Raw genomic sequence first — 72,089 nt, 5'->3', positions numbered from 1 at the left:
ATGGAGTATTGTATGAGGCCTGGTATGTGATAGTAAGTTGTTAAACAGGTAGACTAATGAAGATAGTTGTCTGTGTTTATGTTCTTGTTTGCTTGTTTTATTTATATGTCGACATATCAGATTGTAGGTTGAGGAGGTCCTACTTGTGAAGGCGTGACTGTACACACTCTTCAACAACATTGAAGATTCTACATTTATTATACTACTCTGATTTTCAAACAATTGTATTTTGGAACATATGAGTTTTCTTAACTTAAGTTTTATGAAAATGATATTTTACCTAAATTTAAAAAGAAAAAATTGTTTGTGAAAATGAGACATTACAGTTCAAGTCCCGTTGGGACGAAGTAGATTTATGAGAAGAAGAAGAATAATGGGTGTGTGAGTAAGTCGTTCCAAAAAAATGTATTTACCGCTACTGGTTATAATTTGCTTACTAGATTCGTGAATATGCAATTGCTAAAGAATGATTGGATTTCCGAAGTAGGGAACCCTATATCGAAATAAAATGTTCAACCCAAAAAAACTAAGTGCATTGAAAGGACAATTAGCATTTGATTCACAATGAGTCTGTTAAAAATGTATCATCATACGCTATGAATCAAAAAATTGTCAATTTATCAAATAATACATCATATTATAGATCATTAATTCATAATATCATATCATATGGTATATGATAGATCATTTATACATGTGACAATAATAAGTTATCGACATTCAATTAAGGTTGATTATTATAACATAATGTAAGTGATGTACGAGACCTAACCTGACCATTATATTTCTGGCTTGGGTCTAAGCCGTCAGCTTAACCCAAAGCTTTAGAATCAGCAAAGGCCCAACCACAACCAAATATATAGGCCCACTAGATCAAAAAATATAGAAGCACATAGAAGGATCTAGATTGCTAACCTAACCTACCCGAGCTAGCATTTTTGGACTGATTGTAGGCTTTTTTGAAACGATTTGGACTGAATCAGAATTTTTTTGACCACTTTTTAGGCCCAGATTAAGACCGATGTAGCCAAAACCAAAATCTTCCCATGCAGAAAATTGAAAAGAACAAACTTGTGTTCATCTCAAACATGTTCATTCCATAGAGAAAAGGTGACCACAAGAGTTTTTTGAACTTATCGTCAATACAACACGAACTCAGGAGAAGATACGTAATTTACACACAAATTCATCAACAGACGCTACAAAGAAACACTACATCCACATTTGGATACAAAACAACAACAATTCATAATAGAGAAATCAAAGAACACAGTAGCTTCAAGATCTGCTCTTGAAAGGAATGGCTCTGATGACAATCTGGTGATACAAAGCAGCCAGTGCAGCTCCAATGAAGGGACCAACCCAGAAAATCCACTGCAAAAAAAAAAAAAAAAAAAAAAAAAAAAAAAAAAAAACAAATTTACCATTTTTAACTCCATAAGCAAAGAAATATGAAATCTTGATGACTAATATCTTAAAATTAAGTGAAAAAACTTACGTGGTCATCCCATGCATGGCCCTTGTTGTAGATGATGGCAGCCCCAAGACTTCTTGCAGGGTTGATACCAGTTCCAGTGATGGGGATGGTGGCCAAATGGACCAAGAACACCGCAAACCCAATTGGGAGAGGAGCCAAGATCTGCATTCAAATCAAAAAGTAAAAGTCAACTAAAAATGGTCAAACAGAAGAAGGTGGTCTTCTTTGTTATTGGTGTACACTACAGAATCCAATGTACAAGTTTCACTTTTACCGCATGAGATATCACCTAGTTCCTATTCCTTTTCTTTATGTGTAACTAAAAATTACCAAAACGCCCTCACATGTTCAACTTTAACTGCCCCCACCCCAATCATAAATTGAGAAACCTTGGCCACATAAATTGCACATGGAAGCATATCATCTCCACATGCTTATGCAAAAGACAAAAGAGGAAAGAGACATAATAGATAATACCTACCCTACTACCTACTCTCTAGTCTCTTCCATCATTCCCCACATCCGATCGTACACTATTTTTTTCTTCTTTCTTTATGGGTATTTTAGACATTTCAGTAGCTATATAGAGAGAGAGGAGGAAGAGTAAAAAAAACATACAGGGACATGTGAGTCTCTGGCGCTTCTTTTGGCATCGGTGGCAGAGAAGACAGTGTAGACAAGCACAAAGGTCCCGACGATCTCAGCACCAAGACCATCACCCTTGGTGTAGCCGTGGGCTACGACATTGGCTCCGCCACCCAAGGCGGTGTACTGGTTCTTACCCTGGAAACCTTTCACCACACCGGCACCACAGATGGCTCCGAGACATTGCATCACCATGTAGAACACGGCTCTTGTCAATGAAAGTTTCCTCGCCAGTAGCAAACCGAAGGTCACAGCTGGGTTGATGTGTCCTCCTGTTTTACACCAAAACAATTACAACATATTTAATAAAAAAAATAGAAAAATAATTAATTCTTCAAGAACCCATGGGAATGAACAAACAGGGTTTTTAGAACACAAAAAGAGATGTAAAAGGAAACAAAAGATAATTGGTTAGAATCTTGAAAACCCCATGCCGTTTGAGGTATACAAGAATCTAATAAACACTACCAAAGTACCAAATTAAACAACCAGATTGTGAAATTGTTTTTTTAGTCAAGATTTAACTCAAAAGATGAATAGGGTTTGAATTTCACATAGACGTGGAGGAATAAAACCCTGAAACGTGTAAAGTTGGTAGATTTCCTAGAAGGTTACAAACACTACCAAAGTACCAAACTGAAGAAGAACAACAAAAATACACTTGTTTTAGTGATTTTCTATCTCACAACTCATAATTCTAACTCAAGATTGTGACTTTAGCATAAAACATGAATAGCGTACGCACTTTTTGTGTTGAGTTTTACATACATCAAGAGGAACACCCTGAAAGGTGTAAAGTAGGTGAACATATCCTAGAAAGCTTGAAACTGAAACAAATAACAAAATTTACCTACATAGCATGATTCTTGACCAAGATTTAAGTTTAACTCAAAAATTAACACGAATTGTTCACAAATCATCGAAATTTCATATAGATCTAAAAGATAATTGGTGCATATCTTAGCTTTTTTTTTCAAATTATGGAGCTTAACAGTTTTTTACCGAGTATAAACAGATATAAACGAAACAGTAGTGAGAAAGATTAACCAAAAAAAACAAGGGTTGGTTGTTGTAGAAAAATAGAAATATATACCTGAGATACCGGCTGTGCAGTAGACAAGGGCAAAGATCATACCCCCAAAAGCCCAAGCAATCCCTTGAATGCCCACAGTACCACACTTTGTGGGGGACTTAACGACACCCATCACCGTCAACACAGAGATGTACAAGAACAAGAAAGTCGCTATGAACTCCGCAATTCCGGCTCTGTAGAAAGACCATGACGACAGCTCACCTGGCTCGAACAACGGCGCTGGTGGTGGTTCCTTGTAATCTTTGTCTGTTTGAGCCGACGTCCCGATGGGCTGCCTCTCTGAGTACTTGTTGGCTCCAAGCTTAACATCCTCTTCCTTACCCTCCATAACTGTTACTCCAAGCTTTCTCTCACTACAACTTTCACTCTCGCTCTCTCTCTATCCCTCTTTAAGGCACCGAGAATGTACGTGAGTTTGTGAGGTGGGAGGATAAGGCTGTGTGGGGTTTTATAATGGAGAACTCATCATTCAACTCCATAACTTTAATTGTTTTTTTGGCTCTTTTCTTAATTTCTAGTCTAATGATTGATTTTTGAGTAGTAAAACATTTGGTAATATTACACTCCACCTATTATAAAATTACATAATGTTAGATAACGGATTAAATATATTTGAATTAAAATAAATGATTTTTCCTATGGTTTAAAAAGCGTTAGGTTTGGGTTTGTCAATTAGTATTTTTTTTTTTTTTGAAAACTATATAGATAACTAACCAATTAATGTAATTATGTATTATTATGAATGAAATTTGGAAGGTAAATACTATACTTGAAGGTACTATAAAGTATGTGTTCTGTAAAGATGTCGACAGGCTTCTGAATATTTTGTTTGTTTATATGTTGTGTTCTTATCTACTACTTCTAGTACAGAGTGTCACACATTTATATATTTTATTATCTGACTTTTTAATTCTTAATGTTATCTACAATATTTGATGACATGCTTAATTAACCTAGTTTCAATGGACTTCAATTACATGTATTATTGAATGATAAAATTTATATGAATACTTTCTTAATCATACTTGTATATTATTTCTATCAGATTTGTATAATTCTTGTAAATAAACAGCTAATATTATTTTTTTAACCGATAAATTCAATCTACTCCTAAGCTAACATTTAATTTCATACATGTCTTTGATACGATTTGAACTCTTAACCTTAAATAGGAGGCAACACTTTATATCGTTGGGTTTGAAGCCTTTTAGTAATAAAAAAAGGAAAGAAATTCAATGTAGAAATTTTAATAGAATCATCTGGATTTTCTCGTTGATTAAATTTTTGGATCAACCTAAAAATATAGTCAAGAGCTTATTTATGCGCAATAATATGAATTAACGGATTGGGGGTGCCTTGTATATAATGGGGCCCATAACGGGAAAATAATGAGTGGCTGAAGAGAAGTGGCCGGGTTTTTTTTTCGTTTTTAATCTGACCGTTGGGAAAGCGACTTCCACGGTTAATTGTTTTAATAAACTTTTTATTGAAATTAAATTAGACTAAAACATTGATGGATATAAAAATCTTTACTTTAAACTAAATTTTAATTTTAGTGCATGGGTGCTTAAAGGTTAAAATGGAAGAACATCAATTGGAATTATTTTCTAAAATTGTACGCTTTCCACTAACATGTCATTATGATGTCTTTGGGACCCATAAGATATATATAGTTTTGGAATAAATTGGTCCATGTTTTGTGTAGGGGCCCAAATATCACTTGATCGTTATGCATCAATACAGATATAGATTTCGAAAAAAAAAAATTATGTTTAATCGTATGGTTACTGAATTATATTGGTTTCTAATCTTGACATCAAAAACTCTACAGGTTACTGAATTTGTAAAGAATTTCTTTCCGTATAATAAGAAGTTATTATTTATCGTAGCATACCAACATAATATTGATTCGTGTATACTTATAATGATTTTCTGTATTCATATTCTTGTACCTATATATGATTGAATCATAGGTCGTTTGTAATAATATGTTATATGTGTATAACCTATCTGTTTTTTTGAAATAGAACGACCCCCTATAATGCATGACAACTCATATTTAAGAGATGCCCTTCTGGTATTGTCCTACCTCTTCACATGCACCCTTTCTGCCCCAAACATCCTCATATTTTCCTTTCTAATTAAATCCTTCTTTTCTATATATATATATATATATATATATATATATATATATATATATATATATATATATATATATATATATATATATAAAGAGAGTATTACATTTTATTACGCTAAGTTATTTTAAACAAAATATATCAATCATAAAATAATAATATATTTTTCTTATTTATCTTATTTAAATTACTTTCGTTTCAGATTTATAGCAATTATCAAATATAATTTATTATTTTTGAGTTATTTTAGATTTTTATCAGTTTTTTTTTTTTTTTTTTTTGTCTAAGACACAATACTAGACTATATGTGGCGCTTAAAAATCAACAATATGTAGTAATCTTAGTATATATTTAGACATTTTTGTTGATTTTTAACCAATATACTTATAAATCGTTTTTGCTGTTATAATATTGAATAAAATTGTATAAAATTTGCTTGTAACTAAGGAACTATATGAGACAGTTTTGAAAATCCAACGACCAGTTATCTACCAAAGAAGATAAAAACTTTATGTAAAGAAACGAATAAATTGTTATTTTATATATAAAATACTATAGTTTGGAGTTTGGACATTAGTAGGGTCCACGATTTCAATACTCAAACCAAAGTTCTATTCCAAATAGATCATTCCAACCGTCCAAACCACAAGCATTAATACACGTGGCATTCATCTGACGTCAAGATTATTTCAAAAGCAAATGGTTGAGACTTCACTTGAGGATTAGTTTTTTACCTTTTTATGCCAAATCAGATTATGGAACGAAGAAAGCTAATTTCCGTTCGTTACCAAAGTCTTTGGACGATATGTTCTATAAATTATTATTTCAAAAACTAATCAGATAAATAGTTTTTCTTTTTTAAAAACAAATCTATCGTATTTTTAAACTACTTCTAATTGCATCTATGATTTAAACTACTTTTAATTGCACCTATGATTTAAACCCTTGACCTTAAACAGATAGAACAACATCTAATACCAATGAGACAGAAGTCATTTGATAATGATAGATGGTTATATAATATGTCACATATACGATTAATTTAACCTTAGTCGAAAAAAGTTTGCTAAATATTTCTCCAAAATTAATTATTCTAGTTCTGAAAATCCAACAAATCCAGATTAGAATTGCACTTTAAATTATTATGGATTATAATACATCTAAAAACTACAATATTAATTCCTCTTATACAGAAATCCTTTACATTACAAAATATAGAGTATATTAAAAAAATCTAAATCTTCAATGTATTTTATTGAGGTGGATATTACAACATTATCATCGACAATATGATATGAATTAGAACATAATTAGGACGAATAAATAATACCATAATTTGATGTTGATTCTGATTGTGTTATTATTAAAAATTCATTGGTTAGTTGTTTGATTCTAAATTGATAATGTAAATTATAACTTTGGTCTATTAAAGAATGTAAGGCTCATCATCTCATCTTTTTATTTGTCATCTATTCAAAAAGTCAACAATTTTTGAAATACCAAAAATTTGCCAAATATCAACATGGACTATGTTCATTATTATTGCCAAAAATTTGCCAAATATCAACATCGACAATAATGCAGCCCGTATAGTTGTGATCAACAGTATAACAATGTAATAACAAATGATCCACTATATGCAATCCTATTTGTCAGATTACAAAATCAATCACTTCTAGTCGACTCAATGAGTGTATATATATATATATATATATATATATATATATATATATATATATATATATATATATATATATATATATATATATATATTTGGTCAGCTTAGTAACTGTGTCAAAAGTTTGTATAAAGTCACTAGTGGAATCTGCATTTCGGGTTTACTCAGGGACCATATTGGATATCCTTTTTGACTAGAGAATTATTAATCACTTGCCACTGAGTCAACTTAGTGAGTTAACACACTGTCGTGACGCATCTATGATAAATATAGAGTAAAAGTGAAGGGTTTTATAGATAACAAAAATCATATTTTGGCGGAAAATATAAAACCGTAAATTCGCATACACCCTAAGGATTTAGGTTTTCACTACTGAATACAATAAACTATTGAGCATCAAGAACTCTACAAGAACCTTATGATTTTTGAAATTATTTGTAAGGTCTCAAAATTTAAGACCAAAAATTTCATTTTAATAATAATAAAATCATCATCCAAAACGTTTTCATAAAACCATAAAAGAAAATCAAAGTAAGTCAATCAATCATCTCAATACATCAGAGTCATATAAAACGGAAGTCATGGTGTGTGTGTGTGTGTATGTGTGTGTGTGCGCGCGATGCGATCACCCCGAACTCTTCCCTTTCCTGAAACATAAACTGAAACCGTAAGCATGAAGCTTAGCGAGTTCCCCAAATACCTTATACCATACATATCCAACATACAATGGGTCATGCCCCACAACCATCGGGCCCCGCCTAGCATCGAGCCCGCTCGGAACGGATCTGTCAAAACATGAGATGGGCCCCGCCCATCACATTCATAAGTCCCCGACTGGCATCAGGCCCCTCTCGGCATTCATACAGACACATAAACACATGCAAGAATCACTAAGATAAATAGCATATAATACATCCATAATACGTCGCCTGGCATCGGACCCCGCCCGGTATACATATCACATACTACACATGCAAGAGTCACATAGACAACTAGCATTCTCATCATCATAAATCATGGGTCGGCCTTAGCGACTTCGACCCACTAAGCACAGTGAGGAGAGTCACCTCAAACCGATGGAACAATCAAATGAATGTTCGGACTGCTAATCCGGGAAACCTCCGCACTAAATATCATCGAATAATACCCTAATTAATATTTAGGTCATAAACCATAACTAGGAATCTCATTCATTTGTCCAACTCTCAGGGTAAAAGACCATTTTACCCTTTCCTTACTTGGCCCAACCCAATAGCTCTAAAAGCCCAATATGGCCCAAATTCCTAAATAACACCCAAAGCCCATTATGGGTCCAAATCCAAGAAGGCCCAAAGCCTAACAATGATCCAAAGTCGAAAGGACTAATGGCCCAATAAGGCCCAAAACCCTAGTAGTCCAAATATGGCCTAAAACCCAAAAATCAACAAAAGTCAATGGCAGCTGAGTACGCCCGACATACTCAGACTTACGCCCAGCATACGCCTTCTTTGGCCAGTACGCGCAACATACGAGCTGGCTACGCCTATCGTACTCCACAAGCAACCTCAATCACCATTAAGTGTGTAACCAGTTAAGCCACTATGTCTAATTCTCATATTTGTTCCTAAATGATGTCTTAACACGTAAAGTTGTCAACTTTACTCCTTTACATATCTTAATGGGACCCAATACTCAATAAAATCCATAATAAGCACCCAAACTCATCCATGGTCCAATATAACTAATCAAGATTGCATTTTATACCATAAAAAGCATAAAAACAAGCCCTAACTAGATCTAACAAAATGAACCATCAAGTTAAGAGCTTTATACCTCAAAGAGCTTTCCAAGTTGATGATGATTCGAGATCCACAAGCTCTAGCCACTGTTGGGTTTTTATTCAAAAATTTGGTTTCACAACCGGTAAAAGTGACAACGGAAGCTTTAAAAATGTTGAATAAACTAAAACTATTTTACCCACCAAGGATCATTTTGCAAGAGTTAGAAAGATTAAAACAACCATAGAAGGGAAATCATAACAACCTTTGAAGACTTTGATCCTCATGGGAGGTTGGAAGTTGATGAAGTGTGGCATGAAACTCTAAAACAAGAGTTCTCTAGAAGTATCCACCAAGCAAGAGTAGAACCATGAAAATATGCTAGTATACACTTATGATTTGTTGTTAATAAGCTTTTCAAATATATACTAAATATATGTTCAAAGGTGAAGCAACAAAGGGACTTTGTATAGCATCAAAATGCATGAGAATGAAGGAGAAGAAGAGCTTGTAAAGCTCGGAATTTGGCAGCCCTCTTAGAGAGCACATTGCTCTCGGTTTTGGCTCTTCCAAAGACCACAAGATTGCTTGTAAGAACTCTAAATCCAACCTTCCATGCCCTCCCTTATATAATGGACAAAAAGCAAGAAGAGACCATAAAGCAAAATCATGAGACATGTTTCTTACAAGCATGGTAGAATTGATTAAACAATTCAAAAGAAGACAATGCTTGGTCTCCTCTCACTTTTTCGAAAAAGGTTAGGCACAAAAGAAGACAAAAGTTGTCTCATGGCTAGTTTATATATACATACATGTTATCTTTATAAAAATTCAATCTTATTTTATAATGTCACACCCCAAAACCGATAACGGCGGAACACGTTCTGGGTGGAGGACGTCATGTACAGTATCATAACGATTGCATAATAGTAAAAACAAGAGACAACAACCATTGCATTTACATAGTAAGTTTAATTACAAGCGTGTTCTATAAAGTTTAATAGACACCAAAAGTATAACAAAATAAAAGATGGGTCTTGTATGTGCTCCATCTTCTCCAAAAGCTGCACCAATACCTGTCTATGTTTGACCTGAGGATACAAGTTATTTTGAAAACGAGTATCAGCATAAAGCTAGTGAGTTCATAAGAATTTAGTGTCCTCAGGTCGTTACTAGTAGGACAATAGTTGCTAAGTGGATACACCACGGTTACATGTGACTAGGGCGCTATAGACTCAGAATCTGTGGCCTTTGCTTCATTTCATGTTCTTGTTTGATTGGCGATCTGAAGTTAGGGTTGCTTATTCGAAGGACTATCTTGCTTCGGTCACATGTAATTGGTATGCACTACGCAAGTACTGGGTCGACTAATAACGATTCATCTTATAAGTATCCTAGATTAGTACGTCTATTAACCTTTCTTTCCCCCTTTTCTCGCATAGATAGCATGGCTGGCTTCCACCATCCTGGCGATCCGTATTATCCAAACCAGGGCAATGGAGGATGGCTCGATGAGGAGCCAGGAGATGATCACCCGATCCCTTTGGATGATCATCACGCAGAAGGCTTTTCGGATAGCTCCATCTCCGAGCCAGAAGTTAACAACCTACCCCCTGAAGCTCCAAACCCCAACCCTCGTCCGGCATTTCAGGGTCCCACTCCCATGTGGGCAATAACATTGAACCGATGGAGCGAGGAGCAGGGTCAGCCTTTACCTTACAATGGAGACCAAAGCTTCTACAACATAAGCGAGGGAGGATTAGCGGACCGAGTTCTGCCCATCGTGGTCCGAAGGATTTCCAGGAACTTCGAGCAGGGTCAAGCAACCATTGGCCGAGTTGTAGAAGTGGATGCCAACTCAAATCTCAACACTGATCGCATCCGCCAACTTGAAGAAGCTATGGATAGGACGAGGAGGACCAATGAGGCTCTGCAGCAACAGCTAGTTGCATCCCGAGCCGAGGTTAGGGAACTTCGAGCACATCAAAGGGCTCATGAACGACATCTTCAGGAAGTTATGCGTCAACTAGCTGATCTGAGGGTTCGCCCAACGGGTGCCCGTCGCCCGTAGAAGATGTCAAATCACCTCACTCTTTTGTTTAAGGACTAGCCTTTTCTTTCTAAGCTCAGTAGAGCACTTGTCTGTAAACATTCCTAACTTTGAAAGTACTCTAATTAGGCCTTTAGACTGCCAAAATTTTCCTTATGGTTTGATGTAAGACCTACTGTTAGGTCACTCTTTCCGAACTTGTATTACATCATTAATACCAGTAAATTGGCAGTTAACTACTCTATTGCTATGACAGTCTCTCTGATTTTGGATTATGTTGATTTAGTCCGTGAAACACTCTTATCATATTAGCAATAGACTCTTACTATTGCTATCATTTCTATGAACTTTCAGTAAAAGATGCCTCCTCGCAAGCGTCCAACCAGAGGCAGACCAGCAACTCAAACCCCTCCTCCACCACCTGCTCTTCCGCAGTTCGATCCAGTGTTGTTTCAAACAGTTGTGACCGCAGCTGTGACGGCAGCCATGGCTTAAATGAACTCTGGTGATGTGAGCGGTGGCAACTCTAGATTTGGTGAAGTCCATCAAAGGGCGCAGGGATGTACTTATAAGGACTTCATGAACTGCAAACCCACTTTCTTCGATGGGACCGGAGGAATTCTAGCATTGTCTCAGTGGTTCGAAAGAACTGAGGCTGTCTTTGAAATGTGCTCATGCCTCGAGGAGAGCAAAATAAAGTTCACTCCTGCCACCTTCACTAACAGGGCCCTGACATGGTGGAACGGCCATGTCAGTGCACTTTCTTTGGTAACAGCCAACGCCATGGGCTGGGACACACTGAAGGACCTCATGAGAGGGGAGTACTGCCCTAGGGGCGAAATTCAGAAACTTGAGGAGGAACTCTGGAACCTCAAGATGAAAGGGACCAACATAACAGCTTACACAGCCAGGTTCTGCAACTTGGCAGCTATGTGTCCTAACATGATCCCTTCGGAGAGCAAGAAGATTGAACGATACATTTGGGGTTTAATGCCCCCGTATCGAGGAAACGTTCTAGCCTCACGCCCTACGACCTTTGACCGCGCCAAGGAATTGGCCCAGAGGTTAATTGATCATGAGGTTCCTTCCACACCAGCAACAACCCTGGCAAATACCACCGCACCACCCAAATCATCCGACAACAAGAGGAAGCATGGGGATCAAAAGAAGGGCAAGAAAACTCAATCTTCTTCCAAAAACCAACAGATCGTGGTTGTCCATGCTCCCACCACTCCTGCTACCCCTGCACCGGCAAAAGCTTATGTTGGGAACTTGCCCAAGTGTCCCAAGTGCCCCTTCCACCACAACGGCCCCTGCCGTGAATTGCAATGCACCAATTGCGGCCGGAAGGGCCATACTGTCCGGTTTTGCAGATCCCAACCCAAACCCATCTCTCAAGTCCCCAGTTCGGGAGTGATTCAGGCCTACTATGGCTGCGGTGAAGCGGGCCACTTCAAGAAAAACTGTCCGAAGGTTGGGAATGCGGGAGGAACAAGAAGACTACTCGCTATTGGCCACAACGAAGCAGTAGTGGATCCCGCAGTAGTCACGGGTACGTTCCTTCTCAACAACTCTTATGCATGTGTATTATTCGATAGTGGTGCAGAAAGAAGCTTCATAAACCAAAACTTTAAGCACTTACTTAAACAATCCCCACGACCACTAAAAGAAACATTCGTCGTAGAAATGGCTAACGGAAAGACCGAAAGCTCTAACGAAATTTACATAGGTTGTACCCTCACATTAGACGATCATTCATTCCCAATCGATCTCATACCAGTCTCGATCAAGAGTTTCGATGTCATTGTTGGCATGGACTGGTTGAGTCTTCATCGCGCCGATATCTTGTGCTTCGACAAAGTCGTCCGCCTAAATCCACCGAATCACGAAACTCTGTTGATCTACGGAGACAAACCCGGTACGAGCCTTCGTATTATCTCAAGTATTCAAGCCCATAAATACTTGTGTAAGGAATATCGCGCCTTCCTTGCACACGTCGTCGACACAAGCCAGAAAGCGAGAGATCCACAAGACATCCCCGTTGTATGCGATTTCCCTGACGTCTTCCCAGAGGACCTTCCAGGTTTACCTCCCAAACGTCAGGTTGAGTTCAGAATCGACCTAGTCCCAGGAGCTACCCCCGTAGCTAAGTCGCCCTATCGTTTAGCGCCTGCAGAGATGCAAGAATTGTCCGGTCAACTTAACGAGCTGCTCAGCAAGGGCTATATAAGATCGAGCTTCTCACCCTGGGGAGCTCCGGTCTTGTTTGTGAAGAAGAAAGACGGATCGTTCCGTATGTGCATCAATTATAGGGAGCTCAACAAACTCACAGTCAACGTTTCGGGGTGGAGGACGTCATGTACAGTATCATCACAATTGCATAATAGTAAACAAGAAACATACAACCATTGCATTACATAGTGAGTTTAATTACAAATGTGTTTTGTAATGTTCAACAAACACCAAAAGTAAATAAAAAATAAGAGATGGATCTTGTATGCTCCACCTTCTCCAAAAAGCTGCACCTGTAACTGTCTATCTTTGACCTGAAGATACAAGTTATTTTGAAAACGAATATCAGCATAAAGCTGGTGAGTTCATAAGAGTTTAGTGCGAGTTTTTGTATAAAAAGCATTAGAACCGATAGTATGAAAAGCTGCGATTTACATTCATAAGTAGTAGAAAAACCTAGAAAATCCTATATTTTCCAGAAATACATTGTAAGTGAAAACCTTTAAGAAACATGAAATTTCCATCTTTGAAAACCATTTATTGTAAAAGTATAATATTAAATCTCCAATAAGTAATGCAATATGATAGGTTATGCCTGAAGTCAATAATAGTGGTGCAAACTTCTTTTAGTGTTAGATACTTGATTACTTCGAGATATTAACTTACTTTTAGTTTAGTATTTTAGTGTGTTATAGTGCATTTTTGTATGTTACCGATAGTGTGTGTAATAGAGGACCCCATGACCTTCCCGGTCATGCACAGTGTAGTGAAGTAGTGGCATCCCTGGACCTGTGCGGCTCGGACTGAAGTTAACAGTCGGGATGTAATAGTGTCTGCCCCATATAGATCTATACATATAGCGTCGTCTTCCTGTCAGAAGACTTTGGGCGTAGTGCGTAGCGAATAGAGTATCTCGTAGTGGGTTAGTGTGTTATCTCTTGATTAGTGCTTTCTCTTGTATTATAGTGTAGTAGTCTTTTGTATAACTCGTATTGTGTTCTCTTATTAGTGTATGGTATCATAATAGAGTGTAATATAGTGTGTAGAGTAGTAGCTATAGCGAGTAATAGTGGTCTTAACTATACCTATTATAGTTAACTTAGTGTGTATGATTCTTGTCAGTTTAGTGGTTTAAACATCGAATGAAATGAAAATACTCGTATCCAACACTAATATATATGATATATAACTAAGAAATCAACGACATTCGAACGGATAACAACTACCCTAAGCCCACAATCAAACAAGAACAGGAAATAAGGCGAGCTATCAGTCCTAAGTCCTTCAAGTCTTACTTATATAAATATATTGGTGTGGTTACATTTTATAAGGAATTTATTTAATAAAAATCTTGTCAAAAGGGAACATTTAGAAAATTGTTTATTTATCCAAAATAGTTTTGAAAACGAAAATCCTTTTTATAAATCATAGTGGTAAATCACATGTGATTTACACTACGGATAGTGAATCACATGTGATTAATTTCCGTAACATGAATAATTGACTTGTATAAATTTCCATAAACATGTATAGTTGACTTGTATCCCCCCCCCCCTAAAACATATAAAATATTTGAAAGGTTCATTAAAGGGGTATGAACTCACCTGAAACCGAGTAAATCGGGTAAATCGTGTGAAAGTGTCGGTTGAGCGTTTTGTACCAATTGAGGACTTGTGCACCTTTTAAGACCCTAATATCATATGAAATATGTATTTTACAAGAAATTAATCATTTTATGCTTTTCTTTAAGATATTTAGATATTCTAGCATTGATTCGGGGTCTTAGGGCTTAGAAGGGGTTCCCGGGGATCGTATAAGGCCAAATAGGGGTTACGGGGGAGTCCAAGAGCTTACTCCCTTGGAGTTTACGGCCCAAAGGCCACTCCTTGGGAGTTTATGACCGTAAGCCCCTAGGCTTGGCCGTAAACTCTTGTCCTTCACCCAAAAATGCAAGATAAGGCCTTTACTCCATCCCCTAAATTTCTAGTGAATGCCTAGGACCAAATTTGGGGGTTAAAACCTTCATTTGGTGGTGTTTGAGGGAGTTTACGGTCCTAGCTTGTGCTTGGGCCATAAACTCCATTTTGTCCCTTAAAATGGATTGTTAAATGGTCCTAAGCACTCCCTTAAATTATAACTAAATTCTAGAAGGCCTTAGGTGAGTTTTTGGGACACTTTAGCATGGGAATTGGGTGTTTACGGCCCAAGCATAGTCTTGGCCGTAAACTCCCCTTTTAGGCTCTAAAATGTGTTGCTTAATGGCCTTAAGCATTTCCTAAGGTTATATCTAAATTCCAACATGCCTTAGATGAGTTTTTGGGGCCATTTATCATTGAAATTGGGTGTTTACGGCCTAAGCACAAGCTTGGGCCGTAAACCCTCTTTTAGACCTTAAAAGCTTGTGTTTTCATGTCCAAACTCATCTAGGCTATTTCCTTAATTAGTATACAAGCCTAAGGGAAGGAAAATGGGACTTTTAACATGGAAAAAGGGTGTTTACGGCCTAAGCATGTGCTTGGGCCGTAAACCCTTTTTAGTGCTCTAAAACTTATGGTTTTGATGATCAAAGGCTCCTAGGTACAACCCCTAACTAGTATCCAAGATTAAAAGAAGAAAAATGGGGACTTTTGGCCATCTTTAGGGTGTTTACGGCCTAAGGAGCTTCTTAGGCCGTAAACTCCTTGATCATGACTCATTCACACGATTTTTGAGCTATAAACACATTGATGCATGTTTAGAATAAGTTAGGGAAGAAACTCTTACGTTTGGAAGCCGGAATTCGCGGTTTTGGAGTCGGAATCGGGTCTAGAGAGAGAAAGTAGTGAGAGAGTGTATGTTTGGGGTGGTAAAAGGGTGTAGAGTGGCATTCAATTTCCTTAAGTATGCCTCGGGTATTGCACCCGGTACACGGCTACCCGATGCTAAAGTTTAACGGGGTTAAAACTTTTTACCCGGGTGAAGTGGTTGAAAGGTAATATAACTTTATTTGGTTAAACGAGGTTAACACTTACAAGTTATATTTACTTATACTAAAATGATACTGCCGAGAAAATATAAGTAAACAGATATTTATTTATTGACGACTCCATATATTTCGGAAATTAATACATAACGACGAATTCCGTTAGTGAAAACGGGATTATGTAACGACAATAAATTTGGGTTGTCACAGCGAGTTACTTCTCCAAGATTGATCTTACGTCCGGGTATCACCAGTTATGAGTGCTTGAGGAGGATGCTCTGAAGACAGCCTTCTGAACTCGTTACGGACATTACGAGTTCGTAGTGATGCCCTTTGGACTGACTAACGCACCCGCAGTGTTTATGGACTTGATGAATAGGGTGTGTCGTCCATATTTAGATCAGTTCGTCATCGTCTTTATTGATGATATACTCGTCTACTCTCGGAGAAAAGAAGAACACAAGAATCATCTACGACGAGTCTTAGAAACCCTACGATCGGAGAAGTTATACGCAAAGTTCTCTATGTGCGAATTTTGGATCCAAAGAGTTGAATTCTTTGGACACGTGGTTAGCGAGGAAGGGATCCACGTGGACCCATCCAAGATTAAAGCTATCGAGAACTGGTCAGCATCGAAGATGCCTACAGAAATTCGTCAATTTCTAGGCCTCGCTGGCTACTACCGCAGATTCATTCAGAACTTCTCTCGGATTGTGAAACCTCTCACCATGTTGACACAGAAAGGCGTAACATTTGACCGGGAAGAGAAACAGGAGAAGGCATTCCAGACCCTGAAGCGAGCTCTATGCACCGCACCGGTATTATCCCTTCCCGAAGGGACAGAAGATTTTGTGGTATACTGCGATGCATCGAACCAAGGGCTCGGTTGTGTCTTGATGCAACGAGGTAAGGTCATCACCTATGCCTCAAGACAGCTAAAGACACATGAGGTTAACTACACCAAGCACGACCTCGAGTTAGGTGCGGTCGTATTCTCTCTAAAGATCTGGAGACATTACTTGTATGGAACGAAGAGCATAATATACACTGATCATAAAAGCCTCCAACACATACTGAACCAGAAAGGGCTCAACATGAGACAACGACGGTGGGTCGAACTACTCAATGATTACGACTGTGAGATTCGTTATCACCCGGGAAAAGCCATTGTGGTAGCAGACGCCCTGAGTAGGAAAGAGTATTTTGGTCGAAGAGCCAAGTCATTAACAATGACTATCCATTCGCATCTATCCGCACAGATTAAGGAAGCTCAGCTCAAAGCCTTAAAGCCTGAGAATGTGGCGGGAGAATCCCTGCGTGGAATGGATAAGAGCTTGGTGGTCAAGGGTGACGGAGCCTATTATCTCATGGACCGAATCTGGACTCCGCGCCACAATGGTTTCAGAGACTTGGTCATGAAGGAAGCACACAACACTCGATATTCCATTCACCCAGGTTCAGATAAGATGTATCTGGATCTCAATAAGCTATACTGGTGGCCTAACATGAAAGCAAAGATTGCTACCTTCGTGAGTAAGTGCCTTACTTGCGCAAAGGTCAAGGTTGAATACTAGAAGCCATCAGGTCTTCTCTAACAACCGGAGATACCGGAATGGAAGTGGGAGCGGATCACCATGGATTTCATAACCAAGCTACCCAAGACAATGGGTGGATTGGATACCATATGGGTCATCGTCGACAGATTGACCAAGTCCGTGCACTTCCTACCCATCAAAGAAACAGACAAAATGAAGAAACTCACAAGAAAATACATTAAGGAGATAGTACGACTGCATGGTGTCCCTATATCTATTATTTCAGATAGAGATAGTAGGTTTACTTCAAGATTTTGGCAATCACTGCAAAAAGCATTAGGGACGAGGCTGGACATGAGTACAGCCTATCACCCGCAGACTGACGGACAAAGTGAGAGGACGATCCAAACCTTAGAGGATATGCTGCGAGCCTGTGTGATTGACTTTGGAAAATCGTGGGATACACACTTACCCCTTGTGGAGTTTTCCTACAACAATAGTTATCATACGAGCATCAAGGCAACTCCATTTGAAGCCCTCTACGGTCGGAAGTGCAGATCCCCTCTGTGCTGGGCTGAGGTGGGTGACACTCAGTTAGCTAAAGGACGAGTTCCTGACAGCACTCTCACGGGTCCGGAGATCATTCGAGAAATGACCGAGAAGATTGTACAGATTCGCGAACGATTAAAAGCCGCCAGGGATCAACAGAAAAGCTACGCAGACAAACAAAGAAAACCTTTGGAATTCCAGGTGGGAGACCGAGTCCTTTTGAAAGTCTCACCCTTGAAGGGCACTATACGCTTTGGAAAGCGTGGTAAGCTGAACCCAAGGTACATAGGGCCTTTTGAGATTCTCGCTAGAATCGGCCCCGTAGCTTACAAACTCAACCTACCCCACGAGCTAAGTAACATACATCCTACCTTCCACGTCTCAAACTTGAAGAAATGCCTCTCCGACGAGACTCTCGTAATTCCACATGATGAGATCGAAGTCAACGAGAGCCTCAACTTCTTGGAAGAGCCTGCAGAGATTATGGACCGAGAAGTAAAACTGTAACAACGCAAATTTTCGAACAAATTTTTCATTTTAAAAATAAAGTATTTTCATTCAAAACAAGGCATAAATAATTTAGGTGTCATGTCAAATACAAATTGTCTAAATCCCAAGATCATAAAAACATCCTTCAGTGTGTATCGATCACGCCGGCGCCTTCCCACGGTCCTCGCTAGTACCTGAAACACATACATAACAACTGTAAGCATAAATGCTTAGTGAGTTCCCCAATATACAACTTACGCACATACGCCTTTCCAGGCCCTGACCTTTCGGTCCATGTGTCTCAGGGGACTTCCGTCCCTGCTGGGTAAACCTTCCGGTCCTACCCACGCCGACCTTCCAGTCCATCACACAATATATCGCCTTCCGGCCCATAACATATTGCCTTCCGGCCCATAATATAATCGCCTTCCGGCCCATGACATACATAGCACACATATAACAAATAACTTACCACATATAGCATACATATCACATATCATATCCGACCTTCCGGTCACACAGTCAAACCCTTCCGGGTACAGTATAGTGAGAAGACTCACCTCGTGAATGCTGAAAGCTAGCAAATCCTGAAATCACTCGTGCACAATCCGACGAGCTACAACCTCCCTATAACATCACATATCCCTCATTAACACTTATATCTTCTAAGTGTGACTATCCCTAAGAAGTCAGACTTAGGTCAACTCTGGTCAACGGTCAACGGTCAACGGTCAACTCGACCGGACTCGGCGAGTGCCATGGCGACTCGGCGAGTCTAGACGTCCTCCCCAACTTCCCCTGATGTTCCCTTTCTACTCGTCGAGTATCCCTCTTGGCTCGACGAGATCCTCGTGGAAGAATCGCGGGGCCACCCCGACTCCACTCGTCGAGTCTGAAGAACAGCTCGACGAGTTCCAGTCAATCTCCAAGCCACTCGCCGAGTCTGTTCATCGGACTCGGCGAGTCCATGCCATGCAGTCGATCAAACTGCTTCCTGAGATAAGTTTTGTCCCGAAATACACAAGCATGGGACCTTCTGGACCTCTAAAGGTCCTAATACAGGGTTATAGTCGTTTGGGTAACAATGTACTAATTCATCTAATCACCAAATGGGTTCCATAAACCCTAAATCCATGCACACATCAACAATACAGAAAGAATCCGAAATATTACCTGAATAACGCACTCTCTGTGTCCCCAAACCGCAGAACTCGAATCCCTTGCTGTTCCTTTAGCCAAAACTCTTCTCCTCCTTGCACAACAATTTCTTCAAAGCCCTAATACCCTTCAATCTTGCTCTAGATGCCCACAGCTGTTTAGGGTTCTTCTCAGTCGACTAAAGACGGACAATGACGGCCTATAAGTGCCTTATATACGTTCCAAAACCAAACGGCTAGGGTTTCCGCTGAACAGCGTCGACTCGCCGATTCCATATCTGGACTCATCGAGTCCAGTCGCGATCCCGCGACCAAGTCTGCGATCCTACTCGGCGAGTCTATGCTCCAACTCGCCGAGTCCCCTCTTAAATCACCCCAAAAACATAATTTAACAATACCTGAGATTTCGGGCTGTTACAAAAACGAACGAAACAAAGCCACATCCTAATTGTGAAGGTTCGATGGAACGCCAAACGAGGACCGGAATTCACTTGGGAGCGCGAGGATCAAATGAAACTCAAATATCCCCATCTCTTTGCTTAGTAGTACTGTAATAACTTAACTGTTTGAATTCTAAATTTCGGGACTAAATTTCATTAACGGGGGGATGATGTGATAATCCAAAGTTTATTCTGTTATTATAACTTGTTTCCGTTAATGGAATATTCTATTTTATGAAAGTTCCGTTAATTTGGGGTCGACAAATAAATAAATGTTTTATTTATTTATATTTTATGTTATTATCGTCGTGATAAAATAAATAAAAACACGTAAAATTTCATTTCCATTTAATTGGAAAAAGTTATTTTTATTACGACCATTTAACCGGGTAAAAAGCTTAAACCTCGTTAAACATAAGTATCCGGTAGTCGTATACCGGGTACAACACCCAAACCTTATATATAGGAGAGTGGACACTCCTTAGAAACCCTTTACCACACCAGACCCACTTCCACCTCCAAAACGTAAGTTCTCTTACCCTAACTTGTTCTAGGCATCATTGATTAGTGTTTTAGCTCAAAAATCGTGCATGAAGGCTGAAAAGGAGGAGTTTACGGCCTAAGAACATCCTTAGGCCGTAAACCCCTAAAAAGTTGTCAAAAGTACCAAATTTCTTCCCCTTAAGCCTAGAAACTAGTTTTGGACTTAACCTAGATGTGTTTGAACCTTGAATCATCAAGTTTTAGGGCTTGAAAGAGGGTTTACGGTCCAAGCACATGCTTAGACCGTAAACACCCTCTAAGCTTGTAAATCAAGCCCAAAACACTTCCAAACCACATTTAGACTTAAGATATGGCTTAGGGACTTGCTAATTCGGACTTGGAACACCTAGATCTTGTCATTTGATGGGTAAACAAGAGTTTACGGCCCAAGCATATGCTTAGACCGTAAACTCCCCTAAAACATGCCAAATGAGAGTTTAAGTCCCCTAAAGAGCCTTATACCTTCACTAGAACTTGTTAGGAATGAACCAAGGGCCTTGTAATCAAAGAATGGAGGTGTCCAAGAGTTTACTACCGTAAACCATGGATTTTATGGCCGTAAACTCCCAAGGAGTGGTCCTTGGACCGTAAACTCCAAGGGAGTACACATTTGGAACCTTAAACACCCCTATAGCCTTGTATATTACCTTGGAATCACTTCTAGAACCACACGAGGCTTGAAAACACTCAATTTCACTCCTCCCATGAGTTTACGGCCGTAAACTCATGGGGGATGTGGTCTCCCAACCGTAAACTCACTTAAAGTGAGTTTTAGAAGAGTAAACTCCATGGTGAGGTCTTATACTCTTTCCTTGCAACCCACTAGCCTTCTAGCACTAAACCATAAGACCTTTAATCACATTAGGATGTGTATATGTGTATAATTGGAGTCTAAATCACTAATTACTTGTAAACATATGTCTTCATATGTTACTAGGGTCATAAAGGGTGTACAAGTCTTTACTTGACACCAAACGCTCATCCGACACTTCCACCCGATCTACTCATTTCAGGTGAGTTCATACCCCTTAATGAACCTTTTCAAATGTTTTTACATGTTTCAGGGGGGGGGGATACAAGTATAATGCTACAAGTTTTATTATCAAATCATATGTGATTGATAACTTACCATCAAAAAGGAATTTTTCTATACTTTTAGATACTTGTCAATATAACGGTTTTTAATCAATTATTAAATGCATTTTTAAAGTTAAAATGTTGTTAAACTATTTTCAAACTATGCTTAAACTACTTTTCTTTTCAAAAATATATCTACATTAATATATTTATATAAGTAAGACTTGAAGGACTTAGAACTGATAGCTCGCCTTACTTCCTGTTCTTGTTTGATGTGGTCTTAGGGTATCTGTTATCCGTCCGACTGTCGTTGATTTCTTAGTTATATATCATATATATTGGTGTTAGATATGAAAGTCTTCATCTTATTCAATACCTTTGTTACACAAAGGCCGGAAATCATACACTCTAGTTAACTATAATAGGTATACTTAAGACTACTGCTTGTTACCTCTACTACTGCTACACCCACTATAACTGCTATTATTACAAGTTAATACACGTATGAGAGAACACTCTATGAACTATACAAAAGACTATTATACTATAATACAAGAGAATACACTAATCCAGAGTATAACACACTATCTCGCTATAAGACACCCTACCGCGCTTATACCATGTGACCAAGGCTTTCCGGAAAGGAAGGCAACACTACACGTATAGATTTATACGGGGCAAACACTATTACACCCCGATTGTTAACTACAGTCCGAGCCGACCAGGCCCAGGGGTGGCACTACATCACTACTCTACGTATGACCGGGAAGGTCATCGGGCTCTCTATTTTCATACAGTTGATCACATGAAGGGTTACACCTAAATCTAAATTAATACACTAAGACTAAAGTCTAAGCTAACATCCCGAAGTAAGTAAGTATCTATTTCCAATGGAAGTTTGCACCACTACTACTGTCAACAGGCATAACTTTTCCTCATCTATATTACTTACATGAGATTTATTACTGTACTTTTACAACTGAAGGTTTTCAATGATAATACTTACACGCAACTCAAGGGTTTTCACTTACAATGTACTTTCTAGAAAATATAGGATTTTCTAGGGATTTCTACTACTTATAAACATAAATTTCAGTTTTTATACTATAAGTTTGTAAACACTTTTATACAACAACGACACTAAATTCTTATGAACTCACCAGCTCTATGATGATACTCGTTTTCAAAATAACTTGTATCCTCAGGTCAAACATAGACAGGTACTGGTGCAGCTTTTGGAGAAGATGGAGCACATACAAAACCCATCTTTTATTTTGTTATACTTTTGGTGTCTATTAAACTTTACAGAACACGCTTGTAATTAAACTTACTATGTAAATGCAATGGTTGTTGTCTCTTGTTTTTACTATTATGCAATCGTTATGATACTGTACATGACGTCCTCCACCCCAGAACGTGTTCCGTCGTTATCGGTTTTGGGGTGTGACATATAAAGAATTCCCAACATATATATATATATATATATATATATATATATATATATATATAAGTAGTCATATATAAATATCTTATTTTATATAAAACTACATTTTATATAAATTGTAACTAGCTTATTAAGAAATAAATATGAATATATAAATATCTTATTTTATAAAAAACAACATTTTATATAAATTAAACTAGTTTATTAAGATATATAAATATAACTTATAAATAATCATACTTTATGATATATTTCATAAGTTGTTATTTCTCCTATAAATATTATTTCCACAAATAATAAATTCCCAATTAGTAAAATATTATTTCCATGAAAAAATAATTTTCCAATTAAATACAAGTATTGATATATTTATTAATAATCAAATTATACTAATAAATAATCAATTGATGGTAACTTGTTATATGGTGTGACCCTATATGATCATATATTATTAGCAATATCATTCTATAATGACTCTTGGGCATACTAGATCTTTCAGCCACACCAATGCAACTTCCAGGAGTTCTATTCCTTCAAAATCACCAAAACACCCTCAAAGTTCACTTCTAAGCTCAAAACACTCAAAAGGCAATTAGGGTTTCGTTCTTAGGGTTTGGAGAGGTGAATGTCCAAGAGTGAATTGAGGTGTTTAAACATGGCACAAACCCTAAAAATTAGGGATTTCCCCTGGTAACCATACGCCTCGCGTACCTCCACGTACGCCCAGCGTACGTGGGTTTCCTCTGCGACCAACTTCGACCCAGTACACCCAGCATACTTATAGTGTACGCCCAGCGTACTCGACTAGGGACTAAAACCACCAATCTTCCAAAATCCATAACTTATTTCCCAAGGGTTGGTCGAAATTTTCAGCCATCACTTCTTTCCCAAGGTTTGGCCAAAATTTTGCTCTCCCTTCTCCTCTCTCCATAATCTCCTACTTGCTAGCTTGGCTGTGAACCACTAGAGACATGACATTTTTGGTGCTTGCTTCCAAAGCTTCTATAAGTCAAGGATAATTGTTATTTTCTATAATAACAATAAGGTATGTAATCCTAAACCCTTTTATTAATTTACGAAAATTACCTAGGGTTTCTAGGGTTCTTATTATGATGTTCATAGTCATAGGCTCAATAGTGAAAACATAGATCTTGTTTTAGGTTGCATGCACACTTAATAGTTTTAAGTTTGTTTTTGTTATGCCTAAAACCCATCAGATCCATCCACATACCCACCATATGTCACTACTAATGTGCAATGAAACGTAAATATCCATTCTTGTGTATCCTTTAGACCAAACGATTCTCCCCCACTTGGATTCGACTGTGCTCTTCCAATCCACCATAAATTGATGGATTCCCTGTCCATTTCTCAACCTTACAATTCAAACTTCTCAACAAATTGATCTTGCAAGAGCTAACATTCCATCACTAGCCAACCTTAGCGATCACGCACATTACAAAAATTAGATTAATACTTCCTGAAATCTCTACGAGCTCAATAATCCCAAGTACTTCCTATAATAAAACTCCAAATCCTTAAGCCACTTCACCTCATGTCATAAAATTATAACCCTTGACCGGAATGAACGAATCACCAATCCAACTACCCACTTATCGAAAAATCAATACACTCTATATATCTCTATCGAAGTCCATTTAAATCCTCTTGACAATCTGATCACCAGAACCAACTCGCATGATTAATTTGCCACGTACACCCTGGAGTGAAGGTTCTATTCTATTCTTGCCCTACCATCAGCAGTTGTTGACTTACAGTTTGACATCAATCAGTTGACATTCCTCCTGATCGATACAAGCGCTCCTGAATTCTGACTTTGTTGTCCCAGATGGGGATAACTAGTTTTCCTTAAGATCCTTTCCTAAAATCCCCTGATACGAATACTACTCTTGCATCCTAAAGAGATTAATTGGCAGATACTCATTCGGCACTTGCGTTCTGACAGATCTTTGCCGACTCGAGTTTCAATATTCCTGCAAACTTGGCGTCTACTTATCTTACACCCACTATCAAACTCATTCCTCATTGCCTCGATTCCCTAAAGAACCTTTACATATCCTACATTCAAACCCGACATGACCACCTTGTAGATTCCTTGAATTCTCGTTGATACCTACCAAAGATTAGACCAAATGTTGGTCTCCTAAGCGGGATACTCAATCCTCTTCTAAACACGAACCATGGCATGAAAAATGGTGTATGACAACTTTCCAGATAAAATAACAATATTACTCATATGGGTGCTTTTATTCTTAGATAGTCGGGAAATAACATTTCACACACACCAACACATAATTATTAGCATAATGATCAAAGTATGAAAGAGAAGAATACGATACATACCCACAATGTCTTAGGGTCCTGCTCCCCCTTCCTTCAGAAGCACTTGCAATGGAACCTAAGCCGCCTCAACCATTAAACGTGGGCAATTTGCCCTGATATGACCAGGCTGATGACAATGGTGACATTATTCTACTTCTAGGGTGCATTCTTGGAGAAGGTGGCCCTTCCATCCGCACCTACCTGATAGTTTCATTTTATTTACTTCTTTTTATAGTTTATTTTAGCATATTTCATTCATAATTTAGTTAATTTCCATGCATATTTTCCTTTTTGTTATTTTATGACTATTTCGGGTACTTTCTAGTTTCGTGAGCATAATTTGCAGATTTTAAGGAGACTAGCGGAGCGGGGTCTTTCGGAAGCAATTGGACTTGGAGGAAAACTAGAACTTCAGGCTTGGTGATAATGGAGTTGATGCTTGGAGTGGGCTTGCTTATTAATTGAAGGCTTGGAAGAAATAAACTATAAAATTGCAAGATGCGGGAGAATATTCGAGCGTGCGTAGATTGATGTTCGAGCAAATATGGAAGTTATGGATCATTTGGAGAAGCAAAATTTGGCTTAAAATGAAGTGAATTTAAAGAAAAATGGGCTAGAAGCTGTTAGGACTCGAACTGGGCCAAGTGGGCTAAGCTGTGGAGGCCCAATACTCAAAGAGCCCACTATATGATACCATCCTTTTGGAGTTGGGCGATGCATATCTTGTTAATGTGCCCGAGATGACAATGCCACAAGCATGTCTTGTCTAAACCATTATATGAATCAATTTGAAATACACTATTGCCTAATCTATCAATATAAGTCACAGTTTCATACACACCATTACAGGGTAAAGCTTCAAATATATAAACACAATTTTTATAAAACAAGATTTGAACCATTCAGATCATTAAAGGAGTAGCAAAAATCTTGTCTACACAATTCATAAATGAAATAATGTATCATGTCATTTTTGACGAATAGAAACAATTTATCAAATCTAAACTAACTTCACTACTAAACATAAGTTGATAAGTCTCAATCTTGGTCACATAAGAAGATCGCCTATTGCCCATGATTAGATTCATTTTCCCATGCTCCACCTCTTTAATTTCTCTTAGACCATGCAATTCAGAACAAATGTGAAAACCACATCCTGCATCAAGGATCCAAGAACGAGTAGATGGTGAGTTATTAGTTTGAATAGTGTATATATATGCTGACGATGGATTATCCTTTCCATCCTTGATTTTTTGCAAGTATTTAGGGAAGCTCCTCTTCCAATGGCCCTTGTCATTGCAATGGTAACAAGTGGCCTCTTTGGGGTCACTAACAGATAGAATGTCTGAGTTGGGGCTCGTCGTTGTCCCATTGCTTGATGACCTTGCATGGGCCTTGTTCTTCCAGTTAGCTTTAGGAGCAGCCTTCCTTTTCTTCCCTTTTCCCTTTTCAATGGCGATAATGGTAGCATTAGTAGAAGGGGCTAAACTCTTTCCTTTCAGTCCCAACTCAGCAATCTGTAGCAAGTTGTGGAGTTAGGCCAATGTGGTTTATGTTTTGTTCAAATGATAAGTTAATATAAACTGATCATAACAACTTGACAAGGAGTTTAAGACCATGTCAATGGCTAACTCCTCGTCAAAATGCACATTTAGCTTAAGAAGGCGCTCCATGTATCTTTTCATTCTCTACACGTGGTTGCAGACAGACTCTCCTTCTTTCATCTTGCAAACCATGAGGGACTTGACCACTTCAAATTTCTCTTAACGGGTTTTCTTGTGGTACTTTTCCACAAGGTCATTGTTCTTCTCAAATGGTCAGCAATCCTTATATAACCTCTGTAATTCAAGATTCATTATGGCGACCATGATGCAAGAAACTTTTTTTGCATCATCATAGTGTTTCCTATAGGAAGCTATTTGTTCAGGAGTAGCAGTGGCTTCATCAACTTCAACGGCTTTTTCTTCAAGGAAATATTCTTTACCCACGAATCGAAGAGCTATTCTGATGTTGCGCATCCAATCATTGTAGTTAGAGCCATCAAAGGCCACTATGGACACGATGGAGAGTAGGGAGAAACTCGAGTGGTGGGTAGACGATGATAGAGTAGAAGCATCAACAGGAGTAGACTTCTATAGATAAAAATACTAGTTTTAGTTAGATGACAATTATCCTTAATATTTTAACCCATAATAATTATTAAGGCTAGAATCCAAAATAACAATTCAGAACTAAGAAGAGGGATGACATAATCTTGCGGATTTATGAAGGTAGGTAAAAGCAATTTACCTATTTCAAACTATGAAATTCCTAGATCTTTTAAGATTCATTGAATCTATCAATGACATGTTTAATCTCAGATTATGCTCTTCTATTTGTGACTGGGATACCGAGGATCACAAACAAGATGTGAATAACCATACAAATGTGATTGGCACTCTCGATGTCATTTATCATCTCATATTAATGTTTCGGGTAACCACACGCGCTCCATTAATCAATGATAATTTTTTAGATGCCCATTATTACTCTTTATAGTCACTATTAGTGTGTCGGTTAACCACATGCGCTCCAATAACTGCTATAAAGTATAATGTGCAATTTTACGAATTAACATATTTTTCATATTTTTCCTAAAGTAACCAAGAGTGAGATTTTAAAAAGGGTTTAGTTACTTTAATAGCATTATAATTTTAATGAAGTTATGTCCTATCAAATCTGTTCGGAAAACGACCCTCCACCATACAAGAGAGTGGTGGGTAAAAATGGATACCCAGTAGTTGTCATTTTATAGGTCGCTTTCTTAAACTCCCTTTATAGTACGACTTTGTAAATGAGACATACTAGCGATTTGACTGAATTAGTCTTATACACATAGTAATTATTAAACTTTTAATTTTACATATAGTATAAGGTGTATTTTAAAACTTTTTCAAAATACTAGGTTTAAATCAAATTTTTGAAATTAAGATCTAATGTAATTTTTTTCGAAATTAAAAAAAATTAATTTAATTTAAAATAAACCAATAAGATTTAATCTTTATCTTTTAATTAACAATTAATTAAATTAATTTAAATTTTCTAAGGATTAAATAATTATCAGGTGGCACCCTCCCTCCTTGAGGTTGAGGGTTCAAGTCTAATGGTGGACATAGGTGGAATTAAATGTTAGTTTAGGAGTAGATTATAATATTTGTATTTGTCGGTTAAAAAAATAAATAAATAAGTTTAGTTTAATCCTAATCTCTTCCCAACTAGATTTTCGAAAATTCAAAGGGATAAGAGTTATCCAATTTTATTTAATTATCCTATTTTAAAAAATTTAAAAACAATAATTATCAAATAAAGAAACCCTAGGGTAGAGGTTAGGGTTTCAAGAACCCTAGACTAAATTGAATTTTTCGTGTTTTAGGGTTTAATTTCTATAAACCCTGATCTTGATCTATTCAACTATTATGCAAATCAATTGAAAACATACTCTCTGATACCACTGATGGGTTTTGTAGATAATAAAAATCATATTCTAGCGGAAAATATAAAACCCTAAATTCATATACACCCTAAAGATCTAGGTTTTCGCTATTAAATGCAAAAATCTATTGAATATCAAAAACCCTATGATTTTCGAAATTAGTAATAGGGTTTAGAAACATACCTTTTTTTTATTATGCTAGTAGATAATCAAACCAAAATCCTTCTTGAAATTGTTTGGAAGCTAGCACCAAAAATCTCGTATCTCTGATGGTTCACACCCAACCCTAGTATCAAGGAGGCTTAAAGAGAGAGGAGATGAGAGCTTCAAAATTTCGGCCTTTGGCTTATAAGAAGGAGTGTAAGAAATATAAAGGTCATGGAGGTCTTTATATAGTGGAAGGAAACTTGGGGCCAAAGCTACGGTTTTTGGGAAAAGGCCTAGATTATTTAATATAATAATCAAGTTGCCTTATATTCTTATCTCTTACCCTATGGACGAAAATTATAGGCTATTCCTAACCAATTTTTGTCCACCTCGTCCCATGAGGTTCTAGAGCCTTCTTTCTTCAACTTTCAATAAGTAACTAAATAGTCCATGTACTTGTAATTAATCCAAATTAATCCCAAAATTATTTCTAATTAATTTTTAATTAATTATTAATTAAATAATATGATGTCTCATTAATATATTACTTTCATAACATATTAATAAATTCATTTTGATTTCTGCTTAACTTATTAATCATATAATAAATTAATAAATCAGTCTCTCTCTCTCTTTTTAAAAGTCATCCTATTCAATTATTAGGTTTGAGGTCAACCCAAAAGGATTTTGCTAATAATTAAAGATTATACTAATTTAGTTATTGACTTAGACACCTAATCCAGCATATGAACAAAGATTTCTTGAACATTAAAGTTAGGCTTAACAAGCAACCTAAAACCTTTTAGGGAACTTATACTAATTAACAAGCCATGATCTTGATTCACCGTCATTGCCATTTTTTACAACATATTGAACAGTTTAACTTTCACACAACCAATATTGTTACATGTAATTAATAACATAACAAAGATAGCTCACTTTTATTCATCTATTGAATGATATCCTATCAGGTTCACCACTTAACCATAGAATCTCGAGATCCCCTCGATCTCTTCTTTCCTAATTCCCTACATCATGTGTGTATAAGGTGTTGTTTCTTTTTTACTCAATACATAAAGAACGACTTAATAGAAAAGGTAAGAATAAAATGAGTCTCTCTGCAACTTTTCAACAAATTTGCCATCATTTACTTATCTGCTCCTGTTTTCAAGGTATACAATCATTTTGTCAAATATTTTTAAGCATCATTTATCCAGACACTATAAGATTCCAAATAAATTCAAGTTAAACTCAAATGTAGAATGTTGCGTATAGTAAAAGGAACAATGTATATCCATCACATTCAATGAAAGGGAAGTTATAAGAAGACATGTATAATCTCATAACAAATGAACTAAAAAACAATCAAAAACAAAAATAAAATAGTATTATAGATACTAGATCATTCTTACCTAATCCATAAGCAAGCATTGCCCACAAAAAATATCCAGATGGAATGTGCTTTTTCGCCAGCCAATCATACCTACATTAAGTAAGTGTATCCAATTGTATTATCAGAATAAATCACAAAATGAAAAATAATAAAAGGTGAAATACATAAATAAACTTGAGTGAAAATGCGGTTAATAGTCTGAAATGTCACCAAAAGGAAAGATAGGTATCTTTTAAACATCATTTATATTTATTTTATCCAGACAACACTTTATCTATACACCACTTATTATGTTAAATATCACTTCACAAAAACCTTATCATGTATTCATGGGCATAACACAAGGCGGTGGTGCTGCTGCTATGCCTCTACCCCGCTCGGTGAAACCTGCTTGAGAATGGATTTGATAGCCATACATAAAAACTTGGAAAATTTAGCCTACAAAGATGATGAGGGAGTAACAACCGAGGTTTTGCTCTTTTGATTTTTTTTTGTTGAAAATGTCTTGCAGCTCTCTTTCTATATGTGGACAAACTAGATGTAGAAATGTTGAACTCCAAGAAGAAACGGGATGTAGCAAACGTCTTGAATTTTCAAACTGCAATAGACTACTATATGCAGGCTGTTGAAAATGTCTTATATTTCCTTCAATAATGAAAAACAAAACTATCATACTTGGCTTTTGTTGTGAACAAATCACCATTCTTCCAAAATATGCAAAAAAAAAAAAACAAAAAAAAAAAAACACTAACTAAACAGATGTATTTAACACTCCCAAATCCAATAATGATTTATTTACACACTGATCTTTCATAAAACAATGGTTAGAAGGCTAAATGCAAGAGATAGCAATACCGTTTCATTTATTTATGTTATAAAATAGGGGTAGAAACACTTGGAAATTCTGAAAATCGTGTATAACACTTTCAAATTAAAGTATTTGGGTGGTACTCCCAATCTTTAATCGGATAAGACTCAGAAAAAAAAATAGAAACAGAAGAGAGAATGTTCAAGATGTTATGAAGAAGAAGAAGAAGAAGAGTCCCAAAACTGATTTCGAAAATGATCATATAACAAGAAAAACTTCATGTCTTAAATTTGCCACATGAGAGTTTTATGACCTAAAACTGTCCAAAAACGGTCATAAACCAACTTAAATCTGGGTCTAGAATATGGGTCACAAAACCGAGTGCATTTACCAAAAATCCGGATTTCTGATGCATCTACCAAAAAAGGTCGACCCCAGCCAAGGCTTTCGTACCTTGGACCCCGCTCCCAGGGGCACTGCCCCCGAACCCCCGTTATTTCAGGGGCTTCACCCCTAAATAGCAATATACTTTCCACAAAGACAAAATTAAACAAATGTGCACTTTGCACCATACCGATTTGTTCAATAGTTGTCAAAGTGACATTGATCAACAAATTAACCCCATTACACTTACATAATATTAGTGATATAAAATCACCAACAATTTATGTATTAATAGCATTCTATTTTAATATAACCTTGGAGAATGCCTAAAAGGCCAAAATACACAAAGAATCAAAGTAACATCCTACTTGAAGATAACATTTGAGAATGCACTAAAGGTCAAAATACACAAACAATCAAAGACGTTTTGTTTCTTCTAAATTTATTTTCCCACAAAAGACACTCCAATATGATCTGCTTCTGAATCTGCGCTTTTTTCTGAAATTTTACCAACCTCATCAAAATTTCCCACATCTTCATATGAGCTCTATTTAGTTTTGAAATCCTCTTTAAAGCTTCAAGGCAAAGCTTAGCATCATCAAACTTTGTACAATTTTTTGCCAAAAAACTAGGATCATTATGATTAGTTGATATGCTTCTTCCAAAGAACCTATTTTGGAAATCACATTGATCATTCCATTAAAGTGTTTAAGATCGACTCTTATCCCAAAGTTATGCACCATTGTTAAGAAAATAACTTTTGCCTCCTTTTCCAGCCCTGATTGATTACAAGAAAATAGAATCCCTAGCCATGTTTTCTCATTTGGCTTGAATCCCTCCATCCTTATTTTATTGAAGGCTAAACCGCTTCTTTCATCATGCTTTATACTCCATAAGCATAAATCAATCTATTATCGGAATACACATTTAACATAGCCCTATCCATATCACCAAACACTTTAATAGCCATTATGATCCAAGCACACCTAACATAGTCTGATATAATGAAAACATTTACCCTTACACCATACAAATAGTTCTTCATAGCATACAAGTGTATCATGGAACACAAATTATGATCCTCCACTAAAGAGAGAATTAGTGTTAATGTATGTTCATTAACTTTTAGAGACCTTGATCTTAAAAAGTCGAGAAACATTTTTTGCATAATATCTTTGGACGTAGCATTGGAAATCACATCGATCATTTAAGATCGACTCTTATCCCAAACTTATGCACCATTGTTAAGAAAATAACTTTTTCCTCCTTGTCCAGCCCTGATTGATCACAAGCAGATAGAATCCCTAGCCATGTTTTCTCATTTGGCTTGAATCCCTCCATCCTTATTTTATTGAAGGCTAAACTGCTTCTTTCATCCTCCCTTCTACTCAATAAGCATAAATCAAAGTAAAACCTCCATACCCCCTACCACGTTCGACAACATGTTATAGTTTACAATGTAAAAGCTCCATACCCCCTACCACGTCCGACAACATGGAATACAAGCATACAAGTGCAGCTTTCATGTACTGATTGAACACTAATCCAAATTTCAATAGGTAATCATGAAATTGTCTTCCTAATAAAAGGTACCCAATGTTTAAACGAGAAGAAAGCACCAATCCAGATATATATTCGTTAGGTAGGCAAGACTCATTGTGATCTGAAACCATTGATTTAAATAATCTAAAAACTTCAAAAGCAAACCCATCACTTGGATTTTTTCATGAGTGATATATTATTGTAGTTCTATATTCACTTTCATGGATTGCCAGTTGTTGTCATAGAAGTAACATGAAATCCTTTTCAGTTTTTGCTAATTAATTTGACTGGAAACAACTCACTGACTTTATACAACTTTGGTATGTAGACGTACCTGAAATAATAAATCAATAAATAAATGCAAAAAACATTATAATCTTATAATTACAATTAGATGAGACATTATATAGTAAGTTGGACGAATTTCGAGAAATAACAATGTATGCTATTCTCGCAACCATTATGCAGTGTACTTTATTTTATTTTTTTTCATAATTTCCTTACTTTTATCAGTAAGTTACTTTATACTTTACGTATAATAGCAATGTAGCTAGTACGATAAAATACTAAAAATACGTCCCTACTATGAGTAGCGAATTATGAGTGTGTTGCTAATGTGTGTAAGGAAAAATTAAGTATGTTAACATTATAAGCTACGTAAATGTAAGTATATTACTATCATCGGTTAAAACTAGAAGTACATTGATATGATGGCTAAAAGATAAAATGCATTACCTATATTGGTACAAGTTAGGGTTAACCAAGGTGTCTAACAAGGAGGTCTTTGGTTCAATCACAAGCATATACTAAATCTCCGTTCTAAAAAAAACCTATATTGGTTAAAAAAAAGTAAAGTATGTTGTTATTTTCTATAATTTACCCTAAGAAGTTTTGTAACCATTACACATAACAACCAAAAAAGTTCTTATTGGCAACACCATCAATCGACCTAATATAAAAATTATTTACCATTGCTCCTTGATCCAATCGTGAAGAGCATAATTGTTATTGTATTTTACTCTTGTTAACAATATGGGCAGTGTACATGACTTCTTACCCATCATGGCAATAAACATACATTGCTTTTCCAATAATAACAATGTACTTTCTTTTTTACTTATAATAGATAGAATTTTGATGTTGGAAGATGTTAGAATAAATATTTTGTTATTTAATATACTTTGAAGAGTGGAGTGTTACAACAAGTCAAGGAATCATAAATTATCTTATTTTAGGTGTAATATTTTAAAGAGATAAAAAAATAATGACGTACTTTTAATTATTTGTTTATTGTAGCATCTACTTTCATTTATTTCTATTACAACATTATGGTTTCAATTTTAATCATAATCACTTTTACTCAAACGCTTGTGACTAATGTTAATTAAGATTCTAAAACACCCTTCAATAGTAGCATCAATAAGAATCTTTTACCTAAAATGGAAATGTTGCAATTACAAAGAGATTATAGGTGAAACCTTAAACCACATTAAGTATTATAGAGATTGTTCCACCGACCATCTTCAATTATATTATAAAACAACTTTGACAGCTTTATCATGAGTTAGCTAAAACAACATCTTCAATTATATTATAAAACAACATTGGCATGTGTTATCACAAGTTAGCTAATTGTCAAATAAATCATATATATATATATATATATATATATATATATATATATATATATATATATATATGTATATTAATATTAAGACTTGCTCAATAACCAAATGCTCATCAATTTTTGCACTTTCGAGATTCGTTAGCTACTTTTAATACCAATAATTACAGGAAAAAAACGAAAAAATGTGATTGGCAACAAAATATTAATATTCAAATATGAAACTCCTAGCATCAATCAAATAATATTCTAAACTTGTCAAAAAAATAGGCGAAATTGAAATAAAATCATTTAATTAAAAAGCAAATTTTGGTCTAAACTATTCACAGCATTCAAGCCATCCACAACATACACCCCAAAAGATAAAATCACATAAAAAAAACAAGTCTAAACATTCATCGAATTCATTGTTTTAGTCAAATAATTTCCAGAAAATGAAAATGGTTTCATTTAAAAGAAGATGAAAAATGGTCAACACCCTACACCAAAATAATACACAGACTTACTCCAATTGGGCTGTGTAAACTGCCATTTTTGTCGAGAAATTAAACTTCAAGTAAACCCGTTGTAGCGAAATAAACAAAATGACTATAGAAAAGAGCAATAAATTAAACTGTAAGCATATTTTCAACACATTTGAAAATTTAGGGTTTTTTCTAAAAAAAACTGATCATTCATTTTATCAAAAACTCATCTCGGTAATCATCAATCTAAGGCAAGTAGAAGAAGAATGAACAAAAAAATCACATTCATATCCATCTCAAGTATCACCCATAAATGATAAAGTTTAATGGTTATCAAATGTTCTATTAGATATATCGGCCATCAATGAAAAATCCAACAGAGAAAATACAAAAATAAACAAACAAACCAATTTCAAAATCCAAATAAACTAATTGAAAAGAAATTAATTTCTAATTAGAAACTAAAGTGAAAAAATAGAGAGATACCCAAAAGCGATTATCGAACATATTGTTCAAATCTCCGAAGAAATATGTGATTTTTTTATGGAAACATGGGAAGGAGAATTAGCAAACACAAGAGTAGAAAATATGGCAGAAAAAACAAAGCAAAGCCTAGGAAAAAACGCAAACAGTAAACTTTAGAACATCGGGTGATTAAACATAGGATCTATAAAACGATCTTTTCCATGGTTTCTTAGGGAGACAGAGAATGAAAAATAGAGAAGGGCATGGTATACGGTGGAGCGATTGGTGGTTAAAGGTAACAAAGCAATGGTGTTGGTGGTGGTGTGATGGCTTACATTTAGAGAGATGCTTCGAATGATGGTACAAGAAATTGAAGAAGTCTCTCCCATGAAATCCATGTTTACTGTTGCTTGAATACTCTATGTTGAATACAAACCTTACCAAAACAAAGAGACTACTCCACAAAACTCACATGTTTCCACACTTATAGAGACAACTCTGCAAAGCACACCCATATGTTTATATAGGTGTTTCCAAAATCATAAGTTTCTAGATCCTATGGAGGTTTGTAATTACTTTTTAAACTTTAAAAATGATTTATTGACTATATTATTATTATTTTTTTGAAAAAGCGTTTCTTTTTTTAATCAGAAAAGTAAATAAGTTAAAAATTGTTTGACTGGTATATATATATATATATATATATATATATATATATATATATATATATATATATATATATATATATATATATATATATATAATGACCCAAAAATTATTTATTGACTTATTATTTTCCTAAAAAGTGTGGTATTTATAACTTCTTGTAACTTTCTTTTTCAACCTTACCAAGAAGCCAAATTGAAAAGTCATTTTCTCATATCCAAAGACTTTTTTAACTTGTTTCTTGAAAATCCAACAAGTTAATAAGTTGTTTCAAACACAATCTCAAACACCTATATAATTTGTATGGATTCATGTATATTTTAGAATTTTTCTATCACAATTCATATCTATTACAAACTTACGTATGTTTTTAGATTGTGTTATATTATGTCCTAGAGAAGTCTAGAACATTCTAGTGTCTTTCACGCTATTTTAGAATGTTTCACAACCTTTTATGGTCTTTCATGACATTCTTGAGTATTTTAGGGTCTTTCGGTATGTTCTGGAATCTTTTATAGTCTTCCATAATATTCTAGAATATTCCAGAGTATTATAGAGTAATCTAACTTTTGCCCAATAAAAAGATTGGTTCCATTGGACTAGTGATGATCTTTTAACACTCCCTTTCAACACTAACCGTTGGGTTGCAACATAGCAAGTTAAGCACTTCATAAAAATATCAAAATAAACTTTAGTGAACTTGTAGAAATAAAACTTCTGAAAATGTGAATCAAGTGAACAAAATATTTAACATGGTTCTGTCAAGGTGACCTACATCCACGGGCAAAAGAGAGAGAGAGAGAGAGAGAAAGAGAGAGAGAGAGAGAGAGAGAAAAAAAAAGAGAGAGAGAGAGAGAGAGAGAGAGAGAGAGGATTTTATTAATTCCAAGAACAATTACAATCACTCAAAAATGTTACACCTCACTGGAGCTCTCAAAACAAAAGAATCTCTCCTTTTTACTAACTGCTACAAAGGAGTGCTCTCAACCTCACAATGATTACTCTGTTGAAGTTTGTGCGCACTTACAATGATGGAGATACGAAACTGTTATAGGTAAGCATGGGAAACCCTAATTATGCTGGGTCAGGCCCATCCATAATTATCCCACTAAGGGAATGCCCTAATTTCCAACCAATCACGGGGTGTCATGCAGATACTTCTAGAACCTTCAACCTCATACGCATCACCAACTTATGAGCAACCTTGAATAGTCTTGAGCATCATAGAGGACTTCATAGCATATTTGGCTCATCAGGGTTACCATGGTTCATTAAGGAACCAAGATGGGCAACATGTTTCCAGTTGACCATAACCAAAACCAAATGGCGCAACATGTTGCCAGTTGACCATCACCAATTGACCATTACTAATTGACCATCATCAGTTGACCATATCCAGAAAACAAATGGCACAACTTGTGCACAAGTTGCTTCATTTTACTCCCAAGTGCTCCAAACCCTCTTCTAGATGATTCGTTCCTTTGGTACTTGATCTTTTCCTTTGTCAAATGATCTATTCCCTTCTCAAATGATTTGTTCCTTTGTTAGATGCTCCATGAACCCCAAGTGCTCCATTGAGTTCCGAGTTTCTCTAAGTGGATCCAAGTTGCTCCATTTCAACTCTAAATGCTCCACTTGATTCTAAGTGCTCCATATTGGACAAGACTTCATACCCAACACCAACACCCAGTCGTTGTACCATATTGAGTTGACAGGAAACCCCCTCATATTTTCCAATACCCGGCCATTTGGAGAACAAACGTACTATTTGGTCATCAGTCTTGATCTGCCTTATCTCAATGTCTTCATTTAAAACTTTCTATTTGATAAAGTGATGGTGCGCTTCCACATGTTTTTGTCTAACATGATGATGGGTTTCGATACAAAATATAAGTTACTTTTTCATAAAGACCGGTCAACGGAAACGTTAAAAATAACAAGTTTATTTTTCAGTTTATAACAAAATCAAACCATTTAGGATCCATTTATAGATGTTAGAATGATATTAAAACAACCAAAGAATGTTTTAAAATGACAACCTTTGAAGCCTTTGAACGCACTTGGTTTTAGGGCATTGATGAAGATAGAAAAATCAAAGAGTATGATTTTCTCTACAAGTATCCACCATCAATATTAAGGCACTTAGAATGCTAGTCCTTCTTGTAAGAAGTACCTCTTAAGCCTTTAAGTGCTTATCTCAAATAAGCACTAAAGGAGAAGCACTTATAATCTTTTATTATTCACTAGACTTCAAAAGAAAAGAAGAATAGGGAGATAATATGAGAATTTGGCCATCACATGGAAGAGTAGAAAACTAGTAAAAAGACTAGTCAAAAACTCATGCAAAACACTCTCTTATATACTCATGCAAAAGCAAAAGCAACCCCAAATTATAATGTAAAGTAATAGCCATACTTTAGAGGCATAGGGGACAAGGGAGGGAGGTTGACATGCAACCTCCCATGCCCTTCTTTACTTTCGGGCATACCTTAGAAAAGGAGAAGAAATGTTTAAATTTATAAACTCAAAGTTTATAAAATATAAACTTTGTCTTGAGGTAAAAGAAAAAGGGATTCAACTATTCTAAAAGGTTGTGCATGACTTATTAATTCATACCATATGAAATAACAACTAGTTAATACTCTCTTTTAATTATTATTTTCACAAAACAATAATTATTCCCTAATTAAATACAAGAATTGATATTATTTATTAATAATCATATTAATAATACATATACAAAATGTGCCAACTTGATAAATGTATGACCCTATATGATCATATATTATTAGCAATATCACTCAATAATGATTCTTAGGCATATAATTCAATAATCTCCCACTTGCACAAGATTCATTATAGACTGACATAGACAGTAGTTGGCGTCTAGCAACGGGCTACTGCCCCCTAACAACATATCAAGGATGTCATCTTATCAACAACCAATTCCAGGAGTTATAAGCTATATTTGTTACTAAAGGTGTGATATCAGTTATTCATTTGTTTCAGACATCATGTTGAACATGAGATATGGATCGCCATCAATCTCATTTAGTGTTCAAATTTTGGTAAGGCCTTATGTAACACTCTGTTTTCCTTTATTTCTATTATTATTTATATTATTATTATTATTATTATTATTATTATTATTATTATTACAAACATAAATACTAGAAAATTTATATATATAATCGGAAAATCATCAGGGTTTTAATTTAAAAAATGTATTAATAAGATTTTTTCCAGCTATTAGTTGAGTAATTAATTAACTAAATAAATGGGTTTTAATAATATCAATAAATGAAATATATTTAGGTCGAAAGTGTATAGAGTGTTTGTTGGAAACTTTTGTGAGGCGGGAATCGAGTTTTGGGAAACAAATTGTCATCTAGCCAAACTTTTAGTACCACTTATGACCTTTCTTCGAAAGTTTGCCCCATGCTCGTAGGATGCCGAAAATTAGGAGGGAGGACTCCCTCTGTTCTCTATCTTGACCTACACTAAATAGTTTACAAAGGGACCGAGGGAGAGGGAGGGAGAGAGAGAGAGAGAGAGAGTGTGTGTGTGTGTGTGTGAGAGAGAGAGAGAGATGTTATGAGTGTTATTCTAGTGACTATAGATCGAGAGAAATGCAGTAATGATTTCATATTCAAATTTAACTGAGTGTTATTAGAGGAGCACCACATGAGGTGGTGTTTTTTGGTGGCGAAGTTGAAACTTCTCAAAAATGTGGTCTAAAAATTTCGTTTTGATTTATTAAGAAAACCATAAGTCAAAAAACATCATATAGAAATCTTAAGTCGTGTATCTCAAAATATCATAACATCTGTCAAAACATATCAAAGTATAAACATCCCAGGCTAACAAATGGTGTGTGCACTGCAATCATCCCGAGCTCTTCCCCTTGCTACCGGAAGTACCTGAAACCAAAACTAAAACCTATAAGCACTAAGCTTAGTGAGTCTCCCGAAACTACCACATACCATAAACATAATCACATAATAACATACATTGGGGCTTGCCCACTACATCGGGCCCCGCCCAGCATCGGACCGAAGTATGGTATACATATTACATATCAACAAGCATATAACATAAACACATAAAATAACATATAAAACTTCCTCGGGCTTGCCCCGCCATTGGACTGAATCCTGGAACATATAACATATAACATAACATATAAACATTCCTCGGGCTTGCCCCGACATCGGACCGAAGTTTGGAACGCATAAACAAGCACATGCAAGAATCACGAAGACATCAAGCATACAAACATTCCTCGGGCTTTCCCCGGAATGGAACCGAATTCCGGAAGCATATAAACTACATCGAGCTAACCCCGGCATCGGACCTAAGTCCGACATACACTAACATACATAAACGGGTTGACATTGGTGCCTTCGACCCATTCCTACTGGAGGAAAACTCGCCTCAAATGTCAAGTGATGTAACTGAATGTCTTTGCTCCTGCAACCGGCTCTACTCACGCCCTACACAAAACAACCCCTTAGATACCATTTCTTACTACAAGACCCTTCATGGGTCAACCTTAGTCAAAGTTAATTTCCAAGTCAAAGTCAACGTTCAGTTAAAGTCAAGTCAATAATCCGAGTTGACTCAACTCGTTGAGTCATCCCCCTGACTCATCGAGTTCCCTTACTACTCATAGTTGTGATAACACGATCCAACTCGTCGAGTCTCTTCACAGACTCGTCGAGTTCTACCTTGTATAGAATTAGGACAAATATACTCAACTCGTCAAGTCCCTCACTAGACTCGCCGAGTTCCTCAGTCTGTTTGGGCCATCTTATTGGATTAAGCCTCAACTCTTCAGATCTAAGCTTCATACTCCTTATATACCTTGAAAAAGTCCTTTTAAGGTTAAAGTTTCCAACTTTACCCGTGAATACCTTTTCTTAATGGGTTTAACTCAAACCCTAACTCCTTAGGACCTAGATCTTGGTCCACAAGCCATCCATACTCCAAACTAAAGCTTACAAACAAAGATCTAGACCCTAAACACTTCATAGACATGTAAAGCTTCCACCTTTCACTCCATGCATGGCCTTTTGGAGATTAAAAGGCCAAAATGAAATCCTATGGCTTGCATGGGTCTTCAATGCCCACGAATTTTTCACCTTTATACCATGAAAGACCTATATAATCCTAGATCTGAAGGTATACTCACTTGGGACATCCATATCCCAAGGATCAAGCTTCTTGGACCAAAAACCCAATAAATTAAGAATAAAGAGATCTAAGAAACTACTAAGGAAGTTAGAGACTTGATTACCAGAAAATGATGAGGATGAAAGGAATTCGCTGGATCTACTATCTTCTCCTTGAATCCTCTAGCTTATTTTTCTTCCACAAGCTTCAAGACACACAAAGTTCACTCAAAATGGCTCACATGATCACAAATACATTAGGATTTCTGAAACTAGGGTTTGGGACTTGGAGGCAGGAAATGAGGCCAACAAGTGAGGATTAGGATGCTTAAATAGGGTGCAAAACCCCGAAATTAGGGTTTCATTCTAGCAGCCCTACTCGTCGAGTTGAAGCTTCCAACTCGTCAAGTAGACTTCAAAACCCGTGTCCAAATCCATTTCCTACTCGACGTGTTTGGGGCCTCCAACTCGTCGAGTTCCTACCTAAAAGTGAATAAAATTATAATTTAAAAACATACCAGGAACCCGGTGTTACAGTGTAACATCCCCAGTCCAGGTATACCTTGTGAATCCTGATCTTTTGAGTTATTATCTATTTTGGTCCTTATTATATCAAGAGTGAAAAACGAGTACGCGGGGCGTACCTGAGGTGTACGCTTAGTGTACTCGTCGGCATGCATGTGACGCGGAGACCACCTAGTATGCTGGGCGTACTTGTGGGTACGTTGGGTGTACTAGGCCCAGAGTGTAAACCCTAATTTAGGGTGAGTCCCCTATATAAGGGATATGATGGCCTCATTCCTGGCTAGCATCCCCAGAGAGAAAACCCTAAGAGTGCCCTAACCCTTGTTCTAGAGCTTGTGTGTGTGTGTGCTTGAGCCTTGAGAGTTTTTGTGTTGTTTTGAAGAGAATAGGAGGTCTTGAAGAAGAAGGAGTTGGAGTCCAAGCTTCTAGATCCGAGAAAATCTGAGTAGGGAGCCTCTTGTTGAGGTATAAAGCTTCAAACATTGCCTCTCTTTTTTTATGAGCATCTTATTTGAGTATTTTAGGGTTTTGTCCCAAAAAGGTGGAGACTTGATGAGATCTTGTACTCTAGAGACTAGGACCAACCCCTTTTGAGCATATGAGTAGTGTATTGTCATAAAAATCCAATATTGGATGTTGAAATCACTCCATGGATGATTTATGAGCTCCCTTGAGACAAAAGAATGTATATTTTGAGGTTGGTGACCTTTTTAGCCATGAAAAGGCTTAAAGTCACTGACTTTATGGGTTAAGAGCTATTAGAGAGTCTGGATCTATGAGATGAGCCAAGGTCTTAACTGTTTAAGACCAAAAGAGTGAGAATGAGGAAATTGGAGAGTAAATTGGGCATAAATCCATTACATGCGGCGTAGGGATTGCACATCCCCGATGCCTACATGGCAGCCGAGTACGCGCAGCGTAGGGATCGAGAACGCGCAGCGTACTCCCTTCCTTTGACTTTTGTTGACTATTAGGGTTTGGTCAAGTTGTGAACTATTGAGCCTATGGAGGGGTAAAATGGTCTTTTACCCTTCTGTGAGTGTATAAGGGTGAGTCTAGCTTCTTGAGGACCAATATTAATTAGGTATAATTATTATGTGATAGGCGGGGGCTAGACCGGTGGGTAGAGTTCGAGATTTCCGAGTACGAGGTTTTCACTTGCTAGCTTACGAGGTGTGTCTTCTCACTATACTTACCTTGAGTGGTAGTTTATGTGTGACCAGAGGGTCTTATGTGTATGTGTTCTGTATTGAGATATCCTATTTTTTCTATCATATGCTTACTGTGTATTATATTGAGTTGTTGAGTTGTGGGACCGGAGGGTCCCACTGAGACACATCGACCAGAGGGTCCTACAGAGTTATAGCCTCGAGTGGCAAATGTGTTGTATGTGGTATTTTTTGGAACTCGGTAAGCTTTATGCTTACTGTGTAATGTGTTATGTGTTTTAGCTAGTTCCGAGGATCGCGGCAAGGTACCGACATGATTGTACACACTGGCGAGAGATTGTTTTTATGATTCTAGGATTCGTGTTTTATTTGTTGACATTTGAGACATATGTGATTTTGAGAAATATGAAATGAGTTATATTATCTTTTTAAAATGAAAAAAATTGTTTGAAAATTTACGTCGTTACAAGTTGGTATCTGAGCCTTGGTTTGAGGGATTCGGATGCATCCTCGGGTGTGTTTGGACTCAAACTGAGGATTTGAGAAAGATTTTCAAAAATAGATAAAAAAATTCAAAAAAAAAGAGATAGAGTCTAAGAGAAAATGAGTCGGAGCTGTGTGTACTATCAGCCAAAGCCCGAGCGGTGAATTCCCAAAATACCCTCATTTTGTGCTACAAGATATTTTATGAAATATAATGCATGCTAGAGAATAGGCTAGGTAATTCATATATTAGGACTAGGGTGGCCTGATTTGTGATGCCTTAGCCTAGGGATGTCTGATATAAGTGATTTGCGTTGAGTATGAGTTTTTTTTTATCAGGAGCGAGCCTATGAGAAGGTCTTTTGTGAGAGTAGCTTGTGAGGCATAGAGTACTTGTAATTAGGATATGAGGTGGAGGACTTGGGGTGAACATTGATGGGGTGTAGAAGGTAGTATTAGGCCTGTACTACTGGAAGCACCGAATTAGTGAGCAGTCCAAGTAAGAATCGTTATGATGCTAAGAAACAAGTAGGGGCAAGTGATCGAGTGTGAGTATACTCGAGCGGGTCTCAGATAATTTTGTGCTGTGTTTCAGATAGATCATGGTGGGAACACCCGACAACCCTGGAGGCAGTGGGAGTAGCGATGAGGAGATACGAAGGATGATCCACGAGGAGGTGGCTGCAGCTATCCGGGCAGAGATTCCAGAGATGTTTGGGTCTATCAAGACCACCTAGATACAGACGTTTGATGAGCAATACGTTGCTATCACTGAGGCTGCTGCTAGGCCTCAAGGGGTGATTTGTTGTTGTTCCGGGAGTTTAGCAACACAAAGCCACCAGAGTTCGATGGAACGCAGGATCCAATCGCTGCGATGAGGTGGATCTATGATATCGAGGGGTGTTTTTACATGTGTTCATGTTCCGGCCACTTGAGAGTTCGGTTTGCGCTGAACCAGCTTCACTTGGGAGCGAAGGACTGGTGGAAGTTTGTGATAGCTGGTTTTACCACTACAGATCATGCTGTAGTGACATGGGAGAGGTTTGTTCAGATGTCCCGAGATGAGTATGTTCCCCCGGTGGAAAGGGAACGTTTGGTGCAGGAGTTTCTGTCTCTCAAGCAGAAGACAAAGTCAGTGACTGAGATTTCAAGGATGTTCTATGAGAGGGCGATGTTCTGCCCTGAACATGTGTCCACTGAGCAGACACGTGTGATCCGGTATTTGAGCATATTGAAGACGGATATACGAGAGTTTGTGGCGAACTCGTCGTACCGAACGTTGTTCGAGCTTCAGGCCAATGCCAGGAGGAGGGAGATTGAGCTAGAGTTGCAGACCAAGGAGGACGAGGAGGAGTCCCAGGGTAGGGACCAGAGGCCAGTGCAGTCACAGTCGGCGACGAAGCGGGCCAAGCCCGCTGATACCAGAGTTGGGGGCCAGAAGGGTCGCACATGTAGCAAGTGCGGCAAGAGTCACAAGGGTTCTTGCCATTCGGGGATTTTCTATAAATGTGGCAAAGAGAGGTACATGGTTAAGGATTTCCCCAAGGGATTCTCAGTTTGCTTCTATTGCAACTAGACCGGCCACCGGAAGGCCGAGTGCCCCCAGCTCGTGGAGGGATCAGCCCAGGGATCTGCACCTACTTCTATGCGTGCTACTGAGAACCGGCCAGTAAAGGCCGAGACACCGAGGGTTCGTGGGAGAGCCTTTCAGCTGACAGCGGAGGAGGTCTGCACAACACCTGACGTTGTGGCTGGTACGTATTCTTATTTTATTCTTTTGAGATATTTGGTACTTATATTGTGATTGTGTATAGGTACTTTTCTTGTGAGTTATGTGCCTGCCTTGGTGTTATTTGACTCAGGTGCGAGTCGGTCATTCGTTTTCTTAGCTTTTAGTCGTCACCTCAGTATCCATCGAGAGGCTTTGAGTCGACCTCTGAGAGTTTCCATAGCCGATGTGTAACGCCTGTGTTTCTGGGCCTGTCATTAATGTTGATATAATAGTCTAGGTTAACATTTGTAACCCGTTTCGAAATAATAGAAGTGTATTATTTGAGTATTATGTGTTTTGTGCTTAATTGCTTAATTATGTGGTTGGATTAATTAAGAATAAAAATAAGCGTCAAAATTTAAGTGTAAAATAAACTTGATGTCCTTGGATAAAGTTGTAGTAGTCGAAACGAGGTTTCCGAATATATAAAGAACGCCCAAATCTGACTTCGTATGAGGAAGTTACGATTTTCTGAAGTTTCGACTTAGCGGTATGCAGCCTGAAATACTCGATTTGAGATCGAGCGGTTTTTAGCCGAAAAGATCTAAACGAGAATCAAAGATCTCGTTGTTGGTATCAAAGCGATGAAAAGTGAGGCGAGAACGGACGTCAAACGAAGAAGTTATGAATTTATAACGAAGTTTTTCTGTCCCGGCATACTAAAAATAAATAATAAAAATAAAATAAAAATTAGCCGACGAAGTCTAAACGAAAGTTGTAGAGCGTAGTCTCACCTACGCGTGGATATAAAGAACGTCGAAAACGGAGTTCATATGAAGAAGATATGAATTTCCGAAGTTTATTAAATAATTAATATTTAAATTTAATTATAAAACCCGGTATTATCCGAAGGGGGAGTCACCGGGCATATCCGAAGTACGCCCAGTGTACTGCTGTACGCCCCGCGTACAGCGAAGCATGACGACCTTCGCACTCGAGTTCTTCGGATGACGAACGCAATGACGATTTCGGACCAGTACGCACCGCGTAACGCAGTACGCCCCGCGTACTCCGAGGCTCCAGCCTCCTATAAATAGGATGCGAGGGCAGTCGACTCCTTTGCTATTTTTCTCTCTTCTCTCTCCCATTTTGCATCGATTTGCGTGCCAGAAATACCCCGAAGCCCCGGTAATATTCTCGAGCCCCGAAGCAAGTCCCGAGATCCCGAAGATCACGAGAAGTGTGGTTCCCGAGCCGAAGCTCTGCCCGCGAGAAGTTCGATTTTTGTGGAGATCTTCCAAATCTACCGAAGAATACTACTTCTACAAGCCGTAGTGCTGTCTGATCGTCTTCTGATCAAGTGAGTGTATACTACCTTTCATAAACACGATAATAATACAAGAATGGTTTGAGTGTATTAAGTATATTGTTGTTTATGTGTATAATTTTTTTGTTATAAGTGTGAATGTATATTCATTCTCTTCTATCTCATAGATCTGATTTACTTTCTATGAAATACGTGTTATGTGGGTGTGCCTCATCTGTTATGTGGAATATGTATTGAATGAAAATGATATACAGGTTTTAAACTATATATGAAAATATATATTTTTATCTACTAATATGTTGGGTAGAACATGGGTAGATAGTTGGTGTGTAATAAACAGATGAGAGGCCTCGATGTTGTTGTTGTTGTTGATCTAGTTATTCAGCGGAGTATGGATAACGACCACAGACTCTTTCTAAACAGTCCTGTGGAACGCTAGCAGGTTCATAACCTGTAGGTGTTGTGAACGATGTGTTCACCGGTGTACTCTATCCCCCTCATGGTTGCCTTTAGGATATCTATTGTTGAGGAAACCCGTTAGCAGTAATGTCTGTCCCGATGAAAATCCTAGATTAGGTCCCTTGAGATAGATGTTATTTTAGGGACGTAAAGTGAGGATAACGGGAATGGGTAATCGGGATAGTGATTGGTTGGTGAAATTAAATATAATTTATTTATTGTGGGTTGAAAACCCTATATGCTCACCAGGCTCCCAAGCCTGACCCACTCAGTTTTAATTGTATTACAGGTAGTGGCGCGAGGGCATAAGATGGTTGAATCATCAAGTTGTTTTGTTTACAAGTCTGTATATGTATATATTTGTTGAATGACTTGTAATGTTATCGTTTTTGCTTTATGGTCTGTATCGGAACAAGACATCCCGAGTTTTGATTATATAATGAAAATGCATCTCTTAATGAAATGCTTTGATAAATATTATTTTATCATCTTTGTTTTGGGAACAAATTCCGCAACACTTTTAAATCAAAAGGATTTACTCTGAAATTATTTTAAAAAGCATAAATGAAATCGGTCTTTTCTGGCCGTGATTTTGGGGATGTCACACGATGAGCATGCGGTGATTGCGACTGATGTGATCCGAGGATGTGTGCTTGAGATTTTCGGAGTTGAGTTTCCGATAGATCTAGTGACGATCGCGATGAGGTATGTTTGTGTCATCGTGGGCATGGATTGGTTGAGTCAATTTGGAGCTTTGATCGGCTGTGAGCGTCAGCTGGTGACTATACGAGACCCTAGTGGGGGAGTACTTACGGTATACGGCGAGGGTACTAGATCTGGATCAGCTTTCTGCTCTGCTGCCAGGGTGAGGCAGAGTTTGCAGAAGGGATGTACGGGGTTTATGGCGTATGTGATAGATGCACGGGCTACTGCGGAGAGATCGAGTTCCATCTCCAAGGTTCCGATGGTGCCCGAGTTTCGAGATGTTTTCCCCGAGGAGTTTTTGGGTGTGCCTCCCTAGAGGCAGGTAGAGTTTTGGATTGATTTGATGTCGGTGCGGCTCCTATTGCAAAGGCATCCTATCGCCTTGCGCCGCCAGAAATGTAGGAGTTATCCTCATAGCTCCAAGAGCTGCTAGGGAAAGGGTTTATCAGGCCGAGTAGCTTGCCGTGGGGAGCTCCGATCCTTTTTGTTAAGAAAAAGGATGGTTCACACCTGATGTGCATTGATTACCGAGAGTTGAACAAGCTGACGGTCAAGAACCGTTATCCGCTTCTAAGGATCGACGATCTGTTCGATCAGTTGCAAGGTGCATCTTGGTTTTCCAAGATCGATTTGAGGTCTAGGTATCATCAGATGAGAGTTCGCGGGGAGGATGTCCCAAAGATGGCCTTCAGGACACGTTATGGGCACTATGAGTTCGTGGTGATGCCCTTCAGGCTCACCAACGCACCGGCGGTGTTCATGGATCTAATGAATTGGGTGTGTAGAACCATGTTGGATCGCTCGGTGATTGTGTTCATCGACGATATCTTGGTGTATTTGAGGTCCAGAGAGCAGCATGACGATCACCTGAGAGAGATTTTGGGGGTACTGAGTTCGAAGAGGCTCTATGTCAAGTTCTCCAAGTGTGATTTCTGGTTATGAGAGGTCCAGTTATGAACTATTGTGCAGCCGAGTACGTGCAGCGTACTCCCTGCCTTTGACTTTTGTTGACTTTTAGGGTCTGGTCAAGTTGTGAACTATTGAGCCTATGGAAGGGTAAAATGATCTTTTACCCTTCTGTAAGTGTAGAAGGGTGAGTCTAGCTTCTAGAGGACCAATATTAATTAGGGATAATTATTATGTGATAGGCGGGGGCTAGACCGGTGGGTAGAGTTCGAGATTTCCGAGTACAAGGTTTTCACTTGCTAGCTTACGAGGTGTGTCTTCTCACTATACTTACCTTGAGTGTTAATTTATGTGTGACTAGAGGGTCTTGTGTGTGTGTGTGTGTTCTGTATTGAGATATCCTATTTTTTCTATCATATGCTTACTGTGTATTATATTGAGTTGCTGAGTTGTGGGACCGGAGGGTCCCACTGAGACACATCGACCGGAGGGTCCTACAGAGTTATAGCCTCGAGTGGCAAATGTGTTATATGTGGTATTTTGGGGAACTCACTAAGCTTTATGCTTACCGTGTTATGTGTTATGTGTTTTAGATAGTTCCGAGGATCGCGGCAAAGCACCGGCATGATTGTACACGCTGGCGAGAGATTGTTTTTATGATTCTAGGATTCTTGTTTTACTTGTTGACATTTGAGACATATGTGATTTTGAGAATTATGAAATGAGTTATATTATGTTTTTAAAATGAGAAAAATTGTTTGAAAATTTACATCGTTACATACAGAAGTACCATTCCAGCATGCTTAGTCAAGTTCGTCAACTGGTAGCGTAGAAACAACAACCACCATCTCATTTTCGGTCACCCTTTGATGTTTTCCAGCAGCAAGTTAAGTATTCAGTGAAGGGAGTGATGGATTGAATGCTTGGTAAATGTCAGTGATTGGAAGGGGGGTTGCCGGAAAAGGATGGATCGTCAGGAAGAAGCGTCGTCGGAGAATGGATCTTCGTCGAAGAACAAGGTGTCTCAGGCCCCACCTCTATATCTGGAGGTTGTTATGCATATAAGATGTAATAACGTACTTCCTAACCTAATTAGCGTTTCATTTTTAGGTTTGGGCTTCAATTTAGGTGGGCTATAAATTATGGGCTCAATCAAGGTGTTTAGGCTTAGTAATATCGGATCAAAAGACAAATAAACTTAACTAAGCCTTATTTAGATGATTGTTTAAAATATTGTCCATTAAGATAACTAATATAAAAGATTTAAGTGAACAAGGTTTAATTGAATTAATTACGAGATAATTAATTTAATATGGATTTAAATGGATTAATTATGTTGTGTGGGTTAAAGTCTTAATTATATGATATCATTTGGGTAATATTAGAAATAACACTTAGATATCACTAATTTGACAAGATGGTGTTTTATATAAAGAAGGTCACATTTTAAATATAGTACTTTAATGAGAACAACTTCAGGAGTGATCGTTACTGACGTAATAATAGAAATGAATAAAAAGTATATTAAGGAATATTAATAAGTAATACTTGGAATATATGCTAAATAAAGATCGAGTTACCAATGCGTTTTCGTGCAATCAATGTATAACCAACTCATAGTCAAGAACTCATATCTTTAGGTTTAAAGACATATATGATATTAACGTCTCACGATCACTCAAGATAAATTCCATGAAGTAATACAAATGAGCGTGGGTTGAATCCAATACTCAGAGATTATAAGCACGCATGAATGTTGTAGCAACTCTTGCTATGTCCAACACGTTAGACATCTACAAACCAACTTCATGACAGTCTTGATTCATATCTACTTCCAACATATGACCGACTGTGGAGAATTTGAATTATATGATATACCATAACATAATTATTTTGGAAGTCAAAACATGCAAATTGAAATGATAGTAAACGATTGACAGAAGATAGCAACACTTTACTTATAAATAAACAACAACTTTTATTTATCATCAAATTTCAATTACACTTTACAAATTTCAAAGCTATCTAATTTCCAAAACTAATATCATCATTTAGCCCTATGTGTCTCGCATGCTAAAGATGTTTAACCCTACCCGTCCCTTCGTGAGGGGATTTGTTGGGTTCTCATCTGATGATACCCTCTTTGCCACGAGGAGTCCTTCTTCTATTCGATGTCTGATGAAATGGTATTTTCGGTCGATGTGTCTGGATCTTCCGGGATCCCTTGGTTCCTTGGCTAAGGCAACTGCACTTTCACTATTACAGAAAATCTCCATAGGCTCCTTTATAGTTGGTACAACTCCAAGGTCTCCAATGAAGTTCTTTAGCCATATAGCCTCCTTTGCTGCCTCGCTTGCTGCTATATACTCTGATTCGCAAGTTGAATCAGCCGTTGTCTCCTGCTTGGAATTTTTCCATGTAATTGCTCCTCTGTTTAAGGTAAAGATCCAGCTTGACTGAGAGCGAAAATTATCTATATCAGTCTGGAAGCTAGCATTACTATACCCTACTACTCTCAAGTCATCACTCCCACCGAGGGTAAGGACCCAATCCTTAGTCATCCGCGGGTACTTGAGAATGTTCTTTACTGCAGTCTAATAAGCCTTGCCAGGGTTCCCCTGATATCTATTGACCATGCTCAAACCAAAGGCCACATCAGGACGAGTACAAGTCATAGCATACATGATCGAGCCTACAACGGAAGCATACGGTACTTGACTCATCTCAGCAATCTCAACCTTTATACTCAGGCTCTGAGTCTTACTCAATCTGGCGTTACTTTGGATAGGTAATTCTCCTTTCTTGGAATTCTGCATGCTGAACCTATTCAGCAGCTTATTCAAGTAGGTACTCTGACTAAGTCCAATTAGCCGCTTACTCCTATCACTCAGAATCCTTATCCCTAGGATATAGGCAGCTTCTCTAAGGTCCTTTATAGCGAAACACTTTCCAAGCCAGGAATTCACTTCCTGCAGAGTTGGGATGTCATTTCCTATGAGTAGTATGTCATCCACATACAATACCAAAAATCTAACTATACTCCCACTTGCCTTGACATATACACAAGATTCATCTTCGCTCCTCGAAAAGCCAAACTCCTTGACTTTCTCATCAAAACAAAGACTCCATCTGTGAGGTGCCTGTTTCAATCCATAGATGGATTTCTCAAACTTACACACTCTATTAGGGTACTCTGTACTAACAAAACCCTCTAGCTGACTCATGTAAACATACTCAGCCAACCTTCCATTAAGGAAAGCGGTTTTGACATCCATTTTCCATATTTCATAATCACGAAATGCAGCAATTGTTAACATAACCCTAATAGACTTAATCCTTGCTACTGGTAAAAAGGTCTCATCATAATCAACTCCTGGAGTTTGAGAAAAGCCCTTTACAACCAGTCGCGCATTATAAGTGTGTACATTACCATCCATGTCAGCCTTCTTCTTGAAGATCCATTTGCACCCGACTACTTACGACCTGGTACATTGCCAACCAAGTTCCAAACTTGATTGTCATACATGAACTGTATCTCGCTGTCCATAGCCTCTTTCCATTTGGCAGCCTCAGGGCATGCCATGGCTTCCGTGTAGCTGTTAGGTTCATCCAGACTTACCAGTGTGCTATTACTGATAAGTGTATCACCTTCCGCAGTAATATGGAAACCATAGTAATGCCCAGGTTCATTGCTAACTCTCGTGAAACGCCTCAGAGGTACAGACTCGTCAGTCGGATCAACAGGAGTTTCCTCCTCAGGTTGATTGCTAGGATTTGAGGTTCCTTCACCACTTGACTCTTGAATTTCTTCAAGTTCAATTTTCCTCCCACTATTTCCTTGGCTTATGAACTCTCTCTCGCGAAAAACCCCTCTCTTTGCTACAAAGACCACATTATCACTGGGTCTGTAGAAGAGATAACCAATGGATTTCTATGGGTAGCCGATGAAAATACACCTTTCACTTCGAGGTTCGAGCTTATCGTGAGTCTCGCGCCTCACGAAAGCCTCGCAACCCCAAATTTTGATGTGTTCCAGATTAGGAACTTTTCCAGTCCACATCTCGTGAGGTATTTTGGCAACCTTTTTGGTAGGGACTAGATTAATAATATGGGCGGTAGTCTCTAAGGCATACTCCCAAAATGAGATTGGTAGCGAAGCACGACTCATCATGGAACGAACCATATCTAACAAGGTTCGATTACGCCGCTCATCCATACCATTAAGTTGTGGTGTCCTGGGAGGTGTCAATTGTGAGACAATCCCACATTCCTTAAGATAGTCAAGGAACTTTGTACTAAGATACTCACCACCTCGATTGGATCGAAGCATCTTAATGTTCCTGCCCAAATGATTCTCCACTTCCTGTTTAAACTCCTTGAACTTTTCAAAGGTTTCTGACTTATGCTTGATTAAGTAGACATATCCATATCTACTATGATCATCAGTAAAAGTCACATGGAAGTGATTAGCATCCCTTGTGGTGGTTCTGAAGGGTCCACACGCATCAGTATGTATGAGATCCAATGAACCCTCACCCCTAGCACAAGTACCAGTGAAAGGTGACTTTGTCATTTTCCCAAGTAAACAAGATTCACAACTATCATCCGACTTTAGGTCAAATGACTCCAAGACTCCATCCTTTTGGAGTTTTCCTATGCGTTTCTTGCTTAAATGTCCAAGACGACAATGCCATAATGATGCTTTATCCAAGTTAGTGGAAGAATCAATACACAACACATTATTTCCTAGGTTATCAACAACCGACACAGTTTCATACACACCATCACAAGGTAATGCTTTAAAATAAAGAACATTATTAATGAAAGCATTAATACCACCACATTCATTATCAAACGAAAAGGTAAACCATGAAAGGAAATAATATGTCTCGCTATTTCAGACGAGTAACAACATTTATTCAAATATAATGTTAACCCACTACTTAGCAACAAAGAATAAACTCCAATCTTGGTGACAGGTGAAGCTTTCCTATTCCCCATGATTAAGTTTATCCTCCTATGTTCCACATTCTCACTTCTTCTTAGTCCCTGCAAATCAGAACATATGTGAATACCATAACCAGTATCAAGGACCCAAGAATTATAATGGGGTGAGTTATTAGACAATATAGTGTAAATAAATACCTGCATGGTTGGGTTTCACTTTCCCATCTTTAACATCTTGCAGGTACTTTGGGCAGTTTCGCTTCCAGTGCGACTTTTCATGGCAATAGAAGCATTCAACCTCTTTAGGGTTGGCAGAAGGAGTTACAGAACCTCTTTTGGTTCCACTTGAAGAGGAGCCATCAAGGGACTTTCCCTTGGTACCCTTCGAAGGGCTCTTTCTCTTCTTCCCTTTACCTTGCCCGATTGCCAAGACAAGGGCTGCGGTAGGAGTAGGAGTGGTAACAACCGATTTACCCTTAAGACCACTTTTGGCGGTTTTCAAGAGTCCTTGAAGTTTGTTGAGTGTAACTTCCTTCTTGTTCATGTGGTATGCCATTCGGAATTGATCATAACACAAAGGTAAGGAGTGCAAAATGATGTCAAATGCCAACTCCTCGGTAAAGTTCACATTCAATTTCAACAAACGGTCCACAAATCTCTGCATTTTCTGCATGTGGCCCGTGCTGGGTTCACCATCCTTCATTCGGGTTGTTATCATGGAGGAGATGATTTCATACCTCTCTTGATGAGCACTTTGATGGTAGCGGTCCATCAAGTCCCGGTGCATCTCAAAAGGGTAATAGTCCTCATAGGACTTTTGGATCTTACCTGTCATTGTGGCCAACATGATACATGCCACTTTGGTGGCATCTGTCTCATGAGTCCGGAATTCAGTGATCTCCTCAGGAGTAGCAGACGACTCTTCGAGTTCCTTAAGCTCCTTTTCGAGGACTTATTCCTTGTCCTCGTAATGAGTGGTCGTCCTGATGTTCCGAATCCAATCCATAAAGTTGGAACCATCGAAGATGACTCTCCCATAAAGGTTCATGAGAGAGAAGGAGCTGGTAGGGTTTGAGCCAGAAGCAGCATTGTTGGAAGACATCTAAAAAAGAAGAAAGACAAATTTAGATTAGATATAAAGATAGTCCTTAATAAGACACCCAAATGTAATATTAAGGCTAGGACCCAACACAATATTTTATAACTTAGAAGAGGGATGTCGTAATCCAAGCTATAAAATATTTGAAGGTAGGTGAATGACGACTCACCAATTTCCACCATGAAAAACGAAATGTATTATTAGGTTTTAATTGGTTTTGAAACTCCTAGATTCTTTGAGATTCATTGAACTTTTCAATGGCATGTTTTAATCTCGAATGTGTCCTTCAGGTTTTGTGACTGGGATGCCGAGGATCACAGAACAAGGTGTGAATTAACCATGCAAATTACTTGGTACTCTTAATGTTTATCACCTAACCGATGTGTCGGTTAACCACACGTGCTCCACCGATCTATGATAAACCTTAAGCCTCCCTTTGTCTACCATGTTAAGTCCAGGTTAGTGTGCCGGTTAACCACACACGCTCCACTACCGACTTAAGCAAAGTGCAAAGTGTAATTTCATGGGTTAGCACCATATTCACATTTTCCGAAAGTAACTAAGATTGGGAATTTATAAAACATTTAGTTACTTTATAACCATCATACTTTTAATGAGGATTAAAGTCATTGTCCTACCCGTTCAGCTAACGACCCTCCACCAGTCAAGGAAGTGGTGGGTGAGAGTGGACACCCATTAAGCTGCCATTTTATAGGCAACAACCTTATACCCCCTTATAGACCGGCTTCGTGAATAAGGCCTACTAACGGTAAAACGACTTGTTCTTATATATATATATATATATATATATATATATATATATATATATATATATATATATTAACTTATAATATTATAAAGTATAAGAGTTGAATTTTAACTTTTAAAATTCTAGGGGTTGGAACTAAAGTTTTTAAAGTGACTTTACATGTTCCAAAACTTGAGGGCAAGCTTTGTAACTTTCAAAACTTTTCATCTTTCATAACTTATGAGTTAATGGTTTATTAAAATGAGAGACTTTTCATTTTATGTAACCTATGTATTATATTTAACCATGTGTTATGCATTTTTTTCATAATTACTAAAGTTTGTTTTACTATTTGTCATATAAAAGCATTATCACAAAATCTTATTCTTACATTATTCGATTTCATTACAGTAATTTTCATAGAATGTGTGAAGGGAACATGATGATCAAGAGCCTGAAGGTTGGATGATGTGTGGGATGAAAGTAAACAATGATCACCAAAGAAAACATTATTCATCACTATATTTTGGCATAATTAATTGTTTTTTCTTAACACATACAACTTCATTAGATTTTGTGACAGTAAATTGTCATTTTGAGGTTTTTGAAATGAATGTATTCTTGGAGTTATATTTTCCTTCCTGACAGTAAATTGTTTCTTTCGGGAAATCCTTCTTGTAGTGTCCTGTTTCGCCACACCCATAACAAGTCTGGCTTACTCCTGCGTCGGAGGTCTGGGTGGTAAGTTGAGTTGGTGCCTTATATAAACGGGCAATGTGCCCCTTTCTGTTGTTGTTATTGCAATTCATCTCCCGGCAGGGTCCATGATGATGAAAATTACATTTGCTACACTTCGGGAGATTCCCAACGTATCGACTGGGAGGTGCTTGAGCAGTAGGAACGGTAGCAGGAATAGTAGCAGCGTGGACTGCCACAGTTTGATGTTTCTTTGAGGGCTCTTGAGATGATTGCCCCTTTCTTTTGTTCTAGAATTTCTTTTTGGTACTTCTTTCCTTCGATTGTTCAGGGATGTCTGTTATGAAGCCTTGACGAACCCCATGATCCACGAGTGTCTGTGCCAGATGCTTGGCACTGTCAAAAGTAAGTGGATTTTCCACTATTACGTTCCCTTGGATCTGAGGAGATAGTCCCCAGATATATCTCTCCACTTTCTTACTTTCCAAGGTGAACATCCTGGGACACCGAGTAGCCAGGTCACTGAATCTGGCAGTGTATGCAGGGATATCGGAGCCCTTCATCGTCAGCCCCCAGAGCTCTTGCTCTAGCTTTTGCACCTCGCCCCTTAGACAGTATTCTGCTAGCATAAGTTCCTTTAAGTCTTCCCAGCTCATGGCATTAGCCACTGGGAGGGACAACGACTTGACATGGTTGTTCCACCATGAGAGAGCTCTGTAGTGTTCATGAGTCAGGTGATATTGAACAAGATATATCTTAGTCCTAAACGCATCATAACCTGACTTTTATAGTGTTCTATCAGCAATTTACAATAGAGGTTTACTAAAATAAGAAAACAATCGCAAATTTCAATTGTAAACATTAGCAATACTTGTAACGAATTTTGTATGATGTTATAATGCCATAAAATACTCCTATTGTGTTTTAACTTTTTGTTTGGTTCTAAAGTTTCCCTTGTAGATAGATTTGGTAAGTTTTAGACTCGTTGCAACACCATGATTACTCCCAAACACATGTTGGTCGTATCTCAAATAAATATAGTTGATCAGGCTATATTTATCCCATATATGATTACATAACTATCTAGGTTTGACCGTAGTGTCCAACTCATCCAAATACTTTTATGGTGTTCTTACTGTGATATTGTTTCTGGTATGTATGCATGTTCGTATACTTCTTATAAAATACTTATATTTTAAAAGTTTACTTTTAGTTTAGAGCGCTTTGGCCCCAATGTGTTTATAGTTGTATATCCTGAATGGTTTGATATACTTAGTTCACTATAAATAATGCTCTGATACCAATCTGTCACACCCCCAAACCGAAACGGCGGAAACGTTCGGAGGCGGAGGACATCATGTACAGTATCACAACAATTGGATAATAGTAATCAAAGTAACAACAACCATTGCATTGATAATATAGTGTTTACATCGTGTTCGCAACATTGTTTGTATAACATCAAAAGTATAACAAAAACTATAAATGTAACACTATGAATGCTCCGTCTTCTAAAAAACTTGTAATGTACCTGTCTGACGGTTCCTTGAGAATACAAGTGATTTTAAAAGTGTATTAACATTAAAGTTTGTGAGTTCATAAGTATGTTTTTGTGGTGGAAAGCTTGTCCTTGTTCTTTAAAAATGTTAGTGTGTTCCTTCAGAAAATCCAATATTTTCTATTATAATTGAAAATGTAGTCTTAAACCTTAAGACCAAAATGTATGTTTGTTATTGAACTCTGAAATAGCATAGTGTAGTCTTATTACCAAATAAGACCATATCAATAAATGTTTCCCAAAACTATATGATATAATGTATTAAGGAAATAGTGTATTGTATTGAGAAAATAATGTACTTTATTGTATTTGTATGCAAACTGTTTGTGTGTACGTGCCTGGAATCCACCAGCTGAACTGTAATGTAGTGTATCGTAATGTAGTTTTATTATAAAAATAAAACCTTTGAAGTAGTGTTAACCTCGTAAACAATTTTTTAGTTAATACAATTGTGAGTTTCTTATAACCATGCTAAAATGACTAGTGGCCTCCATGACGTTCTTCAGGCGTCGGAATGTTATGACATTTGTCACCCCAGGCCTGTCGGCCTAACTGTAGCTAGCAGTTCAGGTGCGGGATTGTCAGTCTCGTATAGATCGATACACAAATTCATGCTCTCCCTCTATGAGACTCTGGTTATAATTTATAGGACTTTAACTTGCACTCTAGTGAGTACAATGAAGTAGTGTCTCGCAATCTTGTATTAACTAGTTTACGTATAGTGTAATAGTGTTTCCCTTGTACTTGAAAATGTATGTATTACGTTGTAGTAGTGTACTTGTAATGTAAAATAATTATACTTAAATAATTATTTTAGTAGAGTATCCTTGAAATAGTGAAATAGTATGTATGTATGTTCCATAAACTATACTTGTTATATTTTATATAGTTATTCCTGTATAGTGTTCTTGAACTTAGTAGAATAGTGTAGTGTTTCCCAAACTATACCTATTATACTTTGTATGTATGTTCTATGGGTATTGAAATATTTATGATAATACCCCTTTTTCTCAGCATGTTACAAGTGGGTTAAATTTATATACTCACATATATAAAACATATATAATTATAATTAAAAGATAGTCGGATAGGTGAATTTACCCTAAGCCCACAACCAAACAAGGAATAGGAATTAAGGCGAAAACATCAGTCCTAAGTCTGTTGAATCACATTTATATATATATATATATATATATATATATATATATATATATATATATATATATATACCCTAAAAACATTGAAAATTAGTGAAAACGTAGGGGTATGAACTTACCTTGAATGTGTGTTCTCGAATGGATACGAAGTAGTAGTGATCATCCTCGGATTAGAACCCGCGCGAGTAGTCGTATCCTAATAATAATTATACTCGATATCGCATTTAAATTAGTAAGATATTAATTTAAATAATAAATAATAATTTAAAGTGTTAGACAACACTTAATAATGTAAGAAATACTTACAAAAAGCCTTAGGAATTATTTGAAGGAATTCTAGGCGTTTTCGGTGTAAGCTTGGGCGTTTTCGGTGCAAACTTGAGTGTTTTCAGTGTGCTGGGTGTTTTCGGTGTGTTTGAAGATTTGAAGATTGTTATTGGTGTTCTTGGTGTTTTCGGTTGAAGATTTGAAGATTTTCGGATGATACTTTAGAGCAAAAATGAAGGTGTTTACGGTTTGGAAAATGAGAAATGAAGTATGTTTGCGGCTGAATACACATATATAGGCAAGGTTTTCGGCCAAAATCTATTTTCGGTCTATCTGTTTTCGATTGGAGTTTTCGGTTTTGAGTTTTTCGGTTCGCATGGATTCATTTAGGGTTTTCGGTCTAAGTGCTTGTATTCTCAACTACTTGAAACATTTATACAATAAAATAATTTCTAAATATTAAGTTACATTTAAACCTAATCAATTTAACCAATTAACAAATTGATTTTTATTTAGCAAGTTCGACTTTTCTTGACTAGAAGATAATGGGTTGTTACACATTCTGTCAAAATTATTAAAGTTTGTTTATTATTTATCATATAATAGGATTCTCACATAATTTTTTTCTTACATAATTTGATTTCATGACAGTTCTTCTCATAGAATATGTGAAGGGGGCATGATGATCAAGGGCCTGAAGGTTGGATGACAATGTGTGGGATGAAGATGAACAATGGTCACTGATCTTCCAAAAAGAATGAATTATTTAACATTATATTCTTGCAGAATAATCTACAATATAATAATAAGACTATATGTAATAGTATATTCTTGTAGAATAATCTATATATTTGTTTGCTATTCGTGAGTGTAACATTATCATAGAATAGTACATGTAGTTTTTTATTTTCTAAGAATGTAAGGAAAAAAGTTAACTTGTATCCAAACTTTTGTATTCTTCAAAAAGTTTATTCAATCAAAATACATATATTCTATTAGAATGTATATTCTTTTATGGTTCAAGAATATTTGTTATTTTTCAATATATTGATAAACATATTTTGTTAGAATGTCCGAATTAAAATAATTATCATCCCTAAAATCGGATTTTTAAATTAATCGAATCTATTATCCCTTAAAATTTGCAATTTTCCTATTTTAAATGTGGATTAATTGACTAAACTACCCTTATGGTGAGATGTGGTTATTCTATTTTCTTTAATTTAATAATATACATAAATCACATTCTTAAAACTTTAGTATTTATTGAAATCACAACTAGAAGATCTTAAAATGTTTATCAGATTGTCATTAAAAGTTATCAAGTACACAAGTCCCCCATTGATGAGATGCAATCGAGTCGTGCCCCTCCTTTAATATAAGAAAACTTGAAACATGCAAACCAAAAATTGTAACAACACGTCCGATGGGTTATCAGCAACCCTGGAGACTATCAGCAGTCCCAGTGGGCTAACAACACGCCCGGTGGGTTATCAGCAACCCTGGGAGACTATCAGCAATCTCAGACACATATAAACAACATAACACAATAATAACAGCTAGACCCGGTTGGTAGTCACAGATACAACTATCCTACCACACAGGCTCATACAAACATGCAAGAGTCACAAGGACAGATAACATCCTACATACATAATTTAGTGAGCTAGCATTAGTGCCTTCGACTCACGAGTACCGAGAGAAGACTCACATCAAACTGCTGAAACAACCAGATCTATTTTTTTGAAAAAAACCGAATATATCATTGTTCATGATTTTTCGTCCTCTTTGATATATAAAAAATGATCTTTTTTTTCAAAAAAAACTCACTTCATTTTCTTTGTTTTTTGAAAAGTTAAGATCTATTTTTTTATCGAAAAAAAAATATATCAAAATTCTTATATATATTTTTGGTACTCTTTAAATATAGATTCAGATTGATGTTTAAAAAAAATCAAAATTTCAGTTCAGATTTACATTGTGAATCTGTTCAGATTCACATTGTGAATTTGCTCAGATTCACAATGTGAATAATAGTAAGTCAGATTTACATTGTGAATTCTGAAAACTAAATTATATACAGTTCAAATTCACAACGTGAATAAATTCATTTGTTGATTTTACAAAGCTAATTTACGAGTAATCAAAACGTTAAAATATTATTAAACTACATAGAAATATATTTCGATTTATGTGTAAATTTCACTTAATTTGTGAATGATCAAAGAGTTGAAATATTAAATCAGATTTACATTGTGAATGTTAAAATTGAAATATTTACAGTTTAGATCCACTGTGTGAATATGAACTTATCGAGTTTTTTTAATGGATGATGATGTTTATTAATAAAAGACAAAAAAATTGAGATTTTTGGTATAATTAGTTTTTTTTTTTTTTTTTTGATAAAAGTTAACTTAAATATTGAAAAAAAAAACAACAAAACGAAGTGGTTTTTTTTCGAAAAAAAAATGTTTTTATATATCAACATAGATCTCTATGGAAAGCGGACGAAAAATTGTGAACAACGGTATAGTCAGGTTTTTTTCGATAAAAAATGTGACTTAAAAAAATTAACAAAAAAAAAATAGGTGGATTTTTTGATAAAGATGTGGGTTTTATGTTATAATCTGGTGTATGTTCATCCAATGTAGAAGTGTACGTTCATTTCCTTGGGCGTTGATCATTATGATTTCTGATCGTTTTGGTTCATTGGTTGCTTGTTAATAATGGTTCTCTCTCTTCGAAGATCTAAAGAACCATAAAACTGCCATTAAAGTTGAAGATGGAGGGGGTTTTCGATGGTGCTTGACGATGATAATGACCGCGAAAGGGATACAATGATGTTGGAGATGGATGAAAGTCGGCGACGAGAACGGTGGTTCATTGTGGAGATGTTGGTAGCATTTTAAGGTTTGATGATGAATAAGCACAGTGACGATGATGTTGAGAAGAAGTCGACCAAAGAAAAAGAAAAGGAGGTTGTCGACCACCACCTTCGCAGCCCCTACCCGCCTCCCTCGGGTCGTGTAGCACCACCAAACACCCATCCTTACACCCACCTGCTCTAATAACCCCCTTGATCGATGGCAACGGCCTCTTCAAAGACTTAACAATCAAGAAGAAAGCAATTGGAAGAACCAGCTGTCATCTCCTTCTAGCATCGTTCTCAACCACTGTTTGACCCTCCCATCTCCGAAAAATCAACCCCATGTATCTCCCCCTCTATTTCCAGTCGCAAAACGCCCCATCTGAAAACCTAGCCGCCAAGAAACCCTAACTTCATACCTCAAACTCCTCTCTCTCATCGTCGACTGACGAGGTTCAAAGGGAGGGCAAAGGGGCAGCCTAAATCGATGATAGCAGACGATTTCTTCCTTCTTTGGCCGGTGTTAAGAGAGAGAGAGAGAGAGAGAGAGAGAGAGAAAGAGAGCATATTTTCTTTTTCCTTTTTTTTATTCTGTAAAAAAAAAAAAAAAAAAAAAAAAAAAAAAAAAAAAACTGGGAAAAAAATATAAAGTGCAAAATCATCATTGTATAAAAAAATCAAAACAAAATAGACCAAACTTTTAGACCATTATTGATACTCTAAAATGAAAAATGACAATTTTCAACATACTACTAGACCATCCTTGCAATTTTGTCTTATAATATAAATTATTAAACTTGGTCTATTTTAATGCAAGGCTTATAATCACATCTTATTTATTTATTTTTAACTGCAAAAGTCAATTATAAAAATACCCAATAGTTGACAAATATCAATGACCATATACGAAGTAATCTTGCAAGTTACCCTATAAAATTACGTTTGTGTTGGAAGGCTTTGTGCGATTATTAAATCCTTGACCCTTCCGCCAAATTACCAAATGCCATTTGACCTAGCAGTATGAGAAAGGAGTTGACGGATACGAGACTTTTAGAAAAAGATTGAAGGTTCAAGTCTCGTTGCAGACGAAATGTGCAGATTTAGAAATAGAGTAGTGGGTGCCTTTCTAAAAAAAACACTTTGTCACCTAGTCAATTGAGTGAGGTGACGCACACATCCATGATGAATATAGACTTGTACTACTTAACAAGCCATGATATTCCACCATTGCCATTTTAGTCAATTGAGTTTTTAGGGAACTTGTACTACTTAACAAGCCATGATATTCCACCATTGCCATTTTTTTACAACATAGATGGACAGTTGGTTTCAAACGGTTACACATTAGGACATACAGACTGTAATTACATAACAAAGATGCTAAGATAGTTCACTTCTATTCATCTGCTGCGTGAGAGTGGCCGAGTCGCACATGTGGACATTCCCTTTCGGGTTCACCACTTGACCATAGAATTCCAAGATCCCCTCTCTTCTTTCCCAAGGACAAAAAGGTCCCTGCATCATAGAGATATATACTACTATATAAGGTAAGGTGTTGTTTCTTTTTAACTTAATCCGATAAGCTATATGTATTATATATGGGTGTTTCTCTTTTACTTGATAGATAAAGAACAACATAAGGGAAATGAAAGGCTTCCCACAACTTTTTTACGAATTTGCCATCATTTACCCAAAATATAACAGTCCGTCATTTTCTCATATATTTTAAGCAATAAGCACCATTCATTTATCCAGACATGATAAGATTCCAAATAAAGGCAAGTTAAAAGTCGAATATTACCTAGAGTAAAAGGAACAATGTATAGCAATGCTGGTTGACCATGACCATCCATGAGATTGAGTGCTACATAAGTTATAAGGAGACCTGTTCATGTTGTATAATTCCTTCCCATTAGAACATGAACATGCTTCACATCTAAACCATTCAATGGTTTTGAAGGAAAGCTCTCTATTATATAAGAAATCAAATGATACCTAATCCATAAGCAATCATTGCCCATAAGAAATATCCAGCTCGAATGTGCTTTTTCGCTAGCCAATCATATCTGCATTAAGTAAGTGTAAGTGTGTGTATCCGAATAAATTACAAATTTATTAAAAAATTAGAAATCATGAAAACCTGAGGGAAAATGCGATTAATAGTCCGGGTAACAAAATGTCACCAAAACCAATGATACTAAATCCACCCCATGGATCAAACATGCGTGGTATCTTTAGCAGCATCGGGATGCCATCCTCCCCACTTTTGTCACCACGAGCCACCTTTTTTTTAAAAAAAAAAAAAAACAATACCCCAAATTAATTTATCACTAAAACTACTCGATTAGTCTTATGAATTAGGAACAAGCAAGGTTGACATACATACCACAATCATCACACTTTCATGGAACAATTTCTTAGAAATAAAAACCCAGAAAATGTCATACAAGAAAGCACAACCTAGCAACACTGTCCCAACCTGAGCCACAACACGAAAAATTGTCATCATTCATAGTTTCACTACTTTTAGAGGAGGTGTTTCCATATACGTCAAATCACTAAAATACCCTTCAACAAATGATGTCAACAGAAAACAACTCTTGATTACCTTGAGATTAGGTACATGAACAATCTGAAGAACTGTAACTATGAGCGCAATTCCCTGAGGGGATGAAAAAAAAAACAAAAACAAAAATATCATTAAATTCTAAAATGATCAATTTGTTTACATATATTGTTAAGTGGTTGACTTACGAGTATATCTTGTCCGATCCATGCAAACTTGTAGTCACGATACACTGCCCAAAGAACAGCAAAGACTATGCAGAAAGGCAAAACAGCCAAGGTCAGATATGAAACAGCTCCAAAGAATGGTACTTTGATGGAAGGTTGTGCAGCATGTTTGAACCACCTGACAATTATAAAATGCATATTGTTCAAAAAAATATGTAATAAACAAATGTATGGTTGCAAAACTGTTGACATTCCATAAACTTTGACAGTCATAATCATCATAAAATACAAGCTTTATATAGAGAAGAAATGTTGCACCTTGATAGCAAAGCAACTATGCACGTTTGCAATCCCTGCATGTAAACAAAATACAGTCTTTAATATTATTATTATTTATTTATTTTAATTTAGTTAAATGTTTAGAATATTCAATACCTCAACGCCTCCAATGCAGAAGATGACCACTAAAAGTTCTATAAACCATGCAGACATTAACTTGTAAAGAAGAACCAAGAAGCAAGAAGCAACAATCACAAACAAGACTGCTGATTTTGTATTTACTTCCACAATACCACTTGTTCCCACAAGTTTTGTATTTGAGAGCTCCTCTGAAAAATCCTATAAAGAACCAGACCCATCATATATCAATGCATGCCACATCAGCACCAAGGTGGGCAATCGAGCCTAATAAAAAAAGGGAAAGTTAGTTTTTTTTTAAACCTCTAGTAATTTATCATGTTCTATAGCTGCTTCATTGGCACTCCATGCAGACCAATAAGAGGCACACAAGATTGTACCAACTGCCATCAGCCACAGAAACACTTCGGCTATGTCAACCACTGGTCTTCGTGGTGAGTATAACTGCACAGAAACTAAAGTGTGGTTTAAAACCTTCACAAAAAAGGGCACCATGGTGATGAAAATGAAATTATAATCCAAAAAATGTACTTGATGAACGATTGGATAACAATCTCTCTAACTCCACACCAGCATCTTGTGGAAGCATGACTGTTGGGATGTGTATGTCTAGATCAGTTTCATCAGGCTCACAAACCATCTTGTACAGTTCTGCAGGGTTGCAGAAAAAAAAAATAACATAAAGAAATTGTCTGCCTTTGCTGTGCAATGTAGACTAAAGAAATGTAATCATTTGGTGCTACCTCTTTGGTTATTTATAATTAGGACTGCTGAAGCACCAGCAGCTTGTGCAATGTTTGCCTTTGTTGTGAATTTACAGTGACCACGTGTCACCATGATGACATCACCAGTAAGCTACCAAAAGTTGAAGAGAAGTAGGTTACACCGTTACACTACTGTTATTCAATTTGTAATACATGATTGATGATATACTCTATTTGTCCCAAAATGAGTTTTTTTTTTTTTTTAAAGTGGTCCCAAAATGAGTTACTTATAGCCAGGGTGGAAAAAGACCTTGTTCTTTGGTGGAGTACAACAATCATGAGGGACTGATTGAGTAAGATTAGTGCGGTTTGCATTTTTCTCCTTGGATACAATTGTAGTTCCAAATCTAGCACCAACGCCAACAAACTCAGCACCTTCAATACCATCAACCCATGTTTGAACTTTTACCTAACAAAACCAACCAACATGAAACTTCAGTTTCATTCACTTAAAATGCCAACCTGTTGCATACAATCATCAAGCCACAATCTCACTTTAAATCCAAATATACTGTATACTTTAGCTATAACATAACTTCAAATTTCTAGATATAACACATAAATACACAATGAAGCTATAGCATACCTCAAATCAGTATATATAAACATACATGCAGGCCATAAGCCTATAATCTCACTTCAAGTCTCCACAGTCCACATAAATATATAATGAAGCTATAATTCAATTTCTATCTGGAAATACAATTCACAGAAATCAGATGGATCGAACACCTCACTTGGTGAACCTATATCACATCCATGAAGAACACAAACAACTGAACATGTTTGCCCATAAAAATATAACTATTTGACATGCACTGCCACGAAACTAACAAAAAGATGAAGCGTGCCCAGTCATAAATCAAAGAAACATGAACCAGACGCCAAATTTAGTAAAATTGAAAGGGGGGTTTTACCAGCACAAAGTCATTCTCACAACCAGGCTTCTTCGGAGCAAATTTGTCATCATGAACAATGTCACCGGCAGCTATCGGAGTAGGGTTACTGAAGAAAACAATGATGGTTGATATAAACCAACAAAATCTCAAAAACCCCATGAAAATAGGTGAAGCTCCAAAAAAAATCCTTGTTTTTTTCACTGCATCACACTCTCCGACAATAAATGGGATTCAGATGGATCTCTAATCTCATAGTCCCATCATTACTATGTGCTTTTGGTGTGTGTGTGTGTGTGTTTTGCGGAGCAAAATGCCAAAATCCAGAGTTCCGGATGGTTGAAGTATTGAAGATGATGTGATACGACACCGTTGGAGATCTCTTGTTTGGATCCTGCCGGATTAAAAGCGGAAGATCCGGGGCAGGTTATACTGTCTTCTGTCTATTTGTCTAACAAACCCAAGGGTACATGGTGTTTGCACTTTCGTACCCTGAAGTTTGTAAAATTGCCAATATTGATGATATCTACACTCTATATAGTCCAAACTTGAAATGTCTATATTAGTATACATCTTTTTCACTATAAAAGTCCAATAAACATGTCACGTGATATCTGGGTCCTGGGGTAAAGCAGAGTCACAAATGAGTCGTCGACATAAGTAGACGGTGTTATTGTTAAACTCGATGGTTTAACTTTTTGATATGGGTTCGAGGAGGATTCGATCTTGATTTGAGTTCCATTAACTCAATAATATTATTAAAATTATATACGATGAAACAATTTAGTTAAGGATTAATAGTATCTTTAAAGGGCATCATATGTGTAAGTTGGCAACCCGGTTATGTCATGTAACAGCTCAACTCTTGGCCCAAGTAATAGGGCTCATTTATCTTGTTATGTAATACACAAATACTTACTCGGCCAAGAGAGACATAACAGATAATCACACAAATTCTAGAGGGAAAAGTGAGGTCGAGGCTCTCTCTTCTCGAATGGATATAGGCAAGCTTGCTAAACCATGTAAATTATTGTTTTATTCTCTATTTACTTTCATTGTTTGGTTATTGTCATTGTTTCTATTTTGAGTCTAAGACCAAAATCGAGAATCTTATCAAATGCAAGATTAGTGGCTGTTTTTCTTTGTTTTCTGCATTGTTTCTGCTGGGGTAGCAATATGTATTGAGTTATCTTTTTTTTTTCTGTTTATAAAACATAATTTGTCAGATGTTAACAACGACAAAGTATTATTGATGGTCATTTTATGACATTTCGCTTGAGATTTAACATTTCACTTTGCTAACATAAGTTGTTAATAAAAAAAACACAAATTAAAATACAAATAATACAAATCTTACTATATCAAGTATGAGTATATTAAGAAAAAAAGGTCAGCATCCATAATAATGTCTTTATCAAAGGACATCATAATTTATTTTCAATATATTGATAGTAAGACGGATTCATATGGAATATACAAAAATCACAAAAGATTTTGATTGTTTTGAATAAGACTTCAAGGTTATAAACTAGTTTTGCAGAAAACCCCTCTAACTATTAAAAGTTACACTTCCACTCGCCTTTGAATTCACTTTTAACTGATTATTTATTGTTTGCCTATTTAACTCTTTCTAATAAAATATAATTGAAATCCATCCATTTGAAAATAGATAAATAGAAATCATTATCTTTATCTTGTTTCTTTGAAATGAAAAAGAAAATGGTAATATAAGATACGTTATGAAGGTTTATTGTTTGAAACCTGCCGGCTTAAAAACCGGGACGCTGCAACAAATTTTACGTAATGCCCCCAGACTACATGTCCTTTTGCATTATAGTACCTAAGGTTTCTAACAAAACATTTATTTTTGTGTTAAGAAAATCGAACCGAAAATCGAATAAGGGTAATTGTATAAAACGACTCGAACCCGAATAACCTGAAACCTGAATAAGGGTAATTGTATGAACCGAAAATCGAACCGATTAACCAATACGGGTTCGGTTCGGTTTGGATATTAATCAGTACGGTTCGGGTATTACCCAAATAACATGTACAAGATGATGAAGGACCTAATATAACCGAAAAAAACCGAATAACCTAAATAATAGAATACCAATGTACTTTTATACATCAACATAAAACATTCAAATACTAACATAACACAATGACACATTGAAAAAATAATATTTAATATTAGATTAACATAACGAGAAATAACTTCTTAATTGAGTTTCTTGAGTTGGAGCTCAATTTTTCATGACTAAACAAAGTACGAATTCGTGAATCCTTAAAGACAACAGGAAGGGACGATTTTTTAAAGTTTGAAACAAGAGGAAGGATCGACATAAGTGATTTCGGGTTTGGAAATAGATAAGAAGATTGGTCGATTTTGAAACAATGAGAACAAGCATACGGTTTTTTTTTCTATTATGAACGACAAAAACAAAAGTGTGAATCGTGATTTTGATTTCTATCAATCAGAGAAATGGAAAAATGAATGCTTATTCAGGTCGGGTATATAAAACCGAATAAGCTTTTATTTAGGTAATCCAAACCGAATAACCCGAAAACCGAATAAGCATAATATAGATACCCGAATCGAATTTCTTATTCAGGCCTAATTCGGTTCGATTCGGGTTTTTAGGACAAATTCTCGTCCCTAATGCAAGCAACGATAAAATAAATAGACAATGCACAATCCCAACTTTTCTGATATTCATAAAATTCATCGTATTTTTTAAATACTACGTTTGACAAGGTTGTTGCCAATAGAGCGTACGTAGATATATATATTTTTTCACTATAAATGAATTTTGAATTTTTTTAAAGTGAAAAAAAAATCCTTTTTTTCTCAAGATAACACTTATTAATATCCATAAACGTACTTGTACTTGATGTTTCCATATAAACTGTGATAGGACATATCCAATATAGGACAAGAGTGAGTCTTAACACACTCACACAAAATTAAGGTTACATACAATATATATTTTGTTAAATAAAAGGAATTAAGATTGTTATATGGCTATTTCATTTAAAACTTGAAATTAATAGAAGATGATACATTATTGTCTATGTCGATTAGACTCCATTTTAGATTACTTTAATGATGCAAAACAACATTTTTTGCAACTTAAAATAAACAATTTATATTTTGTATATTATTTGGCCCACCCTAAAAACAAATTATAGACCGTAAATTGACTACTGTTATAATTTTCACGAGAACGAGATAATGCTTCCTCTAACCTCGAGATTCAATTATAAACTCTTTGGACCAGAACAAAATCTACACATGCATGCTGCTATAATCAATAATCTCCATCTCTTTCTAAACTTGAGAAACGAATATATCCTAAAGGCCCAAAAGGATACTATTCAAGCTAACAACTTACACATCCTACAATACATTATTACATCATCTCTAACCAAACAAAGTTCATTTCTACAAAACTGCACCTTTGACATATTACACAACACATCCCAGCAATCAATTCACCTGCAATTGTAGAAACATGAAAAATGACCTCATGTGTTATAAGAACGAAAACCAAGTTTTTTTTATTCCAATTTTGCCCCCATTGATATCAATCTCAGTCCCAGTCCAATACACCCCAAAGACAGTACAAGTTGTAACACATGGACCTAAAAGAAGACGTTTGGTTCACCATATTTTCATACCTGATGTTGGATAGGACCTTGTTTGTTGCCTCCAAACATCTATTTCATCATATATCATATAACAAATAAACCGGTGAACCCTGCAACCCACTGTTTCAGAAAGCCTATCGGATTATAAATTTGTTTAGTAGCTCTCAGGCAACCTGCAGGGAGACACAGAGAAGGATTATCAAGGGCACATTTGACAATTCACAATCATTTCTAAACATTTTCAGTAGTGTAAAGCCAAATTACCGCCATGGAAATTCACTGGTGTCAATCCCTGATTGATGCAATTCATCCACATACTGCAAAGCTTCTCTACACTCTTCCCTATCATCAAAAAACTCTGTTGTTTCACCAACTGTATCATATGTCTCATGCCCTTTCCCAGTAACCACCTACCACATATATAAACAAACAAAAAAAAAAAAACTTATTTTAGTAAAATAAAAATTATCAAACTAGAATAAAAAAAAAAATTAACCACCTCAAGTACTTACAACAACATCTCCCTCCTCCCCCATGGCAACAGCAGAACGTACAGCCACCCTTCGAATATCATGAAGAAAAACTCTATGTCCATTTTTAAGTGGGGGATGATAGTCGTTTTCTTGATGCTTAAAGTAATCCTGCATAGTCCATCCTATCCCCGCTAACATGTCATCCAATATGTCAACTGCAACAACAATAAAAAAAAAAACATTTTACACACGTTATACATATTGACCATTTTTTTAAAATAATACAAATCGCCAAACATGCTTACGTGGATCCTCATTCCTTGGATTATCTGATGTCAACATAGTAATATCACTCTTTTCTGTCGCGATCTTAGTCATCACCGGTCGTTTTCCTCGGTCAGTCTCCCCGGGACAACCGATAACTATAGATTATTGATTGCAAACAGTTTAGACCGAAAAGAAAAGGGTATTTTAGACATTTGACTAATCAGTTCTATTCTATATCGTACCTGTGATAATTCTTTTTGGATTTAGTTCACGAACATTATCAAGAAGCCTTGATAAACCATCGGGAGTATTTGCATAATCAACAACCACTCCATAAGTTTGTTCCTCATCAATCAACTCACATCTACCAGGCACAACATCAACCTCTTCAATCCCCCTCACAATATCTTCCAAAGGTGCCCCAACCGCAATCCCAACCGCAACAGCCGCAAGAATATTGTAAACATTTTGTCTCCCGAGTAGCCCGGATGAAATCTCCAAAATACCCTGAGGGGTATCC

General features: G+C 36.7%; 3 protein-coding genes across 3 annotated transcripts in view; all 3 read right to left on the bottom strand.

Annotated features, from left to right (window-relative positions):
* Window positions 1-1,047: 1,047 nt before the first annotated feature.
* LOC145091462 (aquaporin PIP1-2) lies at window positions 1,048-3,652 on the bottom strand. Its single transcript, XM_079029194.1, has 4 exons — window positions 3,216-3,652; window positions 2,096-2,394; window positions 1,499-1,639; window positions 1,048-1,374 (listed from the first exon to the last, which is right to left on the bottom strand). Exons 1-4 carry the CDS (start codon window positions 3,541-3,543, stop codon window positions 1,279-1,281), a joined length of 864 nt encoding a protein of 287 aa, XP_078885320.1. The 5' UTR covers window positions 3,544-3,652; the 3' UTR covers window positions 1,048-1,278.
* A 59,976-nt stretch (window positions 3,653-63,628) lies between these two features.
* On the bottom strand, window positions 63,629-67,592 carry SPPL2 (SIGNAL PEPTIDE PEPTIDASE-LIKE 2). The gene is made up of 14 exons (XM_079029193.1): window positions 67,200-67,592; window positions 66,533-66,691; window positions 66,262-66,373; window positions 66,050-66,169; window positions 65,822-65,973; window positions 65,537-65,719; window positions 65,420-65,454; window positions 65,123-65,279; window positions 64,977-65,030; window positions 64,755-64,847; window positions 64,509-64,651; window positions 64,364-64,434; window positions 64,170-64,253; window positions 63,629-63,883 (listed from the first exon to the last, which is right to left on the bottom strand). Exons 1-14 carry the CDS (start codon window positions 67,338-67,340, stop codon window positions 63,765-63,767), a joined length of 1,623 nt encoding a protein of 540 aa, XP_078885319.1. The 5' UTR covers window positions 67,341-67,592; the 3' UTR covers window positions 63,629-63,764.
* A 2,825-nt stretch (window positions 67,593-70,417) lies between these two features.
* The window catches only part of MURE (ALBINO OR PALE-GREEN 13), a 3,969-nt gene continuing 2,297 nt past the window's right edge, over window positions 70,418-72,089 (bottom strand). The window contains exons 2-7 of the mRNA XM_079029192.1: window positions 71,812-72,089; window positions 71,608-71,724; window positions 71,342-71,517; window positions 71,094-71,239; window positions 70,860-71,002; window positions 70,418-70,677 (exon numbers count right to left, since the gene is read on the bottom strand). The exon at window positions 71,812-72,089 is cut by the window's right edge and continues 1,091 nt beyond it. Coding sequence (XP_078885318.1) covers window positions 70,984-71,002; window positions 71,094-71,239; window positions 71,342-71,517; window positions 71,608-71,724; window positions 71,812-72,089 — 736 coding nt within the window. The 3' untranslated portion in view covers window positions 70,418-70,677; window positions 70,860-70,983. The remainder of the gene's footprint in view (window positions 70,678-70,859; window positions 71,003-71,093; window positions 71,240-71,341; window positions 71,518-71,607; window positions 71,725-71,811) is intronic.

Source organism: Lactuca serriola, chromosome 3, assembly GCF_051521515.1.
Source record: "Lactuca serriola cultivar US96UC23 chromosome 3, Lser_US96UC23_V15, whole genome shotgun sequence".
In the NCBI taxonomy this organism is placed as follows: Eukaryota; Viridiplantae; Streptophyta; class Magnoliopsida; order Asterales; family Asteraceae; genus Lactuca; species Lactuca serriola.
The sequence above is the reverse complement of the archived record's forward strand: the minus strand, read 5'-3'. Positions and strand labels throughout refer to the sequence as shown.

Excerpts from the sequence above, each read along its gene's own strand:
- LOC145091462 (XM_079029194.1), bottom strand. The coding sequence starts at position 3,543 with ATGGAGGGTAAGGAAGAGGATGTTAAGCTTGGAGCCAACAAGTACTCA. Across the intron at positions 2,395-3,215 it reads CTGCACAGCCGGTATCTCAG|GAGGACACATCAACCCAGCT; the intron begins GTATATATTTCT and ends GGTGTAAAACAG. Across the intron at positions 1,375-1,498 it reads GCCATGCATGGGATGACCAC|TGGATTTTCTGGGTTGGTCC; the intron begins GTAAGTTTTTTC and ends TTTTTTTTGCAG.
- SPPL2 (XM_079029193.1), bottom strand. The coding sequence starts at position 67,340 with ATGGGGTTTTTGAGATTTTGTTGGTTTATATCAACCATCATTGTTTTC. Across the intron at positions 65,974-66,049 it reads GTTATCCAATCGTTCATCAA|TTTCTGTGCAGTTATACTCA; the intron begins GTACATTTTTTG and ends ACCACACTTTAG. Across the intron at positions 64,435-64,508 it reads TTAATCGCATTTTCCCTCAG|ATATGATTGGCTAGCGAAAA; the intron begins GTTTTCATGATT and ends TACTTAATGCAG.